Genomic DNA, 72,089 nt, shown 5'->3' with positions numbered 1-72,089 from the left:
TTAACGATTGCGTTTAATTCAGCATGACAAACTAAAGAAAAAAATACTAATTGTTTGATTTACAATAAGGCGACACGTGAAAGCTAGTATGTGATGTAATTACTGTAAACCAACTTTTATTCGCGTGCGAGAAATTTTCGCGAAGTTCGCGACAGCTTTGTTTTCGCGAATATTTCTCGCCGCGAATCTCGTACTTAAAGTCTCTCTGTCTTTTTACATCAGACAGAAAAGACCCTTATCGCGAAAATTAGTCGTCGCGAACTAGTTTATCCTTGGTAAATCGCGAAATAAAGTCGTCGCGAATAAAAGTTGGTTTACAGTATGTAATTTTTATGCAATTCCTGAACTCATGGATACCTTACCGTATTTGTGCTTTTCCTCTTTTGTCCATGGAAAGTATTCATCGGCTTTAGTGCTCGCATCAGGAAAACCGTTGTATCCGGTTGAAATGATTCTATTTTTCTTGTTAACGATGCATGCACCAACCTGAAATATAGTATATATTTAAAATAAAGTGGAGCCACATTTAATTTTTGGATACTAAATCTTGTTAATCACTAAATATGCAAAATAATACATTTGCGTCCGTACATGATTCCAGGCCCAAGGGTCTTTCCATGAAAGGTATGTTCATTACGTATTATTTCAATATCAACTTATCATAATATTATCAGATCTACAAAACTCGCAAAATGTAATATTTTGAAAGTTAAAGTAAGTGCACTGAATTCATTGAATACATAAAACAATTTTGGAATATTATAGCATGGGTAAAATGTAAAAAAGTTAAATTAAAGATTAAACTGCACATTTTCTTTGTAAAATACTTCACCTTTCGATTGGGATCCTTGCTCCTCTTTGCTGATAGAAAAGCAATACCCATAAAATACTCGTGCCATGTTATTGGTTTTTCTTCTTCACTGAAAAGTTCAAAGTGTACTGATGACTGATTGATGCGCCAAACATACACTGTAGTAATTGAAGCATATTCTTGAATTCATACCAATTATTCTCTCATAATTAAAGAAAGTCTACAAAATAAAAAAGAATACAGGAAGATTGTCTAATTCCATTTTTCAAGTCACTTTTTTCCCTTTATTTTAGACAATTAAAATCGCTGCAGCGCCCTAGGGATGACATCAGCCGGTCTCACCATGCCAACAAAGAGGTACATCGCACATGTTACTAGTAATTGAATAATCATTTCCTTTTAATAAGCGTAATATAGGAGTGAAAGAGCTACATTCATTTTATGTATAAAATGGCCTTGTCCTTAAAATATCAATTAATTGCCCATCACCCTATGTCCTATTTCATACACATATATATCAAAATATAGAAGAAACATAGTTCACTCTTTTCCTTTGACGAAGTTTCTTTTTGAGAACAGAGTAAATGGAAAAAAAAAGATTTCTAAAAAAAATACTCTTATTTTTACTTATGCAGAAAACAGGCATCTTTGACTATATACAACAAAGAATTAAAATATAAGCGTAAAAAAAAGATATTTTATAAGGGTGTGTGACTCCATTTAGGACTTAACTGAGATCAGAAAAAATGTAATGTGTTTCAAATCTACATAATGAGGACCTCATTACGCAAACGGGCCAACAAACAGTCTAATAATTTTACATCTAGAACAATATTCGGCATGATTCATTACCTATGTTAAAATTAAAAAAAATTACATAAAAAAACTGCGCATTTAAAACGTAAAACTGCATTGCAAAATTGAATTTAAGTTTTAATTTTAAGTTATATACTTAAATTATTCAGCGATGTGAATGCACAGAGTACACTACAATATTCTCTGGGAAGCCTATGTTTGTATGTTATCAATGTAATTGAAACTTGCTTTGCCCCGTTCAATCAGCTATTGGCTAAAAACTATTCTTTACACAACTTGGATTCACCGTAGCTCTAAAAAATTAACCTTTGGCAAATCTAAACATAAATGTTACTAAATAAAACTATTTTTCACTATTGTTAACTATAATACAAAGGGAAAAACTTGGAATTTTGATTTACTGTAATAAAATTGAAAATCTCAGTAAGTCCTATTAAAATCCGTAAAATTACGTTTTTGATTACAATTCTGCGCATTTTATGATATTGCAAGAGGAAGATTTATTGAGGCTTCAGAAAACTTTTTTTAAAAACCAACCCGTCCCTTAAAATAAATGTACAAGAATAAATATAAATGTAAAGATTTTGCTTGCGTCAAAAAAATAAGCAATACTTATTTAAAGAGTATTGTTCAGATATTCAACTACTTTTTAAACTGTAAATTGGAGGTCTTTAATAACAATTTGCTTAATTTAAAAAAGCCCTTCTCAAATGTACTTTCACTGGGCAACAGAACAAGTATCATTTTTAACCACCTCCCTTCCTTCACTAAAACAATTATTTCAATTATTGTTTGGATTTCTAGGAAGTCTTTTGTCTTAATGAACTGTGTACAAATTATTATACGCTTCGCTTTGATCAACCCTCGTAGTTAATTTCTTTCATCTTTTTTTTCTCACGTCCACTTTCTTTAATGTGAAGAAACATTTTTACATGTATTAGTGTCAATTTTTTTTTATCTTAACGATAAATATTGTTGTAGCCTGAGAGATACAAGCACGCAAACACATTTATCAAGTTGAATATGTTTATATCTATGTATGTTTAGGAAGTGCACATCATTATTTAAGCTTTTGTTTATAAATGATAGATCAAAACTACATTGTAAAATTGTTCAGAGAATGCGTAAAGAAATGCATTTTTTCAGACTTACCTTCGAGTATGATTGGACAAATTGCTGTCCATTAAAAAAGGACTGCAATACGTGGTCCATATGCACGTATCTAACCAAAATTCAATTGGAGATAATTTCTAGGTTTAGTGAATATTCATGTAGGCTCGTTGACATTTCCACAATGATCTACCTACGCACTTTGATTGATAGTACATTCATAACAAAATTTTTAGATGTTTTCTCCGATTAGCTTGTACTTGAATGAAGTTTTCAATTCAATTAAGTTGTTAAGGTTTAGTTATCTACAGTAAATACCTACTGTCTGTAAGTTCTTCGTACTTTTTAAATGCTTGTGCCATAGAATCAATGATAAGTTTTACACAAAAGTATATGTATGAGAGAAATTCGAATCCGCAAATAAATATATAAACACGACATGCAAATTAAGAAACAAGATTTGCCATATTCTAATTCGACTAAGGCGAATTATTCTACGAGCAAGTTGTCTTAGGCGCGAACTCTCTAACATTTTCGTGCATGCATATCTTGACGTTTGCCCATGGCATCGGTTTACCTCGCGTATATATTTACTGCGTGGAGAGTCCACGCAATGGAGAAAAAGAGAGGAGGGCGTAATTTGCCCATAGAACTAACATTCTCCATGAACTTAGTGACAGATTCGGGGTGAATAATGTTTACCTTTGTTTATTTCAGGAAGTATATATTTACAAAATTCTGTAAACAAAACGAATAAAAGCGTTTTCAAAACTAGGATGACTGGCATAACCGTAAAACATTTTTGGCAAGCATTATTTAGTGTTTAGCCACATTGTATAGCTTTACATGTATTTCTTTTGCTAAGTGTTTAAATGTTTCTGACATACCGTTGTCCCGAATCCTCAATGTTCCGCCCTTCACTATGTGTTGACTTATCTGTTCCATCTAAACCAGTTTCATTAGGCGTAGGACCTGACCTAGCTGTCCCATCCAAACCAGTTTCATTAGGCGTAGGACCTGACCTCTCTGCTCCATCCAAACCAGTTTCATTAGGCGTAGGACCTGGCCTATTTCTCTTACTCAGCCTTCTTTCATTTCGGCTATTTTTTCTCTTTGGTGCCATGTTTGCATTCTGCTAATAACTGTTTTTGTAAATAAGTGCACCTCAAAGAAAGTAATGAATTAACATATACTTCAAATTGTCATTAAAAATTCCGTAAAAATTTTCAGTCTTTGTAATATCAGCTTCGTGGTTTATAAAGCCGAAACTACCCCAAGTTATGTTGAAATTAGCTTCTTTTCTTAAGTGATCAGCCAAAGGATAAAATTGTACGAGGGGCATTTCAAAAGTCCTGAGAACTGTTTAATAAAAAATTAACCATTTTACGGAAATTATTGAGTTTGATATCATTGGAAAGAACAGAAAAATACACACATGTTGTCACGTCACTTTATAATTTTTATGACGTAATAACACCGAAAATGACGTCATACTTCCGCATACTTACAATACTAGTCATAAAAATGACGTAACAAAAGACACAATTTCATCAACGTAAAATTTTAAAAATAACTTTTGCTCATTACTCGGGTGCAAGCTATCGGACGTAAATGACAGTTGGTAGAAACTTTACATAGACTACAATCTATCATATTGTGGTCTATTTCAAAGATCTTCTTGTTCTGAGATGGTTTAAGCAATTGTCAAATATCGAATGTTTTTATCGAATCTTGCTCAAAATATTGCGTAAAACAGACCCAACTGTGAGAATAAGGCAAAGTTGGCAATCAAAGAAAAATATACGATCGTGTTACTACATTTTATGACATCAATTCTTCAGGTGTTTTAACCATATTTGTGGGATCGGTGAAGGCTTAAGAGAAGTTAAGTTTAGTGTGCCCCATATTTTCTCGTAAAATCCAGAATGGCGCGGGCGCAGTTGTAACCCCGCCGTACCTCCACATATTCGCGAAAATTAATTCATGGAAATTAAATAAGATTTTTATGTCTATGTAATTTATAAACCCTTTATGGAGTCAAAAGTCAAAAGCAGTACTGAGTTTTGGGGCGCCGAAGTTGAAGTAATGAGAAAAATACGCACAGAAACAAGTCAGGGGCAAAACTTTTGTACATTTTATTTGTAAACGGTAAGAGTACTGTTACTCAAAATATATTTGTTGAAAACTGCATTAATATACTTTAGTTTTATACAGAAATTGTTTTATTTAATACAATAGAGGAGTTATAAAAACCGAAAATCCAGTCGTATCATGTAACTTGAAATCTTGGAAGAATGTCGATGATAGCATAACCGGACATAAACCGCGCTAGTTAACAAACCAAACAATGAAATATAGTATTGTTGATAAAAAGTACCATAGTCCTACTCTTTGCAAATTAAAATTTTCTTTAAAATATATTTTCAAATAAGCCTTTGGCAGCCCTTTAAAAATTGTGCCACGTGGATAAAAACGCCAGTTTTTAGTATGCTAAACATTGTATATTCTGACGTCATTTTTGGAGATATTACGTCATAAAAATTATAAAGTGACGTCACAATATGTGTATATTTTTCTTATCTTTCCAATGATATCAAATTCAATAATTTCTGTAAAATGGTTATTTTTTTATTAAACAGTTCTCAGGACTTTTGAAATGCCCCTCGTATGTACCTGCGCTCGTATATTTTAATTTCTCCATGAGTAGGGCGGTGTTAAAATGCAATGGGAATTAGATGTAAACATGATACCCCTATCCAAATAAAAGTTCTATATCTTTCAAATCACGTTCCCATTTTTGTTAAAAATAGTATTCTATAAAGGTACACATATCAGTGATTAGTTACATAAAACAAATTGAAAAAAAAAATTGGACATTTATCTTTTTGTCAATTTACCAGGGACCGCAAGTCACCTCATCCTTTGAATTTACTTACCTTCTATTCACTATAGATATGCATTAAAGCTGAACAGGATTCATAAATAGACATTCCTCAGGTAAGTTTTTCAATCTCCGATGTCAGCACTTGGGTTTATAACCCTTCGCATTTGTTTCACATTCTTGCTTTTTAGCTGGTGGCTGAGGAGTGTAGAACATTTTTTTTTTACATATATGCATATAGATATTACCTTTCCCTGTTGTATACATTTATTTCATTCAATGTACTCTTGCGTTCGTATAACTTTAAAATGCATTGTCCTTTGCAAATAGTATCGTATAATATTATCTCTAATAACTTTTTTTTTACTAGACGTCGCTTAGAGATAAAAGTAGTTTTGTTATGCCTAAGCATATCACAATGGCAAAGAATATAACGTCAGCTCAGGTTAAATTTGTAAAGTTAAATACTATTATCTGTGAACAAGACTTGAGCTAAAGAACAGATACAAGAGAAATATGGAGGAACAAGACAGCTATCTTTTTTTATGTATCGTGTTCAGCTTTGATGTTTAGTATTTTGTTAAAGTTTATTTTAAATCGATTAACCGATAAAATACCAAAAATAGACATTGAACCACATAAAATATACATGTATCATACCTTTATTCCAAGTGCTCGGAATAGATTTTTCACGCCATTCTTCAAAATCAATACAAGATTTCCAAGTAGGACTCTCAATCACAATATTTCTAATGCAGTCTCTTTTAGATCTGCCTGAAATCATTTGATTGATCGTAGTATGTTTTTTTACTTTACCATGTACGAGGGTTGTTCGAAAAATTCGTGGACTATTGTCATATCTTTTTTATTTGACGTCATATGTTATACAAATTTAGTAGAAACATTTTAACAATAAATCCAAATGATTTCTATTGTGTTTTTTTTAAATACCACGATTTTTTAAAAACTTATCGAGATTTTAAAAATGCAAAAATCGGATCGCGTTAAATTCAAAATTTAGTAATTTACGAACAATATACAAAATAATGTCTGTAGTCATAATCACTGTAAAATGAAGCAGAAAACGAAAAATAACCGAGAAATCCAAATTTAATATTGTAACATTGATTCCTTTTCCAAATTATGGCTTAAGGTACATTGATACTCTGAAAAGAGGGATAACCCTTAATGACATAAATGTCTATTATTTCTTTCTATATTTGTCAAGTTGAAGAGTCTTTTTTGTCCAATTTTGCCCCGCAAGCTATGTTATAGTTGTTTTTATTACATACTTAGTAATAAATACAGGTTTTTTGCATATGCGATATCGCTGATGTCACAAAAGCCGTATCAGCCCTGCAGGGCTGATATGGATTTGCGGGGCTGATAACCTATATCAGCCCTGCAAATCCATATCAGCGCTGCAGGGCTGATACGGCTATTGTGACGTCAATATCACACACTTAGTAAATTAAACCACAAAACAGTACTTGTGATCATACACAATATTTGGTGGCTTTATATTCTCTTTATTTTAACATTTTGAAAATAAGGTTAATCTTTATTTACAAATACATGTAATAGATTATTTTCAAATTACGGATTGGGGACACTTGAAATAGAAGTACAGAAACAAACCGAAACTGAATGAGACAATAGACTGTGTACATGTGCATGATTATTTACTTATTTTCTTCTCAACTTAATGTGTTCTGTATTTTATTACTATGTATGTAATAAATATAATAAAACATACCCTTTTCCACATCACATCCTGTATCAGCCCTCGACCAATATCAGCCCTCGGGCCTTCGGCCCTCTGGCTGATATTGGTGTCTCGGGCTGATACAGGATGTGATATGGAAAATGGTATGTATTATTCTCTATGTATTTTATCTATAAAATGCATTTTTTTTGGAAAATCACTGAAGTTCACGCGACATTTTATAAGTGAGCAGAGGGTTTATGAACCCTTATATTTTGCTTTGTTGAAAAGAAATCAGCTTGGTAGTCCTCGTTGAAAAGGACAAAAAGGAAGACATTTTAGAATGTCATGGAGTAACCGATAACGATGCAATTTTGAAGCTATGTTTTGACGTTAGATTACCGATAAGGTGCTCCGCAGGTACAAAACATGTTGAATTTAAGATGAAGTAAATTGATTTCTGTTAAATCGAATGGAATAAAATTTCACAAATCAACAAAACAAATAATTTTACTTATTATAATGTGCTTATTTTAAATTTCCAGTGAGTGAAATAAAGAGGACTGACATCGTTCACGAACTTTTTGAGAAACCCTCGTTTACGACCCCTTACCGATTAATTGAGGTAAAATTCATATACATTTTTCTGCATTTCAAATATAGACCCTTACCTTAAGAAATATAGGAGAAGTATCCTTTCCTTTACGTCGGTATATTATGAAATCATTAACAGGAAGAATATTTTCTTTCCAGCTCATTTAAAGGCATACCTAATGACTTTGTTGACTTACCCACCTGCTATTTAAATCTCAACAATTGTAGTCAACAATCCGACGGAATGTCAGACAATAAGATAATAATTCAAATCAGGTAAAGTGCGTAATATTACTTCTATTCCACACAAAGTCACAAATGTTAAAAGCCCTTGAATGTACATGGAATATGTTCTTGCTCTCAGCTGGCTGTTCTTCCCTACCAGCAGCCGCTTATGTAGGGATTGCAATCAAGACCAAATGTTGACTCTTTCGGTCAAAGATTTTTTTAGGCTCTGCATGTCAATGTGAGGTCCCTCACCACGCATAGTACTAACATCTTGATTTAAAGAGAAGATATGCGTGTGCTGGGAGTCAGTGATTATAGATTAACTAGATTAGAAGGTAAAACACTACTGTATTCTGGTCGAGAAGATGGGCAACATCATGAAAGTGTTACATTTATTCTCAAAAAGGCGGTTAAGAAATATTTACTGGAATATAAGCCAACCAGCAGTAGATTGTTAACATGTACAGTTCGTATTACAGGAAAGCAAGTCATTCTGACCCTACAGTATGCACCCACTAATGATAGAGCTGAAAAATTAGTATGCTTTTTATAAACAAATTCAGCAAGGTGAAATGGGTTGAAATGAATGCCAATGTCGGAGCATTGAATAAATATTCAGAGAGACTTGTACCACCATTAACTATGTAATTGGAATAGTACTATTCCCCCATCAAACATTCATAAGTTAACATGGCATTCCCCAAACATTCCCAAATTTGACCACATCAAGATTAATGGAAAATGGAGACGATCATTAATGGATAGGAGGGTGAAGAGAGGTGTCAATGTTGATAGCGATCACCACCTAGAAACAGCAACTATGAAGCAAAAACTGTGTAGCACAGAGACTAAAAAAAATGGCAAGAAAGATATTTGATGTGGATAATCTTAAAATCATCAAGATACGACATAATTTAAACATCATGCTCAGAAATAAGTTTAATATATTACAAAATTTGGAATCAGAGGGCAACATACAAGTAACAAAGTGGGTAAGAATTGGAAACATAACTAAACGTAAACTAGTGAGAAATGTATTGGTTATAGGCAAAAGCATAGTCCAGAGTAACGACTGAATAATGCCTAAAACATGGATAACGCTTGGCCCAAGAGAAAATATCAAAAATGAAGTGAGGCCTAGTCTATAAGACATCAAAGGAAAGAGTATCTACAAACAAACAAACAAAGAGCATACATAGATGCCGTAGCAATAAAACATTAAAGCAGAAGGGCAGCAAACAAATGAGAGCAACGACAACTTTACAAAGAAGCACTGAGTGGCAGGATTGGACCAACTCTAAATCTATCTGTCAAAGACAAAAGAGAAAAGTTGCTGTCATCAGAAAAAGAAATGGAGGAACAATGGAAAGAATATTTTAAGGAAATCTTAAACAGACCACCTCAGACTCATAAACCTGACATCAGTGATCCAGCAGCTGGCCTAAATATAAGCATTGAACCAGAAATTGTCTCTGCAATATAAACTCTAAAAAATAGAAAAGGCCCTGGATATGACATCTTAAATGCAGAATTGTTCAAAACTGATCCAGTTCCTACAGCTACAATTTTACAACCAATTTTCCATGACATTTGGAAAAAGAAAACCATGCCAGATGAATGGAACCATGGAGTCATCATTAAAATACATGTACCAATGAAAGACAACTTGAATGACTGCAACAATTGACAGGAAATTACACTTCTTTCCATCCCAAATAAGATGGCTAAAATCATATGTTCATCAGAAGAATATCCATAGCTGTAGATGTCAAACTGCGTAAAGAACAGGCAGGGTTTAAGCCAGGGCGAGGATGTATTGATCATTTAATATCATCATTGAACTCTGTATGTAATTGCTAAGACAAATTAGTTTTATTGATTTCGAAAAACCATTCAAGAGCATTCATAGAGACAGTCTCTGGTAAAATGCGCGGTTATATGGCATCTATAACATTTACTAGATTTCATCAAGATTTTTATGTCAACTTCAGATGCAGAGTTAAAAAAAAAAAACCAGGATCGAGTTTCACGTCAAAACAAGAATCAGTCAAGGCTGTGTAATGTCATCATATCAACACTTTTCATCATAGCCATTGACAAGGTCATGAAGAGTACAAAAACTGACATTCCGAGAGATATCAGGATATCAGGATACATTTGCAACACTAGAAAACCTAGACTTTGCTTATGAAATAGCCTTATTTTTCCACTCCTATCAGTACATTTAAGACGAAAACACCAGGCTCAACAAATATGCAGGAAGCATTGAACAAAAGATAAACACCAAAAACAGATAATGACAGGGGTCATGACAGGGGAAGCCGAACTTAAAGAACAAAACGCAATGTATTACTATCTAAGGTCTAAAGATAACATTTAACGTTTAAATGGAGTGTCATTATTTTGTAAATTTACGTTTTACTTTAAGGTATGATCCATTTTTAATCTTATCTTTAAACCTTATAAAGTAACACATAATAACTCTTAAAACATCCCCCTTCCGACCATTCAATTACAACGCGCTAGACCGCCATGTACAACAAATGCAACCCGATTTCTACCATGCATAAGGTTTATCAATGTCTTAATCTAAGCGAAATAAATATTCTTGGGCTGTTTTTCAGATACTGGGGTCGAATTTTCTCTAATTTGGCGTAGTGTAACAACCCTGGACTTCCGGTCAAGGAACTGTCATTCATGATTTTGAAACACATGAGCCCGAAAAGTCGTTATGCAGTGTATATTTGCACCTGTAGCTCTCCTTTTTCTTTATTTTGAGAATTTCTAACATGAGCAATGAAAATGCGTGCTTTCATTCATTTTGAGGATATACTGGTGTCACAGTCGGAAAAGAAAGAAGGATATTTTTTTCCGAAATTTTAGTACAATACTTATGATAAACAGCTTCAAAACCTTGAAAACCCAAAATATTGTCACTAATTTTATTAAAAATGCTAATTTTTGATTTCTGTTACAAGGGCTAAAAATCATTTTCCGGTAATGGAATGAAAATCATTCAACCGTTAAATAACTGATTTGGCAAAGTTAAAGATATCCAAACCTTTTTGGTACATAATTATATCCTGTATATAATTTTCAACCTAAAATTAGGGTGTTGCGTTTTTATTGATTGTGAGTACATAATTATGCACGTTTAAATTCATGAAGAAGGTGCATTTTATATGAATACAAACTGCAGTTATAATGATAATAAAATCATCAGACAACCTTCCCAAAGTAGTTTTGTTTTAACATTGAAGGGTTCACGATGTACAACAGGTCGACATGGTACACTTACTTCTCCTTTGCACCTGATCTCACGTCCTAAAATTTCTAGAGGTGTTTTCCCTGCTCACAGATTTGTATTGGTTGATGTTTTTAAAGCAATATGACTTGCATGTTTGACATCGGATAACAATGTTGCAAAATTGTAATTAACTATTTCAATCACAGAAAAATAGAACATTTATAAACTTCTGTTGTTTATCTTTGCTATGAAAGGACTTTTTATACGCTTTGATTGAAGCAAAATTGAATTATTGTCGTCCTGTACAATAATGATTTCTTATATAATACTGTATATTCAGTTGTACAGAAATATTTCTTCTGAAACATTTTAAAACTTTATTTTGGTTTTATTGATCATAAGGGTTTAGATAACGTACAGATTAATCATAATAACACATTTAACCAGCAAAATAAAATTCTCGAAAATGCAGCTCATATTGCTTTAAGAGATCAATCACTGTTCGTTATCTGCGACTTATTTCCCTACATACTAAGAAGAAGGTAGGGTTTAAACGTTTTTAATTGTAGTAGTGGTGTTTTTGAACATAATTATACTTGCTACATTCACTTATGATTTGACCTCACATGGCAAACCCATACCGTGAAATTATTTTCACAATGCAACTATACGTACAATTTAATTGTTTTTGCTTAACGCCTTTATTCACGAATTACATAAAGGAGATATTGGTAATGTTTTATTGAAAAATAGTTTCGCAGATGAAAAAATATCTGGACTAAATTTAAGCAATCCACTGTCATTGCTTACCTCCTCCAAAATAAAAATTAAAAAATTGATTTCTTAGTAACTAACAAAGATATTCTTCAGTACATATTTCTTTTTTTAATTTATTCTTTGTTCTTAGATTTATTATTTACACTTCATTTTATTCGTACACTTTAAAACTTTGATTTCAGATGTTTGCATCTATGACTACTGTGGTCTGTGGTGCAGTTGTACCCTGAATCATTTTGGGCTTCTACATAAAATGATATTACTGACATCCTGTTCTACATATTATGATGTTTGAAAGACTTGCACAAGGTAATGTTCAAGACAAGTTACATGTATTAAAAAAAACATCTTACAAGTAGAAATCCTACTTAATAAGGAACAAGCGTAACATTTTAAATCTACATGAATTCACTATTAGACAACAGATTGGGTTTAAGTTAAACCTGTTTCGATAACATAATAAGTCCTAATTCATCACTTATCAAATGATAAAATATCATTCGATACTTGAAATAGACTTTGTTTCGTTTGTCATATGTATTATATAGGGCTAGATAGTGAAGTGAGACTAATCATCATTACTTAATCAGTGATAATAAATATTTGTACAGATTTAACTTTATCACATGCTAACACCCGAGTACAGCAGTTACAATGTAATATTTACATACACTTTGCCATGCATTTGAAACATGTTTGCTTTAGTGTATTTTTATGATAAATTACATTTTAGACTAACACTGATGCTGAATGATAATGATACATAAAACAGGCCCAGTCCCTGGATATTTTCAAAAGACAATTAAAGACGCATTTTTATAGAATAGCTTTTTAATTATCAGGTGCTCAATTTTAAGCAGCAAATCATAAATCACAAATGATGTTCCTTTATTGAGTTTTCTTAATTGCGTAATTTTATTTTGTGTGTATTTTTAGTATTTTAATGTTATAATTTAGAACACATATCTGAGTATGGGTTAATATTTTATATAAGTTTTCATAGCTTTTAAATTATGTTTACTTGCGTTTCTATTGTACAGCGCTTTAGAGTTAACTTATTAATATTTAGCGCTTTATAAATTCATATATTATTATAATTATTAATGTGAGAATTATTATAACCATGAAGTACAGTTCCTTTCAGAAAAATGAAAGTAATTTTTTTGACAAATAATCAATACAGATAACATTTAGTAGAAAAAAAAAGTTTACAACTGTGCGAAGAACGGTATATTCCCAAAACACGATATTCTTTTTTTTAAATTTATTTTTTATTTTTTTTTTGTTGCTAATTTTTAAAAGTTATTTTACAATATATATTAATTTTTATTTGGTATTATAAATGTATATGTGGATGGACAAATATAAGCATCTTAGTCATGTATCTTTTAAAAAAAAAATGGTCATTCAAAATCGAATGTTTTCATGTTTTACACATGGCGCTGCCAAATCTGTTAGTCATTATTACAGGGCTCTTTTTTAATTTAGCTCTTATTATCCACTATATAAATGCATTCCAGGTCGTCTTTAATTCTCTCATCTTCTCTTTTCCTACTTCATCATAACCATCAAATATTTTCCTGTAATTCTGGGGAAAGCCTCTTCGTCCTCGATTTCTGAATTATACTTTAACTCTTCCCATGCATTTTTATCAAAAGCCTTTAGTTCACAGCGTCTATGGTCCATCAATTCTCTGAGACCATCTGAGTCTTTGGTGCTTGTTACTTCCGAAACATCTTCATAGTACGTCCCTGTTTTGCATGCGTTTCGCCTGATTCCAAATAAATTTGCAACATAAAAAGTTACTTTAGCTTGCCTTTTATTCTTTCAGAAACTTGAGCAACAATTCCACGTCATCCGTACATGGAGATCTACTGGCGTGAATGATAACATGCATGGTCTTTCCATCGTAAGTCTTCTCAAGTTCATGCATTAAGTCTTTTCCAATCCAAGTGTTGTATACTTCCTCATTCCCGCCTTGTTTTTCTCCACGTGATAAACCAGATATGAGATGTTACAGGACTCATGAGACGAAGAATCGTCGTCATACAATCCCATGTAGAACATGCAATCAAAGACATCTGCGAAAAAAAGAACTAATTGACAAAAGTATAATTTTTAATATCTACGTATATACTGAGACCAGGTTCACTTATAAAAGAAAATGAAATTTAAAGCATGTGTATGTAGCTGCAAAATTATCATTCCAATGTAATATTGTAATCCTATTACATTAATATATATGCACTATGAAAGCTCATCATTATTTACATAAAAACCTACATTTGCGAAACATGTGCCAAAGATCTTGGTAAACAAGCTGATCTTCCTCCATTCTACTTCTATCATCACCATCCTGTTTTTCCTTGTATTTTTCTTGAAAGCTGTGCTTTTCATCCCGGAGATTTAGTATGTTTATCAAGTGTATCCATGTTTCTTCTATAAAGGCTTTAATTTTGCAACGACCATTTTCCAAAAGTTTGCAAAGGGATACTTTATTCCTTTCTTCACTCGACATCTAGGTATATGATCTTCCTGATTTCTTATGCACGACTGTCTGAATATATTGTACAGATGTGCAACATAGAAACATTTAATATATATATTTGTTTTCATTCAAAAATTTTAGTAATACTTCAACACATTCTGAACACGGGGAATTGTTACTGTAAACTTCCACGTGAATAGAGTCTTTTATACTTTTTTCTCTCTCCTGAAGTCGTCTTTTCAAAACCACCTCCGTTTGAGTACCCCAAGGTACATTCTTAAGTTTCTCTAGCTTTCCGCCATTAATTGAATAAAAGATGGTTGATGTTTGAATATAATTCCATTTCCCATTGGGATATTTATGATTTAAAACCGTGTTGAACATATCACGAAATGCTCGTAGGTTTTTTGAAAAGGCAAGAAACATGTCTGGAGGCCTATAAATTGTTTTAATTGTTTGAAAACTGACGATATTTTTTAAACTGAGAATTATTGTACCTTGGTCTTCAAGAATGTCGTTGTCTCAAAAAAAAGATAAAACTTACGTCAACCATGGTTATGTATCATTAAGAATTGTTTGTGTAGGTGAACACCTGGATAATATTCAAATCTCTACACAGATGAAGGTTGCTTAGATATCGCAATTCATGCTTGTAGCAAATTAGCTTATAAAGATTTGACGCTTAGGATGTAGAATTTAAATGGGGATTTATTCACCTGCGTCTCCAGAGCTGTCAGTTTCTGAAATAAAGGAAATAAACCTTTGAATAAGTAAAAAAAATCCTGCCTAATAAATTTTATGAATATTAGTAACTAGTTGCATCATAATTTATTTTCAGTATCTACTTATGATTTCTGTAAATGTATTACATTCGGCTATGTATTCTTTTTAGCGTTTTTGGCGGAAAGCAATATTCGCTAATACAAGTACAATGCTAAATGTCTCGCACATATATCTATAAAGAAGAAATTAAGATATGCGCTAAATCAAATCCACGCTGACTTGTTCAAAATCCAATTTCCTCCAATTATCGTACCTTTGTACGCGCTAAATATAATACATTGGCAGTATTCTATTCCTTCGACTGCGTAATTATACAATCCAGTGAAAACCCTTGAATGCTGGAACGTAATTGATGTATTATAATTGCTATATACAATACTAGCACCGCCGCAAAAAAAATAATGATATTTGCAAGAGAGATACTTTTAACGAATTCAAAAACTTGGTTCTTGGTGTTAGTGACGCCTTCGAGAGTGGTTATTGCTTCACATGGTACTAGTCCTTATTTTTTTTCTTTTTTACAAACGGAACAGAGTTCGAGGCAACTCGATCATAGGACTTTCTTATATATAACTCCTGGTTCAATAGGTGAAGGGGCTACCTTGCATTTAATAATCAAACTATATGTACCACTGGACTTTTCCGAGGAGTACTGGCTTCAACAGTTGACGGTTTACTTTTACACTAGAACAATGTACGTAAACTCTTTTACGATATAAATATTTTGCTCAATGTGTAATTAAACGAAAAAATATACATTTGTGGTATCTCTCCATTATATAAAAATACAGAGAGAAAATATCTTCAATTGTGTATGAAGTTTGTCAGAGGTCAGAGGTCAATACGTGACCTAATCACACGGCGCAATAATATCTACCGGTACATAAATTATAAAATGACCTGCGCTTCTTGCTTTTCATGTATAAAATTGAACAAAAAAGCAAGTAAAAGGATAATTATATTATTTACAGTCTGAACAAGTATTTCATACAGTTTTTGGTTATCGATCCAACCTATGTATATAGAGAAAACTAGCGATTGTTTACATTTTTCTTCACTTTTGTCAGCTGCACAGTCTCTAACTTTCATCCTTATTTTTTGCGTAACGTTAAACCTTTGGTTAAATTTTCATGATTTACCATTATTTTATATTTAAATTCTACTATCGATATTTGTTTAAATCTGTTGGAAAATATCATTGCAATCATGCCATGAACAGCTGCCAAACACCTCGGCGTTTTCGTGGTTCAATGTAAAGCTGTCGCCAGTGTCTCTGTGTTTATCAGTGTTTAACAATAAGAATGCCTTTAGTTACTGAAATCGTAGAATGTTTTTGATCAAATTGCAAATTATCAGGCTCAGACAAGTGTCTTAATTCATCGGATCCACCCATCCCTTTCCGGCGACCGAAATTCCTCATCCAACTTTTTATCATCAAATTTCGGACGTGTTTCTTTTGTCTTTCCAGCATCGATTATCAATTTTCAGGAATAAAAATCTTCCCAGACAACAATCTGCTCACTATTACTGATCACAAATAGCCTTTCACAAAATATTCCCTTCGAAATAGATCCCATGGCCTAATGAATTCGAAGCGAAACCGCCATGCAAGCCGATTTACACCTTGCGTCATTTTTCAAAATCTGCGACGGGTGGTTCGTGCAATAATTTAAATTCGAAAATATTCATTTTTTTGTCTCAAATGTATATATAAGTAATAAATAACAAGTTTATAAACTTTAATGGGAATCGAAGTGGGTCGGTACGTGATCAAATCTTCTGAGAAGGCCTTCGACCTTCACAGGATTTGATCACGTGACCGACCTGCTTCAATTCCCATTGAAGTTTATAAATTTGTTATTTATTTCTTAAATAAGGGACTAATTTTAAGCACTTATTAGTTGCCCTTGAAGAAAACTACAACCGCATTACCCTCAAATTCTGGTCTTGACATGTTTGTGCCCCTAACACCTTACTTATGACCACTAGAAAGGTTTTAATATCTATTATCAATTTTTTTTTACCTCCGTACATGAGACAAGTTTAAATGTCCAAGTAATGCGTCAAGCTTAAAATCAGTGTTTCTCGCAAAAATCCAGTATTATTTAGACAAATGAGTATTTACTATTTTTTTTATATTTACAAATATTTTCAGAAAAATTACACAAGTAATGCATAATATGTGTCGTCATGGGCATTAAAAAGGTAATGTTTCGTCTAAGTTGCATATTTAATTAATTTACGTCTTACTAGCATGCGTTTTCATATTGACATCTAATTACCTTGCATGAATTTTTTTTTTCAAAATATGTGTTACTATACATGTTCTTATATATCTTGAAAACATGTTAAGGACGTTCGATCCTGAGGTTTTGAGTGGAATTTGGTCATGTCCTTTATTTATAAAATTCTGCATCGTTTTTAAGTTCTAACAATCTGAATTCTACAATGCAAATTGAACTATCTTCAAAAAAAAAAAAAAAACGCGATTAAATCCATTCAAGAAGAATTTAACTAGGGACTACATTTTGTGGCGGAAGGTTTTTAGACGAAAATCATTCGGGTTTTTTTCCTTTTAAACTATAACAGTACTCTTTATTTTGGATTCCTATTTTTCCATGCTGGTTGCACACAAAGCTGTTTTTTGCAATGAAATGTGTCATGCTTGTTCTGAAATATCTATTCAATTATTTCTTATGAATTCTATCAACAAAGTTTGACAAATATAGTAAATATATTCTGAAAACCCGGGAAATTATTGAGCAAAATTTAACGTAAAATTTACACTTTTTTATTAATATCTGAAAATTTACCTCATATACCCACACTTTTGATGTTCTTTTCTAAATATTCAAAATAACTTTAAACATATTTGCTTAAATTCAGAAAAAGTTTAAAATAATTTTCTTGCTTATAAAATTTTCAATGCCAGAAAAATCACATTTTATTAGTGCAGAAAGGTCAAATAATTGATTATGCGAAGCAATTTGAAACTTTTTCTTAGATACAATTTTAAAGTGTCTTTTTCTAAACAGTCTTAGAGTTCATTTTGTTTCTTGCTTGAATTGGATAAAAATATTGCAGGGAAAACGTCCAAGATGTAATTTATAATTAAGAGAAAAATTTCAGTGCAAGAAGGTCATATTGAATGTACTGTAGCGCCAAAAGATGCATATTGATCCTCATTTTTTGATTTGAATTTTAATTAAGCTATGTATGTAAAAAGTAAAAATAAACTTGTCTTTGGCTTCGTTGTCGTTTTTGTTGTTAACTCTTTACATTTTTATTTTATTTTCAAGAACTACTGAGCCAATTTCAACCCAAATTGCCACAAAGTACCCCTGGGTGAAGGGGATTAAAATGAGCTAATTATGAATAAGTGGAAAATTAATTAAATTTTTTTTTTAAATTCTCAAGAACCACTGGGCCAGAAAAGCCATTTGGAAGCATCCTCAGGTAGTCTAAATTTAAGTTTGTTCATATAATATACTGATACAAACGGTCATATCAAGCAGAGTTGATGATGGAGTCCAGAGAGAGCCAACAGAAGAAAGAATGGGTTGGGCATTAAAGTGCAGAAAAAAGCAACGCGATTCTCCAAGAAAGTAAAGGACTTTTTGTGCATGATATGTAAAGAATGCGACAGAAGAGGAAAAGGCCCAGATAGCTAGTGTCTCATTGACAGATGAGCTGAAGAAGGTTACCGATGAAAATGGTGAAAGACTTTTTAGGTAAGATGAATGGCTAAGTAGCTCAAAGTAAGAGGATATATTGCCTCATATTTGTCAAAAAATTCAAGGGTGTCTCTGTACCTCCTCCAGTCAAAAAGCAATTGCTGTCTGAAAGGCGTTTTGAAGATGTTTGTATTGATGTGATTGAAAAACTTACAGAGATGGTTTCTGCTTTAACACGAATGAATATGAAGATCAAATGACTGGTATGGTAAATGATGTGTTTACATCTGAAAATGTTCAATACGTTTATAACCTGTAAAACCACATATTCCCAAAGGGGGAGGGTCGAGATTTTAAAAAGAATAATTGATATGTGGGGATTTTATTTTGCAGTTGGAGAAGTGTTAAATAGTTATGCATATTAATTTTATATTTCATGATGGTAATAAATTTTTGGGTCTTTACATGCCCCAAAAACATAGAAAATTAAACCTCAACGAAAATTAGTGATTTCACAGTTCGCATACGTTTTGAAAATTAAAGGCTCCAATATACAGAACCAGGGAATTGATTTTGACATTTTTGCATTATGATCAAAAGTTTCATGTACAATGCATTAAAATGTTAGAATTCTGGTTGTTACAGTATTTTCAGTTTGATGGGATATAGAAATTGTTTTTTTTTATTAACAATGACTGTTGCCTGCATCACAATATAAATTCTATCAAAGAATGTATCAATCATAAAAGTAATTAGTTCCTGATACACTGTAACATGTTTTGGAATCAACAGAGAATGAAAATAGCTACAGTAACTGTAAACATGAATTCATTTTAAGTATGTTTACGGTAACCAACATAAGTACATGAAGTTCATGTAGCTGGGTTCTCCACAAGGGGTTTTACCATGGCGGCCAGCCATGGTTAAATTTATGTGCGCCATGGTAAAACGAGCTGCGCCATGGTTAAACTCGGCAGCCGCCATGATTAAATTGTAATGCATTTCAATCCTGACACCTACATTTTACTGACTTTAGTAGTTAATTGTGTTAATACTACGACTGCCATGCACCTCGATGGCATGCCTCGAGAGCAAGCCAGGTCGTGCTAAAACAAACACCGTCGTTAATATTGGTGACTGTGAAGCGTGACAATCAAACGATATTTTGAGAATTAATTATCCTGTACATAAAATTATGTAAATAATATTTTGGACTTCAACATGTTCACTAAATGATTAATAGATAACGGGTTTGTAAAAGATGACAATTACCAGTACAAGCATGATAATCGTCATGCATGCAATTTGATCAAGTTTCTGTGTCAGAAAAAAAATCTTTCATACCCCTTTGTATTAAATCGATTTCCCATGCTCTGTTTTTGAAGTTTTAACTATATTTTCTCTCTGATAAAATGAACATAAGACAGTGTCAATCGCTGTCTTAGTTTAAGAGTTACTTCCCGTTTTAATGAAGCATCGCGTGGCGCTATTTTTAGCACTGGGACACGAGGAGAAGAAAACAAAGGAGTAAACTCGGTGAAACATGCAATATCTAGAAAAATAAAACATTTAGAAAAAGGAACACTTGTCCAAATGTTCGTTTGTATGTTAACTTGAAAGGAAATACTACCCATTCATCAGATTTAGTCATATTTAAACAAAACGTTTCATACAACAGGGCTACTACAATTCTTATAATTCTGAATAAAATTGCCATGGTTACCATGGTTATTGTATTATTATTTTTCTTTAAATTCCTCCAAAAGGTAAGTTTTGGGCATATATTGATACATTTGTGAGGTAAGATAATTAATTATCTATTTTTATTTCAATTTAATGATATTTTTTTAGCTTCTAAAAGTGTTGTTTTTATTTTAAAGCTTTGGTGTTGCAGTGGTTAAGTTTGAAAATTTTAAAATCAATCATCGATTAATGAAGTTTATGAAGTCTAACATGTTTATGTGTTTTCAGTCACATTTTGCCTTCGCGCAACTTCCTCCATGGGTTAATTTTTAAATATGGAGAACCCTGATGTAGCACATACCATATTTTGTAGAATAAGAGATCACATTGCTAATTTTGACTTTTATGCACTTGTTTACTGAATTCTACTTTTAGGAGAGCTATCATATTCTAAGAATGTTTAAAAATAATAAAACTTATTGATTTTTTCCGAGGTTTGGGTTTTGTTTACTGAAAACATTTACAATTTTGTTTTTCTTACGTTTTAAGTTTAATAGATGAGAGGGGATTCATATTATTGTGTGTTACCCCCCTTCTAATGGATTATTTTGATTTATAGAGGTGTTGTTTATTAAGCTGTCATTAATATGTTTGAATTCTAAAATACAAGATGTGAATGATACAACAGAAACATTTTTTTTTTGAAAAGTTTTTAAATATTTTATACATACTGTATACAGGGAAATTTTCGACCCCCGTTTTATTTTCGCCCCTTTCGCTCTCTCCTTCATTGGGCGAAATTAAAACGGGGCGAATTCAAATTACACCTCATAATTTCTAAAACAGAACTTTGACTGGGCGAACTTTAAATGGGGCAAAATTGTTCACAAGTTCAAAAGGGCGAAAATAACAGGGGGCGAAAATAACCCTGTATACAGTTATAAGTATTTGTATCTGACTATAACGCTATGGATCCCGTAATGAAAAAAAATTCGCAGTTTTGGGAAGAATCATGCAGGTACAGGTCGTTTTTAAACATATAGCAAGTTTTCTTCTGTGTTATTCATCTGACTGATAAATATATCGATTATGTTTGAGGCAAATGATAACTCAATAGTAGAAAAGGTATAGCACGATCTAGTTCCAGGGAAAAAGAGGGCCCTTCTAACTTGAGCATCTCTACACAAACGTCAAATTAAAATAGAAATTATATTTCGATATTTTATTTGAAAAATGCGTCAGTAGGAATCTAACAGCCTAGCTTTATAATAAACGTGTTGACTTTTACTTTTCTATCGTCTACTTCCCATACTTATGCAGCAGTATACCTTCATTACCTGCATAAGGAGCTCTGTGTATAAATAATGGACCAACAATTTGAATTGAAAACATTAGTCAGAATTTGACTCAATGACAAATTGTATTTGCTGAAAAGGTCATTGTATCGACCATAGAACTTACGAAATGGTGACTGCCGATATTCATGTTTTATCAACGTGTTTGTCAATAATTTACCTTCTTTTAGAAATTGTTTGTACGTAGAACATGCTCTTGCATATCAATCCACTGAAATTTAAATTCCGTGTACGTATGAAGGTGAAGGTATATTGCTGCATAAGTAAGGGAAGTTGACAAAAAAGTTAAAGTCATCACGTTTATCATAGACCTTGCTTGTTAGATAACTATAAATGTCTTCAAATAAAATATCCATATATGAGACAGATGTGAAAGACTTGAGCTCTGTGTTATCTCTTATCTCAAGCTTAGTGGGATATATTGTATCGACATAAGAATGGAAATTATCATTGAAATTTGAAGATACGTCGTCGATATATCTAAATGTCGAGTTCAAGGCCACAGAAAATGTTTTCTTCTTTTCAAGCATAAAATTTTGCACAAATTCTCTCAGTTTATTCGATATTCAACAGCATGCTCTAGATACGTATGTGCAATTTTAAAAAATGAGGTAAATTATTAACAAACAAATAAATGAAACAAAAAATATAAGCAGACTCGTTTAAAGTCATTATTTCATAAGTTCTATGATCGATACAATGACTTGTCAGCAAGTACAATTTATGACAGAATCAAATGGTAACTATCGTTTTTCATACTAATTGTTAGTCCGTTATTTATATTTATACACTGAATTGACAAAGGATTTTTCAGTAATTTCTCGATCATGACAAGGAGCACATAGATGTGTGACCGGTCGTCAGGGCAGTGTCACTCCTCCATGACACTTAGTTGATCCCATCTCTGATATTTTAACTTGGATCTAGTTTCGTGTTTGCTCTGTTCCTATTTTGTATTGTTTTATGGAATTTTTAGTTTGAATGGTGTTCGTTATTTCCATATATATTTAATGCATGAGAACAAAAATTAACTGTTGCTAATCATGCATCGCCTGACTATATGTTTTTCATTTGCATAAAAATATCTCATAAGGTCGATCATTTGATAGCCGGAATCAAAAATAATAATTTGATAGATAGTACTCTTACTTCCTCTATTTTGTATGCATATTTTAGGAAATATTGTTTACTTTATACACTGTAGGCTTCATACACGAGTAGTTTCTTAACTTCTATTTTACATGATGATGCAAACACAAAACATATTGTTCGTTTGCATGTAGCAAAAGACAAAAATTCTGTATTTGTTCTTTAATACTGTAAATCATCATTTTGGGTATAAGACAACTGCAAGTTTTGCAACATACATTTAAGGTATTCAATCCCTAATAGGAACAAATTCAATGAAATTTAATACATAACAGATATGTAGGCATTGAAAACTTAGTTTATTTAGACATACTTTCCATATATTACTATTAGTATGTATAGTGGGATGTGTCCTAATTTATTACCTTGAATTTTGGTAAGAGTTATTTATTTTCTCCCGTTTTTTAATTATTTAAAATCAATTTAAAAAATTTAGCCGGTAAAAAAATTGTTTTGAATTGTCATTCTATTTTTCATGTTTCAATGCATCTTTCCACCTCAGGATTTATTGGTATTCAAATTATATGAATTTTTATTTTGAAAAAAAACGCTTTTCCCCATAGACTTCAATGCAATCTTTGTTAATTAACTACTGCTTAATTAATGACATTTTTGAAACTTTCTCACGGTCAATCCTTCTCTACTATAAAATGGTTTAATGTAATATCACAGTATTATTTACTTGACGGATATTTAAGGGTAAGGAATTTGGACCCATTAGGGATGGAAATCCTTAATAAAAATCCTCGACCGCGAACGATTTATTTTGTTTTCATTTGTAGAAATTTTTTTCTCAGTCGCTAAAATTAACAGTTGCAAATCGATTAAATAATGGCAAATAGCGAATAAAAGATGACTAGAAAATTGTTGGTTCACAAGATATTCTTAAATTTAAGATTTCCAATGCAAGTTATTCTTATTGTTGATGTTAAAATATATTTATTTGTTATATTTTAAAACTTTGGTAGTGAATAGATCAATAAACCTTTGGTAGTAAATAGATCACTAAACGATGAAAAGTTTAAATATTTGGGACTTCAAAAGAGAAAACCACTAACAGTCATGTAGCAACAGGGGGCAGGTGGGCCTGTCCCATTTCCCCCAATATTACTTATACTATAGGGAATTGTCATGGTTGATATAAGGAAATGTTACAGTAGTATTGTAGGTCAAAAATGGTACTGAAAGAATTAAGCTGGCATGAAAAAACGTTGGCTCCTATCACCCCCCCCCCCAGTGAAATAGGACTTTGTACATTGGACTTTTTTTTCTATTATATGATGTTACAAACGCATGGAAAATAAAAATTATTCAGTAAAATGATTTATTTATAATACAAAAATGTGGTTATCGATAAAGATACTACCTAAATGTCATACTGAAACACCATGAAAAGGTCATGAAAGATCAATATCTGGTACATGTTTATTCACAAGTATGTATGTATGTCCTCCACAGGCAGAAATGAAAGCAAATTTGTGTAATAAAATCTAAACTGTATAGGAATACTCTCCCACTCCAAATATAGAGCTTTGGTCAGCTGTTGCAGAGTTTCGGGGTACTATTGTCTTTAACAAATCATGACAAATCGTTTTGTTTATTGCTGCTCAACTGATTTTAAATCTGGCGATTTGGATGACTATGGTACGAGGGTTGTCCAAAACGTTCGTGGACAAAGATTTTTTTTTTAATGAAATAATTTTGTATTTTTGTACATGTATATCTAATGTATATCAATATGTTTCGTTATCCTTGTTAATGGTTTTTGTCTTATAGATTAGATATGGTGCTGTGCATAACATTAACATTAAAACTTCTTGCGATTGTAGACTGTGGTACACCTACTTCCAGTCGCCCATATTCCTTCTTGTGCTATCCAAAAAGCAGCATTTTTAGAAAGCATCAATTTTCAGATAAAACCAGATTCAAAACGTCGAAAACCCCTTCATTGATAGCACCTTTGTGTGTGAAGGCATTTCATCGAAAACCAATAAAAGAAAACTGAAATTACCAATTTTTTAAGCATTCTGCAAAATCAGGGTTTTTTTGTTTATGAGATTTGTGTATGAGCATTAAAGTTAACAATTACATCATATACCATCATATACCTCTAAAAAAATTGTAGGACAAAACTTTCTTAAATTTTTGTAAGGGTATTGTGCCTAGTATGCGTCTTTTTTTTCTCTCTCCCTCTTTTTATTTGGTTTTTTTTTTTTTTTTTTTGAAGATTATACATATACTTCCATGTCGAAGCGACCCATGTAAAATAATGGGAGATTTTTTAAATATAAGAACTGATGACGTATTGCATAAATTCACTAATATTCCAAAATTTTTATGCAATTAAATTATATATTTTTTGACATTTTTATGATGATTTTTTAACAAACTTCTATCACTTATCTGTATATACTTTCCGGCCGTGATTATACTTATGCAAAAAGGCATCTGTAATAGATTTAATTTTCACAACTACATGTAAATAAGCACAGTGTAATATGCTGTCATAGTTTTTATCACACACACACTGAGAGATAGGAATTTTCTCCTAGAAGTTTTTTTATAATAAAGAAAATAAACAGGTCGGCCCAAGATTTAAGACTGGTTGGTCAATCTATGACACCTCGGCCCCAGCGAAATTTCATTGAGAAATACACATGTATATCATATTTCCTAGTTCAGATTTTACGACTTTTAAAACAAAATATCTATTGATAAAGATAAACAAAAATCTCATTAATATCATATGTATTGCTTAACCAGAAATAACAGTAATACCCACTTTAGAAAGGTTCGAGCAATTAAGTGTTTCGATTATTATTGACCAAATGAGCAATAACGACATAATATGATTACAACTAGCTAGATTTGCAAGTGAATACTCAAGAACAGTAAACTGCATGAAGAATTGTACAGAACACAGAACAATTCCACCAGTCATTCTCGCATTTCACTCCATCATCAACACTCGACCCACCCCACCCCCTCCTCCCAACAGACACAGTGAGAGGTAACTGTGTCTTTACTTATGCATGGTCGAAATAAAATTTCTTTTTCAAAGATAGCAAAGAAAGATGGTCTCAGTCGTAACTCTATAACGTCAATACCTTTTTTTGTTTTGAGTGTTGCAGATTTTTAGATGATAAAAAACGTGCTTGTGAACCACTGATGTCCCTGTATGGCAGCCCATGGCGGGGGTTGAATTTTCTTTAATGCAAGCTAAACTTGAAAGTCAAAGATTTAACTTGTTGGTACATGTAGTAATAATGATGATATGTGTGATTAATATGTTGATATCTGATGTTGAATGTTGAAATATGTTATGTTGACAAAGAAGAAAATATACAGAATAATTATATTATAGCATAATTATGTTTTATAATTCTAGAAAGTTCGTGTTGAAATGTTTGCAATGTTGCTGGGTGCACATTATTGTGAAAGCCACCGTAGACAATACCTGAAACTTCGAAATGACATACATATCAAATAAAGTTTCCGTTTTAATATATATAATGTCTTTGACAAAAATGTTCATTATAAGAATACACCACAGTGCACTTTTTTGCACATCCTTTTTGTTAAAAAATAAAAATCATTTTATTTTGCATGACAATTCAGATTGTCATAGTATTTATAAAGTTGTTTTCCAAAAATATATATATTCAAATTTTTATTATGTAATTCAGAAATTCGAGGTTGAAAATTTGAAAAAAAAAAAGCCGGTCTTCAGTCCTACTCATAAAAACGTTTGGAATAATAATGCATAAACCATCATATACATGCCGATTTTCATAGCAATCCCTTCTTTTTTAATGATTTCCAGGTCTTCTCTTAGATAGGCGTCTTCTTCTTCTCGACTTCTATCTCCGCATATTTCCTGGTACATCTGATTAAAGTCTATGCGATTATCTTTTAATAAATCAAGCAAATTGACCCATGTCTGTTTGTTAAAAGGTTGCAATGTGCAGCGATTATGATCCAACAGCATCACTAAACCCATAGAATTTTTTATGCTTTTAAAGTTTGATACACGCCATACATGTTCTTCGTCTTTTGTTGTCATGTTTTTGATGCAGGAATTTCGCCGAATGTTGTAAAGGTTAGCGAAGTAAATATACATCTGAACCTCCGGATAATTTTCAAGAAAAGCGTGAAGTCTATCGGCACATTCTGCACACGGGCTATTATTGATGTAAACGTCCACATTTATTCGTATTTTCTCTATCTTCATTAAATATTCTTTTTCCAGCTGCTTAATCAATGTTTCCTCTGCATGTTTCAAATACACGTTTTGTATTTTTGTCCAACTGCTTTTGTTTACAGTGTAGATTAAAATCGTTCTTGTAGCATTTTTCCAACTCCCTCTGTGGTCGAGTTCTGTTCTGAATATGTGTTCAAACACATCTACTTCTGCAAAAACAAATTATAAAACATAAAAAAGACGTCATTCAGAGGATTTCATTTCATACTTTCGCTTTTTATAGATATAAAATTTGTGTATACTGAATATGCATGTCGGCCTTTGGGGATCTTGTAATGTCTGAAGCAGATCACGTGGCATTTTTAAAGCCATATACATGTAAGTGAGTGCAGCTAAACTGCGATTTTTTTGTCCAGTCGGCAAACGCAGCACTGTTAAGGCTTACTATGAGAAAATAACGGAAAATAGACGTGCGAAGAACGGGAACTTTTTAAACTAACTTTATTTTTTTTAAACTGTTTTATTATCAAATTACTTAATTAAATACCTCTTGAAATAACAAAGTGTAACCCACTCTGTACAAATAAAGTTCGGTCCCATCGATGGACAGGTACGTGATAAATGTCAAGTTTGTGTACGGAATGTAGGTCATTAACTTTCAATATCGCATATCCTGGTTGAAATTACAAATTTAAGCTATCAATTGTTTCTGTATACTTTATATTTTCTGGAAAGTGCTGCTTTAACAATTCGTGTTTTATCAGTAAAAATTTCAATCCAATAAAGAAATAAGGTATCATTTTTAAACATCTATCGGGATATAAATACGGGTTGGTCACGAGATTAAATTCCATAAAGCCCGAATGATCAATTTAATCTCGTACCAACCCGTATTTATAGCCCTATAGATGTTTTGAAATGATAACTTATTACTTATATTTACATTTGTGACTTATTCATACTTTATATTTGCCTGATTGTGACTTTTAGCGTGTGAAATGCATTATTTTTCAAACTCAACGGCAAGTATGTAATACACTGAACGCGCGTCGACCCTTTATGACGTCACTAAGAAATTACATCAAACGATTATCAATACACACATCTATGACCTCTTGACCCCGTACCTGTATTTATATAGTTATAGATACGTGTTCCTTTCAGTCGTGTTATATAAAGGAAAACATTTGCAAATGTAAATATTATGCAAATGTCGAAATATATTTGACCTATACCAAATATTTCATGTAAAATAAAGTACGCTCGATTTAAAGAAAACAGCATCGCTTTACAAATTAAGGAAAATGTCCTTTATTTATTTGCAAAAAATGGATAAAATCTATGGTGTATGCCCTTGCGAAAAGACGCTTTAGTAAGGCACCTCTATGTTAAACATGCCCAACCTGTTCGTACTAATATGCTATAATTACTTAATATTCTCTAGATAAGTATTGAGATTCTGTATCACCGACGGAGCTGGGAAAGGTGGCTGAGTTGCCAGTTGTTGGACTTGCCAAAGTCTTTTTGGAGTCATTACCCTTTGTCCTGGATCCTGTAGTGGGGGAGCATATGACCCTGAGGACGCTAAATTATCTTAAGTATATAATACTTAATATGGTGAGCCGATCACTTAGTGATAAATTTTTTTTCACTGCTCCACACGTTTAAGAAAGTTGGTATATTATTCAATTTTAAACTACATTTTAATCATAAGTACACATTAAAATTGTTTTACAGATAAGTAACTTTACTTGAAACTTTTATAGAAAATACTTTCTTTAAGGCTCAAATTGACCTCTTGAAGAAGCAGTCAGTAGTAAAACTTAAATCTTTAGATCCTTAACTTGTAATATTGTGACGTCAGAATACCATAAATGTGTTAGATATAGCGTGCACAGCATTTGATGGAAATTACACTTTGATGAAATCATCGGAAATTAGATTCAGCACATCTTTTAATTAATTGTTATTCTTTTGACCGTTATGTGTTTGTGCAAGACATTTATCATTGCACTTAAGAAAAAAATAGCAAAAGTTGATGAAGGTGCTAAAAACTAAAGAACCAATTGCAAATGCCGTATGTTTACAGTGAATTTTGAAGTATGAAAAAAAACTTCACTTAGCTACTTTAGAAAATAGGCACACGTCAGCCTTATAAATTTTTCACATGATCGCTCTGATTCTTGCGGTGGTGAATATCATGCAATTATTGCTGTTTTTTTTTTCGGTCATTACAATGATTTAGCCATCTTCGAAGTACAATATTGTACTTCGAAGATGGCTAAATCATTGTATTGACCGAAAAAAAACATCTTCGAAGTACAATATTGTACTTCGAAGATGGCTAAATCATTGTATTGACCGAAAAAAAAACAGCAATTATTGTTTTATTATATGATTCACTGATAAAATGATACAGCCCATTACTTGCTGGCATTTTATTAAGTCCTAGCCAAATACAAGATAGAAGCAGAATCAAAATGTGAATAAACTTTACCAGTCTTATCAAGTTGAAATGTTTTCTTTTTAAAAAATCAATTTTAGTTGCCATGAAAGAAATATATAATGTTAGTCTTTTTTATAGGATAGATTTTGAAAGGAAGGAGTATTTTCAGTAATTAAAAAAAATTGTAGTTCAGTAAAAGTGTTGGTGGGGGGGGGGGGGGGTCCCTGCATCCCCTCTTACCATCCTCACCTAAAATATATAATCGCTTATGTTTTGTTCACATGAAAATAAAAATCATAGTCGTTTAAATAGCTTTCTAAAACAATTTGTATCAATTTGGAATTTCCCAATCTATTTTTAGATCAATGTAGAGGAAATCAATCCTTGTATTGACCTGAAACGTCACATGCAGGTCAATACAACGTAATATTTTTCTAACATAGTTGGATCTCAGCCAATCAGAGAGATGGAAATTATTCAATCATAAAGAAGAGTTTATTATTCACCAGATAGATTGCAAAATTAAATTAGTCTGGCGACATCATTTTCTTGTACATATGTTAACTATGGAGTCTTTGTGAAAATATTTCATCCAACGAATTACATTTAAATCAATTTTAGTCTCCTACTGGGGAAACCAGAGGGTCTATAGGTTTCTTCTTTAAGCCGTCCATCTACTCAGAATCTGTCTGTTCCTCCGTGCGACTGTCTGTTACGTTGTCTGTATGTCAGTCTGTCCCACTTAGATTTTAGCACTTTTGTCTAAAAGCTTGCAGATAATTGGTTGATTTTTGGTATGTAAGTGTACACGTATCTTGATCTTTATAGATCAAAATTGCTTTTCGTTCCAATTTATTGTAACTGATTTTTGACGGAATTATTGCAGTATTTGGATTCACGATCTGGATCGTGTTACATTAAATATAATTGATTCGAAATTTTTTGTGTACCTTTATATAGTGACAAACATTAGATCAATTTTTTTTAAAGTTTTTTAACATTGCTTGTAAAATGAGCTTGTTTGAACAAAGCATGTATGTACATGTGTATGTGTCATGGTATTCAAATATATCTTCCTGGTAAAGCACTTAAGGACAGATGATACAAACAAATTTTTGCCAAAGATTTTGAAAATAACAAGATGCCTCATGCTTAAATGTGTTAAATGAATAACTTTCACCGGGTAATTTTTAATTCTTTGTTCAAATTTTCACAAAAATGGAATTTGAAGTAAAAAATAGTTGTATAGATTAATGAGGATGGTTTCAGAAGGGAATACTTTTGAACATCACAGAAGGTTTACAATTTCTTTATTTTCTAGAAATTTTTTATTTTCATCATTTCCAGTGAAATTATTCCAAAAAATATATACCAATCCAGGCATCCATTTTTTTGTTTGTATCATCTGTCCTTAATTCAAGATATTTCATTCATAAAAAAGTATTTACTTAAATGGTCACAAAATGAATAAAATTTACAAATATTTGTTGAAAATAATAACATTTTAACAAGAGGCTCAAGGGCCTTAAATGTCACCTGAGAATCATGTAACAACGTTCCAACAACTGAGTTAATTTGGTTCATGTTTTAAACTAAAGGCCATGAAATTCACAATTTGAAAAGAGGCAACATCACTATCATAACTATACACTTAGCTTGCTTGCTTTAATTACTTTATTCCCAGAGGTAGATCAGAGTAACAAGGGTAAAATGCACTTCCACTTTATAACAAGTTGAGCACCCCACCTAAAAGGAGCCACTGACCCTGGGGCCACATATTTCAAAATTCTTGAAATTTTATCATAAATTTTATTTCATCATAAAGGGAAGATTAATACCAAGGAGCAGATTTCAAAGCATTCATTCATTTTCAGTCTATGTAATCCCCCCTCCATTCTCGATACCCCTGACCAAGGGGGTATGAAATTAACCATTTTGCTGGATGCACCTTTCTACTTCATAAATATATATACTTGGATCATTGCCATAATACCCAGGAGCAAAGGTAAAGATTTTTCAAAGAATTAATGTATGTTAACTATAATATCAAAAAAGCTACCACCCCCACCCCCACCCCGACCAACACCAAATGGCAAAACCCCTGACAAAGGGACCATCATGAAATTCACAAATTTGGTTGAGCCACTCTCGCTCATTATAAATATTTACTAAGTTAGTTTATTTAATACACAGGATCAAAGAAGAAGATTTTCAAAGAATTAATGCACTTTCATTACATAATCAATAGAGTCCCGCCCTAAAACCAGAACCCCTGACCCTGTGGCCATAAAATTCACAATTTGGGAAAATGCACCTTGTTTATCATAACTATATACTTACTTAAAGGTACTTGGACACAGATTTGAAGTTAATATTTTCTCATTTTTTCTGTATAATATCAAGAATTATATATTTTAATAGCATTTCACACAAAAATTAATTAAAAATCTTATTTCATTTAAAAGTTATTAAAACTTTAAATTTTTTGGCGGGTTTGATTGACACATCCTTGCACTTTCACAAATTTTAACTTTATTCTTAATCCTTAGGAAAAGTGGCAATTTTGATGTGTTTTAATGAGAAATATTAAAACTTTTATCAAGAAAAATAATTTTATTCAGAGTAGAAATGTTAGAAAGCAAAACACCTTCACAAGTATCGTCATTCCGAACTAAGAGATGCGTATAGAGTTTAGCAAATCGAGCACACTCGTGTTATGTACACAGTTTTTGTAAACAGGGCTCGAGTTCTGTTATTGTTTATATTTAGAATTCACCGGGTGCGTTCAATCGTTACAGCCTGCTTACCACAACTGCACGGACTGACAATATATTGTGTGTTTGTTTTGCTTTCGAACGTGTCTACTCTGAATTTTCTGGATTATAGTATTAATATTTTTCATTTATACAAAACGAGATTGCCACTTTTCCTAAGGATTAAGAATAAAATTAAATTTGTGAGAGTGCAAGGATTTGTCATTCAAACCCGCCGGAAAATTTGAAATTTCAATATCTTTTAAACGAAATAAAATTTTTAATTAATTTTTGTGTGAAATGCTATTAAAATATATAAGTCGTAATATTATAGAGAAAATAATAACTTCAAATCTGTGTCCAAGTACCTTTAATAGACAGAAACAGAGAGGAACAGTTTTAAAGATTTTATGTATTTTCTATATTATCAATAGAGACCCACCCTAACACCAGAACCCCTGACTCTGGGGCCTTAAAATTCTCAATTTTGGAGGAGGCATTTCTGCTCAAATTAACTATGTATTAATCAAATTGTTTAATACTCAGAAGAAGAGAAGAAGATTTTCAAAGAAATAATGCATTTTAACCATATAATCGTTATAGTCCCGCCCTAGCACTAGACCCCTTGACCTTTGGGCCATGAATTTCACAATTTGGAAGAGGCACTGTTGCAACCACTATTGAAATAACGACCATTATTGAAATAATTATATCAATAGTGGTTGATAGTGCATTTCAATCAAACATAGTTAGTAACCACAATTGAAATACGACCTCTATTGAAATAATTATAACAATAGTGGTTGAGAGTGCATTTCAATAACAAACATAGGTTATAACCACTATTGAAATACGACCACTATTGAAATAATTATTTCAATTGTGGATGAGAGTGCATTTCAATATAATAACCATAAGTTTCAACCATTATTGAAATACGAGTACTACTGAAATAATTATTAAATAGTGGGTGAGAGTGCATTTCAATATAATAACCATAGGTTTCAACCACTATTGAAATACGACCAGTATTGAAAGAAAAGTTTTACCACGTCAGCAGCTTTTGAAATAATTATTTCAATATATATTGGATTCATTGTTAAATGCACAACTGAAATCAATGATTTAATCCATATTGAACTCTTTATTTTAAAAGTGAACATTATTTCAACGGTGGTTGCAACCTATGTTTGTTATTGAATTGAAACTCACCCACTATTGAAGAATTATTTCAATAGTAGTCGTATTTCAATAGTGGTTATTACCTATATTTGTTATTAAAATGCACTCTCATCCACTATTGAAATAATTATTTCAATAGAGGTCGTATTTAAATGGTGGTTATTACTTATGTTTGCTATTGAAATGCACTCTCAACCACTATTGAAATAATGATATAATTATTTGAATAGTGCTCGTTATTTCAATAGTGGTCGCAACAAGGCACTCTTGCTCATCATAACTATGTACTTATTTACTTTATTTGATACCCAGGAGCAGAGAAGAAGATTTTCAAAGGCTTAATGTATTTTCACTATATAATCAATAGAACCCCGCCCTAACACCAGAACCCCTGACCCTTGGGCCATAAAATTCACAATTTTAGAAGAGGCATCCTTGCTCATCATTACTTTGTTCTTAGTTAGTTTATTTAATACACAGAAGCAGAGTAGAAGATATTCAAAGAAATAAAGCATTTTAACAATATAATATATATAGCCCCGTCCTAGCACTAGAACCCCGGATCCTGGGGCCATGAATTTCACAATTGAAGTAGAGGACTGATTGCTTATTACAATCATGCCAAAAGTTTGACTAATTGATGTACATGGGTAAAGAATTTTTTTTTTAAAGATTTCATTAATTTTAGTGGTTTTGGCCCTACCCCTCAGGCCTCATGTAGGGGGCATAAAATTCACAATTTTTGTTCCCCTTCACCATAGATGTTGTATACCAAATTTGGTTGAAATTGAATCAGTGGTTTCAGAGAAGAAGCTAAAAATGTCAAATGTTAACACACGACGCACGAGGGACGACGACGGACGAAAACGGATAGCAATAGGTCACCTGAGTGACTCAGGTGAACTAGAAATAGCATCCAGGGGATCGACACAAGTCACACAATGACATAGGAAACACATGTCATATATTATTGAATAATGTCATGTGAAATCACATATCATATATAATTCAAAATTTCTATATTTGAATTGATGAAAGAAGAGAAGAATTTTAACATTTAAAAAAAACTTACTTCCTCCTGTCGCCATTGCAGAGTCTTTTGATATTTTATGTGGTGTGGTTGGATGTCAAAAGGCAAACGATATGTCAGCTTTTCTATTCTTGTGAATCTAAGGAACAATAAAACTTTTTTTTATCAATTATTCAAACTGCATTTGTCATTATAAGAACTAGAATTATTTAGAGCTATGTGAACGAGGCGAACTGCAAACAAAGATTGAAGAAACGATAAGATAATATATTAAATAGTCTCTCTGGTAACTCTTGACAACTTAATGAAGTATGACGCAATATACACTTAATGTTAACATCATAGAAATATGATATTACCTTTTTTCCGTAAGCACTATATAGCGCAATACTATTTTCTCTTAAGTTAAATGTTACTAATTATGATGTAATATTCAATTAGATAATGACTGTATAAATTAATATTAATATTTCTAAACAAACTACAATTATATTATTTAGCTTTTAAAAGTTTCCAATCAAAGTACAGATATGAGCAAAAAATCCATAGAAAGTGATTTACTCTCTTGTACACAGTCAAAAACCTTTTGTTTTTGTATCATTTTGTATCTCTATATGACTCTCTACCATATGTTAAAATATAACAAAATCATATAAAAAGACTTCTGATCATTATCCTAAAAAAATTAAGAAAAAATAGAGAAAATTCAGATTAGCAAAAATCCTTTTTAAACCGGAGGATTGTTATATAAAAAAAAAACATATTGATTTATAAAGCTGTTTATGTTTTGTCAAATACACTTTTTCACTAAAGTCGGAAATTCAAATGTTTATTTGAAAAATACACAATATATGTCTTAAATTCTCATTGATGTACCTATAAGTCGATTGCATTGATGTATACAATCCTTTTTTTTACATTCAAATACTTATTTTATATTTCTGATGAACACTTTTACTAAAAATACATCAATTGGCCTAACGATCAGATGTATGGATGACATAGTAACTCACCTTTTCCGAACAATCCTTTGATGGTATGATAATGAACGCTGTTTTATATACATGTATGATTACTAATTTAAATATTGATGATAAAATGTTTAATCAACTTTCGATAGAATTAGTCAGATGACTTTCAAAATATTGCCTTTGTAAGAATCACGCGCTAAAACCCACATGATCAATTTAAGTTTGATTAAGTGTTATGAAAACAACACTCTAAAAAAAGTTTTACTTAGTAATTTATATTTACTTAAATTTGTGTATGTAAGTAATAACATATTACTTGGTTTTTACTTACAGTTTACCACTAATTACTAGCTATTACTAAAATATTTTCAAATTGCTATATTTAATTGTTTTACTTAAAACAATAAATTATTTACTGCATCAAGGAGGATTCAGAGCAGCTGCAGAACAAATTACTTAAATCTGGTAGTCTAATCACTATATATATACTATAATAAAAAAGAATAAAGATATCAGAATTTTATTTTGATTCCTTTATATAACTAATATTATTTTGCCCCCGTAAACGAAGTTTCGGGGGTATATAGTTTTTGTCGTGTCCATCTGTCTGTATCTCTGTCTGTCTGTTTCTCTGTTTGTCCGCAAAAACTTTAACCTTGCCCATAACTTTTGATTTAGCGGAGCTATGACTTGCATATTTCACATGTCCATTCCTTTTGACAAGACCTAGCTTTGAGTATCGCCAAATTTGATCTTGACCTTGGAGTTTGACCCACTTCTACAAATCCAACCTTTTCTTTAGTCATATCTTTTTAACAGTAAATACCAGGACATTAATACTTCACATATATACTCTTTGTTGAAAGACCTTTCATTGGATACCAACAACCATGACCATTTGATCTTGACCTTGGAGATTTCAATCCTTGTGAAAAAACTTTAACCTTGGCCATTACTTTTGAACGATAAGGGATAGGGCTTTCATACTTACATATATGTAATTCCTGTGAGAAGACCATTCATTAGATACCAAGAACTTTGACCCTTTGACATTGACCTTGGAGTTTGACCCACTTTTAAAAAGAAAACCTTGACTTTAACTTTACAAAGGTTGGGGTTAGTGCATTCATACTTTACATATTTCATCCGTGTGACAAGACCTTTCTTTAGGTACCATCAAATCTGACACTTTGTCCTTGACCTTTGACTTTGATCTACATTTCAAAGTTGGTAAACTTGACCCTAACTTCTGAAGGGTTGGGGCTAGTGCTTTCATATTTCAGATATGTATTTTTTGTGGCAGGACCTTTCATTAGATACCAATAACATTGACCATTTGACCTTGACCTTTGAGATATCAAGAAATACCAATATAATGAATTTGCATATAAGAAAAGTTAAAAACCTTTGCTATGTTGCCATATGGGGGGGGGGATTAGTGTTTCACAAACACATTTCGTTTAAATTGTATTCAATTGATTTACTTAAAACAATAATTTATTTACTGAATCAAGGAGAATTCAGAGCAGTTTCAATACAAATAATTACTTAAAAATGGTAAATTAATTACTATCAGGATTGAATTCTTAAATTGTCATATTCATTGTCTGTGAGGAGGAGTTATCTTTCTTCTAAATATTCCTTCATGTAAAAAAAAAAAGTTATACTAACTAAAATGTGTTATTAAGTACTTGAAACTTTAAACCAGTTTTAAAATGGTCCTTAAAAATATACAAATTATTCAATTTAGAAGGCTTTTGATGTTGGAATTAAATGTTTTATTGCTGAATAAAATAAAACAATTACAAAGAAATAATGTCGATTTTAGTAAATACGATAAGTATTTTATTTACTTAATATTCTCCCAAGCACTAAAATGCTGGAATTTGATTAATTTCAAAATTACATTTACTTAGTAAATTACAAAGTAAATGAAACACTGAAATAGAATAATTCATAAAACCTAGTAAATAGAAAGCATGTTATCTCTAAATTAAGTAATAATGATTTACTAAAAATGAGTAGTTCATTTACTAAGTAATATAATTCCTATTAAGTATTGATACTTAGTAAATCATTTTATAAGTAAATTAATTCATCCTTATTACTAATTATGTTTACAATTACTAACAATGATAGTCATTTACTTGCTATTCTGACTAAATGGATTACTAATAATTACTAGTTTTTCTTAATCTAATATCTTATTTTAAAAGCAACAAGTAAAACTTTTTTCAGAGTGAATATATCCATCAATTTAACTTACTACAATTTTTTTTATTTTAATTTTTTCACATGTGCTAAATTCAGAAATGAAATGTGAATGGTTGGAACATTTATGATTTTATATTATAACATTTATATTTACAATATGTTAATCTAAAAAAATTATAATGTTGTTTAAGACATTTAAGATTTATTCCTCGATGTTTGAATGAATATATGTTTGAAGGAATATATATAGTAATTTGCAAATTAAAACTGATCAAAAAGAGTCCATTAAAAATGATGAACTTAAATGAATACCTGTTGTGCAATAGATAATTGCAAATTCAAAGCTCTCAAATCTGATTTCCCAACATAACATTGTTTTTTTTTTTTCATTTATTCTCAACAATGTCGAAAAAATGTATGAGATGTTTCTGGGAATATATTAAATTAATTTTGAATTTTAAAACCACAAAGAAAAAACAAAGATTAAACAAATCAGATGTTTCAAATGTTAAGCATTAATTACTTGAACTTGCATTGTAGGTGTGGCAGTCCAGTAAACAGTATGAACATTTTGTACACACTGAAAATACACGCCTTAAAAGTCCATTATCTTAACAATCTTAAATACAATTTACTTAACATAATAATTTTCGATAAATACGTATAAATACTTATTTTTATCTAAGATAAGCAGATTACCAATGAGTGAGACGGGATTGAGATTGTGTTTATTGATACCTTTACATACTTAATGATGACAAGAAAAAAAATTGTAGAATGTGATGAAAAAATTTGATACATAATACACTAAAATATTTGTTATTTGAACATCTATATATCTACAAATATTACAAAGAGGTCAACTAGATAAAGAAATATAGATAAAGAAGATTATTTCAGTTCCAAATTCCATCTGAACAATACAAATTAAAAGCAGAACATACGCGGCCCTCTAAAAACATCATAGCTACATCACGTGACATAAGGCGTGTTTTGAAAAACTTGATTATATAATTAAATCAGATTATTTAATCAGTAATGCTAATACATGTATATGCAGAGACTAAATTTGTACCATAAAGATAACGTTAAGTACGTACATAACTATGCATTCGCTTCGCAGCACATTTAAGGTTACAAATGGAAATATCGGCGCTTTTTTAAGATAAAAAATACATACTTTATTCGGATGGGCGAATTTTTTTTTTTAGGAATTCACTGATATCAAAAAAATGTAATGTGGTTTAAATGTACATGCTGGGGACATTTAGATTTTTTTTTATTTAGACTTGTCATGTGATGTCGACGTCACAGGACTTTGGCAATTATACTTGCAGTTTAGAGGTCATCTATAAATTTCAATATTGCAAGGGCATAACCAAGCTAAAAATCTTACTTTACTTTATAATCCTTTTCAACACTATATGCTATTTGTGAAAAGTGCTGCAAACCTATATAAATTCCCTTTTTTAATTGGTAAAATGTAATTTGTTGGACGGCAGGTTGAATATTTTGATGGTCAACTACAATAAATATAGCTATAATTAATTTATTTGCAAGTTTTCAAGAGGTTCGCAGCTTTTTTCAAATAATTTAATGCTTCTTGAGTTGATGTGTAAAATTTTGACAAGATACATTGAGGGTATGCCCTTGCAATAAATCGATTTATTAGAGCCATTCCATTACTATTTCAATGAATCTGCATACAAACACACGACAGTATCGCTTGTCTGAAAAATGCACGTACAGTTTATGAATAAAATACTAAAATAAACATCGCATCCAAGTTAATTGCTTTTTATTTTACCTCAAATAATATTTTATTTGAGAACAAAAGACATTTTTCATTGTACAAAATGTTACTTGATCAGCCTCTGACTGTGTAAAAACTGCGTCATTTTTGCGAGATGACGTCACATTGACAAGTGCATTGCGATCGATGCATCGTTTATAAACTCTTGTGTGGGATTTAACAAACGACAAAACTGCATGTAATAGTAAGTTTGTATGTAGTATACAGCTATCCAGCTGTTTGAAATAACAAATAATTTCATTTTGTGGTATTTTGAAGACCTTATATTATGCATGACGTCATAGTAAACATTTCCTGTACAAATTAGGCCCCGTCTCCCTACTGTAACCTTAACTGTGCTGCGTTGCAATGTGATTTTTGGATTCATATACAATTACCGTTGTTATACATAAATCAGATGACTATACTGATTACTTTCATTCCAAATAATACTTATGATATCAAAAAGCATGACAATCATAAAAATGACATTATGTTATAATTAATGCACATACATGTACATGTATCTGCACAAACTAAATTTATATTATACAGGAAAAGCTGAAGAATGTAACTAAATATGCATTTGCTATCTGTGATCTTGGGATATCCATACAATCACAGTTGGTATACATAAATGAGATAATGATACTGATTACCTTCCTTTCATATAATACAAATAACATCAAAAAGCATGATAATAATGAATATTTCTTACAGATAAAAGCAATTTTCTTACAACACATAAGTAGAATGCTTGTACAAATATTCAAACAACAAACATTTTTGATACTTGTTTCTGAACTTCTAACTTTTTGATGACGTTTAATTGATGATAGTGATGATAAATTGGTGACTTTCTCTATCCCTATTTTTTTTTATCAAAGTCGGTGCATATATACATAACACTCTACCTTTTATGTACCTTTTTTCATTATAATTTTAAATAGTCAGACATTAAACACAACTCTATCTTAGTAATCCAACTTTATCTGTTTGTATATATTTACAGATCGAATTTTCTAAATTTGTACCAGTTTATGTTAATAAAGATCATATAGTCCACTTTTAAAAAAAAAAAAAAAAAAAAGATTGTTTAACTGTAAAGATAACCTTTTTAAAACTGTTTAGGTCCAGTCCTGCCAATAATGGACTCATCTGGAGGTATGAATTTTCTTTACGGATCACTCGAATGCTCGAACTGTATGGGCATTTTCAAATTGTGGTTGCATAGCCAAACCGTAGTATCAGTTCTGTAACATCATGTACATGTATATATGTGTGCATGCTTGTAATGCCGGTAATTTTTTATCCTTTCTGAAAAAAAATCACGTGTCCTGTGACAGCAAAATTACGATAATGGTATTAAAAAGCCCAGTTGCTCTATAGTTTTTTACATAAGTCCTTCTGTTCGAATTGCAGAAAGAATGCATTCAAATACGCCGACTTTTATTGATCCACGTTTATCATGAACTTAAATAGCCCTGTTTTTATGAGGGGGGAAAGGGTTACACAATATGCGACACAACTTTAATTTTCCGATTTTGCAGTCGGTGTGCCTAATTAACGGCTAGTTCAAATAGAGTTAACTGTATTTAAGAGTCAGATAACTCATCAAAAACATTATCACATATAAATCCACAAAAAAAAAAGAAAATTAACTCCTTAAAATCCGGTAAAATCACACTAGATCTAATGCGTTGATTGTTTACATCAATGGGTATTTGAGACGTCATAAAAACACAAAATCAAGAATAATAAGCGGGTAAAAATTTGTCAAGTGGGTAAGTGTATGCCTTCATTTTTCTGTTCAGCAAAGTCAAAATTTTTTACCGAACGTATTAAATCTTACATACCAGTCATACCAGTCTTTTTGTTTAAAAAGTAAAATCCTAGTATTATGAAATGTTTCGTATGACTTTTAAGCCTCAGCTTTTATATTTTAATAACAAAAAATCGTTTCTTAAAAAAAAATCTCTGGGTTTATTTTAAATTTACTTTAAACCGATAATATCCCCTTGCTGAGTTGCTTTTGATCGAGTTTTAAAGTAAAACTGTTCATATTCTACAAAGAGAACTAAATGTTTCTTTCCTTGTCTTTTCACTTTTCCTCTTCATAAATGCATTGTAGGTCTTTTTTAATTCTCTCATCTTCTCTTTTCCTTCTTCTATCGTAACCATCAAATTTTGACCTGTAATCTTTAGGAAAATCTTCTCTCTCGATATTCAAATTGTACATTAAGTCTTCCCATGTACCTTCATCAAAAGCTTTTAGTTCACAGCGTCTATGGTCCATCAGTTCTCTAAGACCATTAGAGTTTTTGGTGCTTGTTTCTTGTGAGACATCCTCATAGCGTGGTTCTGTTTTGCAGGAGTTTCGCCTGATTCCATATAAATTCGCTATATATATAGTTACCTCAGCTAGCCTCTTTTCTTTAAGAAACTTGAGCAAACATTTCGCGTCCATCGGACTTGGAGATGTACTTGTGTAAATGATTACAATCATATTCTTTCTGTCGTATATCTTTTCAAGATTTTGCATCAATTTTTTTTTCCAAAATGCTCTGTGTACTGAATTTTCTCAGCCTGGTTTTTCTTCACTTGATAAACCAGATGTAAGATGCTCAGAGTCTCCTGAGATGAGGAATCATCGTCATACAAGCCCATGAGCAACATGCAGTCAAGGATATCTGCGAAAAAAAAAATTAAAATATTTTACAAAGTCACAAGGGAAAAATTTGTTTCATATAGTGATACCAAGGTCCATGTTCAGAAATAATAGATACTAGTAATTAAATCCAAAAAGGTAGAATGTTGTATAAATGAGAGAAAATGCAAATGATTATTAGGCAGTTAGAAGGACTAGTTTTCAAAAGACATACGTTCTCTTCTTTTCTAGTATTTAACATTAATGATATGTTTTAAATCATGGTACACACAAACTTCAAAATGTGCACAAGCATTGTCGGCATGTGATTTTTTGCAATAATATTCTTTCCAGTGTAAATGATTCGAAATACATGTAAGTATACATGTATTTCAATTAAAAATTACTTCTTTGCAGCATGTTACTTGTGTTGTGAATGTGTTCACATTAACAATGTTTAATTTACTATTTATTTTCTATTTTATTGTGATTTTCTGAAATTCTTATTGTATGTCATCTCATAAATGTAATTGTTCATGGGTCCGTTTTTGTCAGGTCAGAGTTTAGAGTGTATTTTTAGTCCGTTTCCGTTTTTGTCCGTTTGTTTATCTTAAGTATTAATGAGAAAATATGAAGTTAAGTTCAGCAGAAGATATAGAGGTAGATTGTTGAATGTTTATGTGCTTGTTTATCATGTTTATTAAATAAATGTGAAACCAGAAAACAGTGTTATATTCAGGATCAGAGTCAGTCGCCACAACTTATAAATGAATATATATAATCGATATATTCATAAAAGCAGCATTTTCAAGCTAATGTAAGAACTATGGTATTGTAAAAAAAATGACAATTATTTACAGATTTAGATAAACTTACGATTGCAAAATATGTGCCCAAGATCTTGGTTTACAAAATGATCTTCCTTCATTCTACTTCTATCGTCACCTGCCTGTTCTTCCTTGTAAATTTTATCAAAGTTGGGCATTTCATCCTGGAGATTTAGAATGTTACATGTAATCAAGTATCTCCATGTGTCCTTTCCAAAGGATTTAATTTTGCAACGACCCTGTTCCATAAGCTTGCAAAGGGCTTCGGCGTTCCTTTCACTCTGGCATTCCGTCACTCGACATTCAGTTATATATTCTTCCTGATTATTTTTGCATGATTGTCTTATTATATTGTATAGATGTGCAACATAGAAAGTTAGACTATAGTTTTCGTTTTCCTTAAAAAATTCTAGCAATGCTTCAGCACATTTCGAACATGGAGAATTGTTACTGTAAACTATCACGTGAAAAGAGTCTTTTTTACTTAGTTCCCTACCTTGAAGACGATTTATCAGAATCACTTCTGTATGAGTACCCCTGGGTAAATTTCCAAGTCTTTCTGGCTTTCCGTCATTAATTGAATAAGAAATGTTTGATGTTTGAACGTAATTCCATTTCCCATTGGGATAATTGTGACTTAAAACCGTGTTGAACATATTACGATATGCTTGTAGGTTTTCTGAAGAGGTAAAAAAAAATATATTTCATAATAAAAAACTATTTCTTTCTTAAAAATACTAAAACTGAAATTTTCTAGAATCGAATTTTTCATGAATTACAAAAAAGTAATACGTTTACATTTACCTTTCACAGTCTGAAAATCTTTAAAAGCTATCTAGTATTTTACTTCGTTTTAATGCATGCTTATTCATGATTTCCTTTTTTCAAATTGGTAATAGATACATTAATCCAAATGAAATCATCATTTCAAGAAATAAATTATTACACACATTAGATAAACGGAAAATCAGAATAAAAATATATTTGGATTCATCTTAGGCTAAAATACACTTGTACTGACTTAATCAGCAGAAACTTATTAAAGATGTAACAAACTCTTCATTAATTCTAAATTATATCCTACCAAAGAAAGTCATTGCATCCATTGTTAATTTGTGGCAGGCTAATTTAATTCATTTTTTTGTTCATTGCTCTAAGATATATGAGTCATATGGAGACGACGTATTTAATTTGATTTAATTTGCAAATTTGAGAGAGAAAGAAGCATTTCTGAAAACAGGCTTGTAAAATTGTAAATGGTGGAAACGAAATTTTTTTAACTGAGAAATAGTGTACCTGTGTCTTTGGAATTGTCGCTGTCTGAAAAAAAAATAAAACTTATTAGTTGGCTGTATACTAAAATCAGCCATATTTATGTGTCATGAAGAATTGTAAGTGTGAGTATACATGTATCTAATATACTTAACGGAAGATGGTTGTTAAATTATAGTAAACACACTTATAAAAAATTCGCCTATAACGAATTGACGCTTATAGGGCGTATAGTGATTAACATTCTCCATGACTTAAAAGTACATTGAAAACTTCTTATACAGTGTAGATAACGAATTATGCTTATAACGAAGCAAAATCATCCGCCCCAAGTAGCACTTCGTTATAAGCGTGCTTTAATGTATAACTGAAAGGGGATTTATACACCTGAATTTTCAGCGCTGTCAGTCTCTGAAATAAAAGAAAAGAGCCCTAGATTAAATAAAATATCCTGTCTGATTAATTTCATAAAAAAACAACTGCATTTTGAAAAAAAAACTGTGAAATCTCTAATTTTCGTGGTTTTCAAGGTATGATGAGACCCACGAATTTATGTCCACCACGAAATGCAATTTTTAACATAAATTACAAATGAATTCACATAAATTACTACTGAACAATTCTTCGACCACGAAATCAAATCCCTATGAAACATATATTTTCCTTAAATCCACACCAATTTGTAACATAGTTCTTCGGATTTTAAAAAATAAAAAGTGAGGCGAGCGAGCGAAAATATTTTACAAATATTTTTTTTTTATATTTCAGGTTTCAAAATTATGAGTCGAGCGAATATAATTAAATAAGTGGCAAAAATTTCCAAGGTCTTTTTTTCTTTAATTTTAATTGAACAAATATCGTCAATATTTACCTAATCTTGTATGTACTGTATTTTTCATATGTTGATGTTCTCCTTATTGTTTCATAAAACAAAGCTTCATACATCTCCTCTGATTCCATTTCTTCTGATGTGTATGAACTACTTTGTACCCAATGTTTTTAACTATAGTACACAGGGGTGTGCAATTAAAATAAATCAAGTACTCTTCCACGGGCTAGTGGCAGCTTTCAAGTTACTAGCCCCAAGTAAAATGTTACTAACCCAAATAGAGGGGCAAAAATTAAAATAAATACTAATGTTGAGAAGAAATTTATTGCTGAAAAAGTCAGGGTACTGAGGTCATTCTTTTTAAAATTAAAGTTAAAAGTTCTCACTATCAATTTTTATCATGCATAAATTATTATTTTAAAAAATTTAAATTAATTTAAATAAATTATCTTCCCTTTTTCTGATCATTGCGCTAGCTCATTTAGAATAAAATCAAATTCATTTTGTTTCATCTTGAATCATTAAATACACTGGAAATAAATTTTATGTGAGTCACAAAACACTTATCTTTCAGTTGATTAAGTGACCGTAAATAATTTAATGAGATATATATGCATGTATTTACTATAAAAGGAGGAATAGAGGAAATTCGGATAAGGAAAAACCGATTGTTTTTGGAAGTAAATAAGTCAGATAGAACTACAAAACAGATAAGATTATGGAGATTCATTTACAATAGGAGCATGTTGTCTTGAAAATTTTAACTGGTTGGGAATTTTATAACAAAAACAAGTGAAAATACCGATTGTGCTTGTCATATATTGCGCGAGAAGTTATATCTTTTACTAGCCCGCAGGACTACCTCCTTGAAGAAAACAAGCCCTACCCCCAAAAATGGTAGCCCCGGGCGTCGGGAGATGCTAGTTGCTCACCCCTTGTACATACGAACAGTTACACAGGCATCTTGCAAAACTTAACAGACTGCTTCAAAGTACAAATAAACTAACTAAATCCCGCGCTTCTGTCATACAAATTTCCAAGTCTTTTATGCGTTTTGTGTAAAAAGTCGAGAAAAAAAAATTGTATTCGGATATTTTTGGACGCACGCGCGAATTTTATTTTTATAATATTATAATTTGGATTTGTTGAAAATAGAAGCGGCGAATCCAACGAACTATATTAGAAATTGGTATGGCCTAAACCACAAAATTTGACTAATCGAAAAATTGTGATTTTACAGTATGTCAAAAAACTTTGTACGGTTTTCATCATAATTTACTTTCAGTATCTACTTATAATTATTCCTTCGATTGCATAATTGTACAATCCAGTGACGACCCCTGACTGCTGGAGAGTAATCGATGAATTATAATTGCCTTGAGTGTATTTATAACTACGCTTTAATTTGTTTAATACAATATTACAACAACGACAAAAATAAAATCATAATTGTGAAAGACATACGTTTAACGAATTCAAAAACTTATTTGTTAGTTGTTAGTGACGCCTTCGAGAATGGTAATACAGTGAAAACTGTCTAATCCGACACACTGTGAATTCCGACATTAAATTTCCTTCCAATTTAATCATTTTCCTGTTAAAGTAAACACTGTGCAATCCGACACCCTGTCTATTCCGACACAAATTTGCCTCCCAGTGCATGTCGGATAAAACAGCTCTGACTGTACTGGATTATTGGTAACTGGTTCCAATAGTCCTAATCCTAATATTTTCTCCCATTTTTTTAAGATCAGAGTGCAAGGCATCTCGATGACTGAATTTTCTTAATTCTTGGTTCAATAGGTGAATAGGCTCCTTTACATTAATAGTCAAACTATATGTACTAGTTTTATGTAGTCAACTGAGTATTTAGTAACTTTTTTTTATATTTTCAAGTATTTATTTATATCCGGAAAAATTACACAGGGATACATAATGAGTGTCGTCATGGGAATTCAAAAGTTTTCCGTGTAAGTTGCATATATAATTCATATGATGACTTACTAGCATGCAGTTTAAATTGGACATCCAATTAATGTGCATAGGAATTTTTTTTTTCCTAAAATGTGTTACAATACATTTTCTTACATATCTTGAAAACTGTTGAATGAAATATAATACATTTATTGACTTGGTTCGAAGGCTAAATTAGTTTGATTTAAGGGTCGACAATTTTGTCCCAGTTCACAGTGACTGTCAATTGAGCATTTTTGATTTAAAAAATTGTCCGTTTGTCGTCGTCGATGTTGTCATTTGCTTTCTTGTCGTAAACTTTTCACAATTTTTTCTCAAGAACCGCTTGATCAATTTCAACCCAACTTGCATTAAAAATCCTTAGGGAAAGAAGATTCGTGTTCGTTCAAATGAAGGGTCGTGTCCCCTTACAAATGGAGATAATTATGAAAGAGTGAAAATTAAAATTAATGGCACATTGCTTCTTCTCGAGATCAACAGGGCCAGGAAAGATGAAATTCATGTGGTATGCTCTTGTAGTGTATATTCAAGTTTGTTCAATCATGACCCCCGGAGGTAGGGTGGGGCCACAGTGGGGTATCAAAGTTTAACATAGGAGTACGCAGGAGAAATCTTTAAAAATCTTTTCAAGAACAACAATACCATGATAGGTCATAGTTTTATAGAAGCATATTCTGGTACTGTAGATTCAAGTTTGTTCAAATCATAACCTTGGGCGAAGGGTGGGGCCACAATGGGGGATAAAAGATGAAAATTGGAATACATAGAAACAATCTTTCAACAACTTCTTCTCAGGGAGAGCAGCGATATGATCGTTCATATTTATATGGAAGCATCCTCGGGTAGTGTAGATTCAAGGTCACAATGGGGGATCAACGTTTAACAAAAGAATACATAAGAAGAATCTTTAAAAAATGTTTTTCTCAGAAACAGCATAGCAATGATTGGTCAAAGTTATATTAAAACATAATCGTGTAGATTCAAGTTTGTTCGAATCATGACAAATGGGAAAACGGTGGGGCCATAATATGGGTGATCAAAGTGTTAAGAAGGACAACTTCAACAAATCTTTAAAAATGTTCTTCTCGAGAACAGCAAAGAAGTATTTGTTCATATTTATATGGAAACATCCTCGGGTAGTGTAGATTCAAGTTGGTTCAAACTATACTCCCCAAGGTAGAGTGGGGTCACAATTGGTGATCAAGGTTTCACTTCAGAATAGATAGAAAAAACAAGAACAACAAGGCCATTATTGATCATCAATGTAAAAGCATCAAAAAGGTTAATATGTACATAGATCCATGAGATGAGGAGCCATTTAAGTCGATCATAATTATAAACAGGAATATAAAGGCTGTGTCAATAAAAAAAAAAACATCTTATACACTGTAAACAACAACGCCATTATGTATCATATTAATGAAGAAGCATCTGTAGGAATTATAGATTTAAGTTTGTTTATTAGCCCCCATCCCTCCCCTGAACTCACTTTCATATTTAAACTTTTCAATACTGAACTAATTTTTGCTTCTACATAGCCAGTTGCTCAGAAGGACGATGTGGCCCCTGGGCCCTTTTGTTCTATTCTTCATAACATGTATCTTTTGCTGGCTATCTTGATGTAAATTCCTTTACCAGCACCGAGGGTAAACTCGGCTGTTCAACACCATCGGATTTGATATCCCTGGTCCCGCCCGTAAATGGAACAATATCTCATGGACAAGGCTACTGTCTCCCTCCGCGGTCAAGCAATTTTTTTTTTATTACTGATTGGTGAAACGCTGGAAATGTTAATTTTTTTTTAAATATATGTTTACATTGGAACACATTTTCATTGATACGAAAATATAGGACAAGATATTGAACTTACATTTATATACTGACACATTTAGGCTGTACAAGTGTACGACTTTGTGTTAAATATGTTTATATTTACCAATATACCAGTATTTTCAAGAACTACAGAAGGTTATATTTTCTTAAATTTCTTAAATTTTTTGTATAATATTACTACCTGTATATTGCAATAGTATTTTACACGAAAATATAATAAAATCTTTCATCTCTAATTTATTGACACATCCTTGCGCTTTAACAAATCGTAATTTTATTTTTAATACATAAAGCTGAATACTTCTCAAAAATAGGCACTGTCAGACGGGTATATAAACCGTTCAATTTCGTTACAACCGATTGCACACTCAAAACTCGTGGCCGACATGTATTACTCCTTTTGAGGTCTTAGATTTTTTGCGTTTATTTCTTGTTTTTATGTGCATTTTCTGTTTGTAAATAAGGTATTGACCGGTATTTTTCATGATACTTTTGTCCTGTTTTGGAAAGAAATATCTAAAATTTCATAATTTCATCCAGATTGAGAAGCATGCAGTGTAAAGTGTATGTCTACACTCGTCGGATCTCTACAGTAAATTACATTGAACTGATTATCGATCTGCTCCTTATATACGGGTTGTAGGGAGAGCGTTGAACAACGGAAAATCAGAGTAGAGATGTTTGAGAGTAAAACACTCTCAGTAATATCGTTAGTCCGTGCTCAGTGTTCTGTACAGAGTATTTAATTAATGATTTAAGTCTTGTGTGAGTTACTGGTGTGTGAAACACGCAGAATTGTCACGTAGGCATAATTCATGAAGCGCGTTAGCGTTAGCAAAAGTATGCCTACGTGCAAGTCTGTTTGATTCACACACCAATAATTCACACTAAACTTATAAACATTCCTTATTTTTACATTTTACATGTTTGTAAGCACCTAAAATATACTCAATATTTGAATTTCTCGCTGTCCTATATTGTTGCATTTTTACCAACTTGGCTGGAACCTCTTTGTGACGTCACGTTAACGACGTTTCTCCGTGTATATTTCTAAGCATGAGTATACACGAAAATGGTTTTCAAATCAATTTCACAGTTGGCTTACTAGAAAAACACAGCAAATGTAAATACTATAAAATGAATACACCCGCGAAACAAAAACTGGTTTTGTAAACAGGGCACAAACTCTGTTATTGTTGATGATTACCATTCTCCGGTGTGATCACTTGTTAAAGTCTGCACACACCATTGAGCACGGACTGACAATAAACTGTACTGTGTTTTACTTTCGAACATTTTTACTCTGAATTTGCTGGATTATAGTTTATATATTATGATTGCTGTACTAGTTATTAGCAATTTCAAGTGTGTGTGAAAATAGACAAATGTGCAATTGCTTGTACATCCCAAATGGCTGGGATACTACGTATGCATTTTAATATTCATTTCTAATTCTTGAGATTGAAATATTAAATATTGAAAATATTATTTAGTTATTTCCACTGGTTCAATATCATATTCTCTTACCATTAATATGTCAGCAAATAAATTTTTGGAAATAGAAATAAATTAAGCATCATCTTTTCATTTTTGATGCATATATTTTTCAACATGTTATTTTAGATTCCAAGCTGAGGTATTTATGAGCTACACTGTTACGCACCTGCATCAAAGGATATCCAAGACATTTTCAGATTAGCTTCTGTAAAACCTAAATTAGACAAACGTTACATAACACGGTAATGTATCCTCTAGTTGCTGAAAAAAATCATAAATATTAAAAGTAAAGTCTTTTGTGCAATATCATAAATAAAAATCTATCATCATTTTTCTCATATTATATAAAATATGACATAACGTTATATATACATGCCTACTGCAATAATATAAAAAATTGCAACGTTTTAATTTTAATTTAAACATAATTGAGTTTGAAATGTTTGAGAAGTACTAATGATTCTACATGTATATGGGAACTTATCGCTAGTGTTAAGTCTCTAAAAGTAGGTTAACCTCCACAGTCATGTCTACGAGGTTCTGAAAGGTTGGTATCCAACGAAATCTCACATTTAATACTCATCGTCACATCATTATTGCTCAAGCATCACCAGTTTAAAAGTTTTGGTAAAGGTTTAAGTCTTTAGAAAAAGGGTCAAACTCTCTAACATGATGTAGTAAAATGATTCACGAGAAATATACATTTGAAATATGAAAGCCTTCTAAAAGTAAAGTCAAGGTAAAAATTTAAAAGGTTAAAGTAAATCATACTCAAAATCAATATGGCCAAGAAACGCTTGACATCTCAAGATCTCTTAAGCATTTAACTATAAATTCATATTAAGAAAATATTTTTAAGTAGTAAAAGCAAGTACTTGACGCCAAACTATTTAATCTTACCACAAGTTGTTTTCAAATGAAAAGACCAAATTCTTCCCCTGTTTAAATATTCATCAACGATTCAAGTTATGTAATTTTTAAGTTACGGAACGTAATAGTGCATAGAGAGACGTAAACTGTGTATATTGAATTCAAAAAACTGCATGGTGACAGATCAACAAAACTGCACCGACCAACAAATATTGAATGAAATATTGATTTAAAAGGCAATGCCATTATTGAGCATCATGAGCTCATTCAATGGAATAAATGGAGGTAAGTAAAGAAAATGGTGAAAGGGTTTTTTTTCTGCAAATAAGCCTTTAAAATAGTTATAAAAGAACCAGTGCACGCAGATTTGCTATTTTTCCCTCGCCTTACTTCTTGGTATTTGAATAGAAAGGAGAACTTTAAAAAAGGTATTACCCCATGCTAATGAACATTCTTGACGAACAATAGCTTGCATGTTGTTTATGATTCATTTAGAATATAATTCATATCAAAATTAGACATATCATTAGAATAAAAAAGGTTCTTATACTACAAAAAAAAAATAAAAAGTTTTTTAAATGTTTTCCTTTTATACAAGGTGTTCAAAAAGTCTGGTTCCCATGCAAATTCCAATACATTGTTGAAAGACCTGGCCCTAAGACCATAAACTGAGAACACACTTAATCAAAATTTCAAGTCAATATAACTTGTGAAATAAATTTGATAACAAAACAATATTTTCACCATATCTGGTAAAGTATGATTGATTGATTGTATATTGTTTAACGTCCTTCTCGGGAATTTTTCACTCATATGGAGACGTCACAGTATGCTGGTGAAGGGCTTTAAATTTAGACCTATACTCGGAACTCAGGGTCATTGAGCAGTGAGGGTTCTTTATCGTGCCAGCGCCCACCGTGACACGGGACCTACGTTTTTGAGGTCATATCCGAAAGACCCGTGACTTTCACTTCTGATGCCGAGTGCTTGGCGAAGGAACAGTCACTACCTATTTTTACGTCTTAGGTATGAGGCGGCACCGTGAACGAGAATCGAACCAGGACACTTCGATTACGAAGCGAACGCTCTACCACCAGGCTATAGTGAACAGTGGGTAAAGTATGTATTATAAATGAAAAGCTTTTCAAAATCATAATTTTGACTGAAATGTGTTCTCAGTTTATAGCCCTCAAATCTGGTCATCAAAATCAGGATATATATTGTCAATCAGAACCTCAAGCATCGTTTTAAGATCAACTTCAGAGTACTGAGTATACAATCAGAATCCTAAGGTTTTCAACAAAATAATCTACACATGGTACGTAGATAAACAAGTTCCAATTTTATTGAAAAATGAGCTGCCAATGGTATTAAAACGCCTGATATTTCATTTATAGTGAGAATTGGTTGTTCATGTATATACAATAATTTAGTTGATTTATGGTGTTGATTTCGGTAATGAAAATTTGTGATTTCATTTTTTTTAATTCCTTGGAATTTTTGAGTACCCACATACGATATATAACTCTTTTTGAGTATATCTTTGCACAGTACATCTTGAGTTTTTATTTCTCTACTGATATTATTTTTGTAAGGAGTAAAAAAAGATACTTGGTAGAACATCTAATGGAACCCGCTATGTATCCTTGTTTCTAAGGATTTTAACGTCTGATCATTAACGAAAACAAATTGATTTTTTGAGAAATGAATTTTATGAAATTCGTTTTAAAATTTTACAGAATTAACAGGTCTGGAAAATTTGAATAAGAATGTCAAGAGCGATAACCATGAATTGCTATAAATACAAGGTAAAAAGATGCTAGCCCTGATGACAAATCAAATTAAAACATTTAAACACACCCATGAGAAAAGAAATGAAACACGTGGTTTAAAGTCTTGTGTCCAACAGATTTTAAAGAACAAATTTTTGTAAAGTTTATGCACATTTAGGAATGATATAACATTCATGACAATTCTACCGTGAACAAACACGACTTGAAGGCTTAGAATACCTTTTATGTGGAATTAAAAATCTGTCACTAGGAGGTAGGAATCCAAAAACTTTAATTTACGTTAGGATTTTGATATCAATACGGAACATTCCAGTTTTTAGAGCCTGACATAAAATTTCAGCGAATGGATAATAGACTTAATTAGTTTTGTGTGTTTATAACAAAACCGTCCATGCAGTTTCTGGAATGCGAGGTAGGATATTGGGATAAAACGTATTAATGTATAATTATTCTCTCTTTTCTACGTTTTACGCATTTCCTTGTGCCCATTTAAAGCCTGCATAAATTAGTATTCGGCGCTCATAAAAAAAACGTGATATTTTAAAACTTTAATTATGTAGTCAATACGATACACACGTGTGTGAGGTGGATCTTTTATACATATACAAATTAATCATCGATGGAAATCGGACGGCTTAACGAAATTATATTACCAACATATAGTATATTAACAGGATTAATCTGGTAAATGTTATAAGTGAACTTGATAAGAACGATTGTATTGTATCATGCATTATTCTCTTTTTTCTTTTCCGAGATAAAAATGTCAAGGTTGTTCACGGTATATATGTGGAGAATACCTTATTTTCCGAAAATTTTCATCTTACTTAGACTAATGATTTTTCTTTAAAAAATTTTTTGAGGAAAAAAAAAACAAAATCACATGCTATATTTTTGTTCATTTAAAATATCTTTTTTGTGGTGTTAATAAATGTTGTTGTCTGATTGGACAGAAAAATAATTACCTGTTCATGATGTTTATCTATAGCAACTTTCAGTTATCGTTCTTGACTTCTATATTTGGAAATCGACCAGACCTGTTTAATTGCAACCATTCATTTTATATCCCCACCCTACTAAGTTCAATTCTTTATTCACTCAAAACCAGATTAGTGGTACAAGAGGTACATATATACAAACAAAAATTACAGTCAAGGGTCAATAAACAGACAAGTATATAAAGAAATAAGAAAAGAGTGAGATAAACATATAGTCAGTTATATATAAAACAAATGGACGATTCATGAAGGACAGACAGTTTTGAAAATTTTCTTGATAAATTTTGACAATGATTTTTGTAATTTCTACATTATTACTGTTCATTGGTTTATTAAAGTTGAAAGGATTTTTACAATATACATATAGAAGGGCATATTACTTGCTGTCTGTCTGTGTCACAGATCTTTTGTCAGAAATAATGTGAAGATGTTTTAAAATATATTTACAGCATTTATTACAATTTTACATCAATATTTTTTTCTTTATTTTGTTTGATATAATAAAAGTTAAAAGTAAAAAGTCTATGTTATTTCACTGTGTGTTGCTAAGGATGGCGCTGTGGCCCGTAATGGCGGCACTTCCGTAGAATGGCGCTGTGTCCCGTAATGGCGGCAATGCCTCGTCTGGTCCTTCCTGACTGTATATATATACTTGGATCCCTCCTTCTAACTATTATAACTACTAGGATCTATGGAATGTTTAAAATAAAAACATATTGTATTTGTTTGTTAAATTATGTACATATACTTCATTCTTCATATATAATACCTAATATGCATATTTTCTTATACATATTTTTACTCATACTTTGTTCTCAACATATATTTACACTTTAGACATGCCTATTTTACGAAGAATATATTTTGCAAGTATTCAACTTACTACTGTACAAACACATATTACATGTACAATGCTACTGACGCATTGTTACTACTTTGAACACACTTCGAGTACAGTATTACTACTTACTTACTACAATGCTTACGACGCATCATTACTACTGAATATAAGTACATTATATACACAATTCAACAATATGTTTACTTCAAACAACTCTACCAAAAATGTACTGCGGCGAAGAAACTTGGCAGAATTTGCAGATATACTGTTACTTAAAATAAACATTTAACTGAAATACTCTTACCTGAGAAGTGAGAGGATTTCTGGTACATATGAAGATAAATAACAATGAAAGACGTGGTGTAATCTGGCAAAGGAACAACGTGTCCTTCTATGGTGCCTGCTACGCCCAAACTGACCAGCACAAGCTATTTAAAGACCTAACCCGTCCAGTGAGTTTAAACTTCTATCTATAGATATATGGACAAACGTTTGGGATTTAAAATACTAATTACATGGGTAAAATTCTATGAAACTCGGTTTGGACATTAAATGTGACAGTCTGTCTGTCGGTCGGTAGGTCGGTCTAGCTGTCTGTCTGTCTCCACCCCGCAGTACATTTAAGGCTACAATGATGAGGCGGGTCTTAATTCACACGGGAATTGTACTATGACGTCACACAAGTCAAGTCTTTAATTTATCATAAAATGAAATTGTCTTCTAATAAAAAATTGTTGGACAGCTCTAAACTACATCAAAACTTACTATTACATGCAGTTTTGGAGTTTGTTACATCGCAGACAACAAATAAAAACGATTCATTAATCGCAATGCAATTTTGTGTTGGCGCATTTTATATACAGTGAGAGGCTGATCAAGCCTCATTTTGTACACTGATACAAAAACTCCTTTTGTTGTCAAATAAGTATTTTTTGTAGATATATAGAAGGTCGTTAACATCGATTTCTTTTTTTACTATTTTATTCATGTTCTGTCCGTATATTCTGTAGACAAATTATACTAGCGTTTATTTGTATGAAGATTCATTAAATAAGTAATTGTTTTATTTCAAGGGCAGATGCGGAGATTAGAGTTATACTGATTTCAATTATTTGTAGCTTTCATTTATTTTCTTCGCACGTACATGTCTAACAAGGGGATGTTTCACATTCGTCACGCTTTACTTAAATTCATATTGTTACTTATTAACGTGGGTGTAATCATCAAGCATTCAAAATGTAACATTTATAGTAATTGCTGAGTAGAATATTTAAAGAATCAAATAATGATCTATCTAAAACTACATTAAATAATTAAAACCAGTAAGATCATCTTCAATTACTTATTGTCTTGGTCTTTTTCCCTCAAAAGATTTTATGCATCTTTAAGCGTTTCCTAAAAAAAATTTTCGAGTTTATCACAAAGTTTTGTAAATAATTAACAATTTATTTTCTTTTAGTTACAAATATGAAATGGACTCGGACTCGTTAGTCAGACTCAGTGTCATCCTTTATTAAGAATTTGTGCAAAAAGTTTAGAAATCCAAATTATTTTATGCAAAAAATATTAAAGGTATTACCATAATTCCATAAACAATATTTAAAACTAAGATCTTCAGTAAGCTGATGGTACATCATTTTTTATGGTAGTAAGCATTCCCTCAAGGAGCTTGGAAACACTAATTAAAAAAAGTATTCTTAAATGTCTGGATTACTTATTCAGGAAGACGTTGATAAAAAAAAAAAAAACTAGCAGACAAGCTTTATAATGAACATGATTCTTTAACTTTTCAATTAGCAACGTCCCTTACTTATGCAGCAATATTCCATCATCACATGCATCCGTGGTAAATATCTCTCGGTTGATTTGAAACGCAAGAGCATGCTCTAGAACGATAAGATAATTTATTGACAAACAAGTTGATTGAAGGAGAATGTCAGCATTCCCGTGTAAAAACATCAATTCGTAAGTTCTTTAATAGATACAATGATCTTGTCAGCAAATACAAATTACCATTAAGTTAAATGCTTACTCGCGTTTTCATATAAATTATTAAACATGTATTTACACGTCGATTGTTAAGGGATTCACTCCTCCATAGCATCTGGTGCCATCTCTGATGTTTTGGAGGTCCGTGTTTCTTCTGCTGCAAAATTTGTATTGTTTAAAGAACTTTTGAACATTAAATATTAATTAAAATAAACTGAAAATAGTAACTAAGAATTTGATTTATAAATATGAATTTAGGTATGGTGAAGGAAGGAATTTCCTCCCTAATAATCTAATAATAGACTTAACGTAAAGTAGAAAGAAATTCTAATGTATAACATTTTTAAACAGTTAGTCTGTTCTAAAATTTTAAATCACATTATCAATTTAATTAGCTCTAAAGATATTTAATTAACTGAATATCTGCAGTACTGTTTATGACTCTTAGACCTACATGTAGCTCTAATATGTTTTCGTGCATCTTCTTTAAAATACTGTTAGAATTTTTTTTTGTATTCTTGTCTTGTAAAAGACTTGGATTATTATCCATCCATTAGCGATTTTTTGTCTTTTACATCACAACAAAATGCTGCCGTGCATGAAGCATCTGTACATTGTCCTTATTTAAATTTAATATTTTAGCACCGTTCTACATACAGGCTGGTACTTAATGGATTATTTTCCAGGAAAAATGCATGGCAAAAGTAACAGCTAATTAAGTTATAATAAAAAATTATAAAAATAGTAGATGCTTTTTGCAATGAAATAATTATTCTTCAAAAACGATATCTTAGTTATTTAATTAAAAAGACGTGTAAATTTTTACCATCAAAAAGATTAGTCCTTTCACTCCGGAGCTCCGAATTTCAATGAAGACTGAACGATAAGTGAACGGTGAACGCAAAGTGAACGCAAAGTAAACGGAACGAAGAGCAAACGGTGAACGTTTTGTGAACGGTGAACGCAAAGCTGTGAATGGAGAGCAAACGGTAAACGCACGCTGAACGAACGGTGAACGAACGCTGAAGGAAGGGTGAGCGAACGGAAAAATGGGAAAGTAGAACGTTTCAGGGACTGTATCTTGGGAATTCCTAACATCTTATTTTGATTAAAGAGCAAAAGAAGGTATCATAGTTTCAGGGACTGTATCTGGGGAATTCCTAGCATCTTATTTTGATTAAAGATCAAATATCAAGGAAATAGATATGCTTGTATATATCTTGTAAACAATGGTTAAAAAGAAGGAATTACAATATTCGTTTAATTTTAAACCTCGTTGTTTTCTTTATTTACCTGTTCAAATATCGCTAAAATTAACGTTCATTAATAGAGTTACTTCCCCTTTTTGTGACGTCATTAGAGACACTCGACAAATCTAGTTACATAAGTATAGTAAAAAGTTCTCTTGATTATCTAAAATTATGGCAAATTTGGAGGAACAGAAATGATGATATATCAGAGTTATGCGTAGATCTGTCTGTTAAGAAAAGGCTTTGTATATTTGAGTCAAAAAAGTAAGCAAATTTATTATTCTTCTTCGACCGATTCTGTTTCGTCCGAAACAGGTAAGAGTGAAAGTGGAAATTAAAATACCACAACAATGACACTGACAATGGATCATCGCAGAAGATAAATAAATACATACATGTATTTATTGCCTTTTACTGAGTATGCTCAATATTTCCGCAAAAAAATATCTAACTGCGGAAAATTGATTTTGTTTGTCGTTTCTTATTCATCATATAAGACCAGGACTTTTATATTGTGAAAAAGTATAAAATTCTTATTTTTTATATTGTATAACCGTTTGAACCGGGCACACGGCGATTTTTTTATGCTAAGAATGAACAATGAACGGAACAACAGAAATTGCGTCATCGTCAGATTTATATCATACGTGGGAATCCGAAAATGTAGCTATCACAGGTGCTTGGAAACACCCCCCCCCTCCGTACCCCAGTAGGTTTTTCACTATAAAATACTTTTTTCTATGATATATTCATAAAGTAATACAACCGAAAAATCTAAAAATTAAGTGGAAAGATGGCTAGTTTAAGCCTTTTATTAATTCATACCCTCTGATACTAAAACAGAACGCTCTGTTTTAGTATCAGAGAGTATATGAATTTTCTCCATCCCTAAGAATCTGTGGTAAATAAGCATTTGTCTGGCACACTTTTAATTTGTGTGCAAGTAATTTTTATTTCCCACCCCCCTCCCCTTACTACTTCTAAGTAACATTTCTTTGTTGTCCCCCTCCACGGATATTAATTGCTTCATACAGGCCTGAAAATCTGTGTCACATAGCGCTTTCATTCTAAAAATATTTTAATATGAATTATTTCACCCTAATTTAGTTTAGAGAAAAGAAAAAGTATTTTAAGTATACAATCTGATTACAAGCTTGTGGTAACTATGTCAAGACGCCAGCACAAGAGAAAATAAGTGCTGGAGGAAAACAAAACTGCGGGCAATAAATTGAGGAACAATCACTTGCGTGCATGAACACTGAGGTTTTATTGTTTGAATAAATATGTAACGGAAACTATTTTGATATAAAACTTTTCTAGAAAAGGGAAAACTGGAAGTAAATGAACGCATTCTTGAGTAAGTATTTTCTGAGGCAGATATCATGCGCGTATTTAGGGGGTATGGGGGATTTCCAGGAAATACCCCATCCCAACTGAGATTTTTTTTTAAACACGATAACTTGGCAGATAATCAATTCCTTGTCTATTATACCACACCTTCCGTTTTTTGTCAGTCAAGTTTTAGAGATTGTTTATTCACAGAATATGAAAATTGCTAGTATTTTTTTTACTCCAGCATGTTAGAGTTTTATGCCAAAATACATGTACTTTTGACTTGGCACCGCGTAATGTTCAGTCACACAGGATGAAAAGCCAGGTTTCCCAAATTTGGAAACCCGATGGAAACATATTGGAATCGTGACATCAGTAGTTTCCATATAGTTTCCATTTTATGGAAACCACATAGTGGTTTCCACATAGATTCCCGACATGGAAACAATCAACCTGTGGTTTCCCGTAAGTTTCCCAAGATAGGAAACCATGGAAACATACCCCGGTGGTTTCCACATAGATTCCCGACATGGAAACAATCAACCTGTGGTTTCCCGTAAGTTTCCCAAGATAGGAAACCATGGAAACATGCCCCGGTGGTTTCCATGTAGATTCCTAATATGGAAACAACCAACCTGTGGTTTCCCGTAAGTTTCCCAAGATAGGAAACCATGTAAACATGCCTCAGTGGTTTCCATACAGATTCCCGACATGGAAGCCACCAATGTGTAGTTTTCCGCATGTTTCCCAGGCAGGGAAACTTTGAAAGTATATCTCGATACTAACCCACCTACCTTTTATTTTACAAAAAGTTAAGTATTTAATTATGTTACCATATTTTACCAATTATAGAAATATTTCAAAAGTGTTAACATGCTGTATCAAAATAATTAACTTCAAACACTTAAAATAACTAGATGTGTATTTCTGTGTGATTAATTTAATATTTCAGCACCGTGAACGCAATTCAATTCAATTTTAATTTAATTTTATTTAACTGAATTTAATTTAATTTAATTTAATTTTGAATTTGATTTATCACATAAGTTTTGGTAAACTCGTATAGAATGCGTGAAGTGGAATAGAAAAAAAGTAAGTGCATGCAGTTATGTAGAAATCAATCATTTCCGATTCCACTTTCTTGAAGCTGTCTATGATGAATGTTCCTTTGAAAAAATGGAAGAGCTAAGGAAGGGTACATTTAATGAAATTATTTACAGAAAAGGTTTACTAAAAAGATCGATTACAAAGTAAATAAAGAAATATGTCAAGTTACGATTACTGACAGCCCATAATATAAGGACAGGTGAGACGTTCCTCAATAAAATAATTAATTTTTTTTCCAATATTTTGCAATTGACATTGAAGAATTATTTTTACATAATTACATGTATTCACAAGACATCAAGGTACCTTACCAGGCATTTGTGTTAGATACCAGAGGTTGGCATTTCTTATATACCGGGGTAATCCGTCAGGAAAAAAAAATACTTCAGTTGGTTTGTCAAAATTACATTTTTAGTGTTTCAAGTTTTTAAATACCAGTTTAGAAAGTGATAAAGATTTTGTTTTAGTATGAATTAATATATTAATATAAACTGGTCAGATAAGAATCATTCATCGAATTGGCTGGGGGTTGAGTATTATCATACTAGTATTTTACTGTTAATAGTGAATATTGTTTTTTTTTAATTTATTAAATTATTATTTTTATTATTGGGGGAGGGTGGGTTGCTTTTCATTTTTCCCTGCCCCCCCCCCCCCCCCAAAAAAAAAAAACGCTTTTGAAAAAGTCACTATGGCCGGCCTGTGTATTTGGGGACACCTGTCCTCACGTGCCATTTCAGGTGGAGACACGTGCCGCGAGGACACCTGTCACTGTGTATTTTTTGTATATTCTATGTGAATTGAGACGGTTTTGTACCTAAAGGGAACAATGGGCTGTTGTCGAGCATGTACACACACAGTCTCCGACCGAAAATTCTTTTAAATTAAGATGATGATTCGTGTTTCTTTTATCATTTAAAAAATTGTATATTCCATAAATAAAGTTATACAAGAGAACATATTTATAAAAGAACCTATATTTAAGAAGTTCAATGAAAGAACAAACTATTTAGAATTTTTATTTCAATTTTCATTACTGATTTAAAATAAAACTATCCTCTTTAGAAATTAAATAATTTTCTATAGGTATTGAATAGATCTTAATTCTCGTCGTGTATAATTATATTAAATCAGAATGACGTTAATAGATCAATGTGAAATCAAAACCGTATTTAATATTGTTGATGGGTTTTTGTGTGAAATTTGTAATCTAACGTACTACAAAGACATTTATTAGAGAAATGTTTATAATATAATTTATCACATAAAACGTTTTTTTCTTTCCTTTTTTGTTTAAATATGTACGCAGATCCCCGTGTAGTAAACGCCTGCACTTTTCGCATGAAATTACAATGTAGGGTCCTAAATGCACATACATTATATTTAACAAACTAGTAATTGTTAATTAATAATATTTAACATACTAGTAATTTTCACGATTGTATTTTTGTGCAGTTTTTGTTGATTTCATTCTATAAAGGTATTAAGTTTGTCAATACCTCAACAAATTTCTTTATCTATGTTGTACACTACTTTATTTTTATTCGCCGACATGCTACTCTTTTTTAAAAAAAAAACTTGCGTGACTAATAGACTCGATCTTCAGGCCTGTAGGATTGTAATTTCCGTTAGAGTAATAAACTAACCAGGATTTTATTTTTACTAGCATACCTTACCAGATTTCTTAACGAAAAAAAAAAAAAACATTAAAGAAATACAGGGCGGGACCAGCTAAAGCTGTATGCATAAGTACAGCCCTGCACATCAACGAGTATAGATGACTTTCGACATAATCTTTCCCATGACTTCACTTATACCAATCACGACTAAAATACTGAATTAAAATACTGTTATATTTTCCTGCCTTTGATAAGATGTTAGTTTTGTTCCACCTAGAGATAAAACTCTCCTAAGAAAAAGGTTTTCAACATTCTGATTCATTTAACAATTTTACGTGTTAAAATGATGTGGGAAATTTTTTTTAGCTAAAGGCCAAGGAGTTTAAAGTACAATGTACATGTAACAATTAGAGAAAAGTCTAGCAGGTCCACCAGTAATATTGATAGCAGGCTCAAAATCAAATCAAACCCCGAAAAGGAGGGAGTTCAATTAGTAATTTAATCCCCCCCCCAAAAAAAACACAACAATTTATTAGCACTGAATTATTAATCACCGAACTTTTCAATCATCACTATTGAAATAAAAAAAAACTGTTCTTGATAATCATATTATAACTGTAGCTCATTTTCATGCCTTTTAGGATTCCTGTGGAAAGTTCACAATAAAAAAAATGTGCTTTTAAAAATTTAACATCTTTTGGCGTGACATTATCAATTAATAATCATACATGTAACAGTTAAAAGAAGCGGGGAGAGGGGGGGGGGGTACTTAATTTCAGCAAGGACGGCCACTACCAACAACCAAGCCCCGAAACCCATATCCCGAAGGCAAATAAGTTGAGGTGTCAAGCAAGAAACATTTTTTTTTCTGCTCTTGCCTCTTGTATTTAACCGCTTTTTTTCTAAATATACTAGGCCTACACATCATATCGGCAAAAATATTTAGGAGCCCCTCTTTTTATTCCATGAAAAGGGGAAAACTTAATTTAATTCTAATATAAAGTCTCATAATTACACTTAATCATAGTGAATGTAAACAGTTTATATTTCCCATCCTGCATCGCTCTGTAGGCGCTTTATTTCATTGGTCAATTTCACGAGGCGCCATTTTTGGAGGATCGAGAAGGACGAAGAAGAAGGTGTAAGCAGCTGGTAAATGTGAAAAGTTAAGATGGTTTCACCACCCAGTGTCTTTCAGACTGTGATAAATGCAATGGCCAACGATGAAGGATTATTGTACGTATATTTTTGTTAACTTTTTACGGTAAATAGTTGTAATATTTGGCAACAAAAAATCTTCACTATCGGAAGCAACTTTTGTTCTGACGCCATTTTGAAAAATTGGATACCTAAGTTTTAAATTGTTAAGTGTATATATTGCAGAGAGAAAGAGAGAGAGAGAGAAAAAAAAATTGAGACAGTGATATAGCATAACTTAGATTATGGAGGCCCCAAAGGCACCGTGCATGTGCATGCTGTATGTTGTAAAATGGCAACGTTTCGCCTTTTATCATGTTTATTAAAATGTATGCTCCGTATGTATGTTCTCTCTCTGTATATAAATGAATACTTTTCGGAGTTAAAAAAAAATATTTTTAACCCCGCTCAAATTATCCGGATGATAATAGTTACACCGAGCATGGTTTCGTAGTTAAATTCAGACTGTAGAACATCCGGTTTGAATAACATGTGTTTTCTGACTTTTCGGATAGCCAACTTACGACTTATGGCAAGGTATAGATTAAACATTTTTGGTTCAAAACTTTGATAAAAGCATCGATATTTTTACAAAAAATGTCTTCAATCTCAGGTTATCCGATTATTCATGAAGGATAGTTGGAATAGATTGTAGCGAATAGCATAACCCTTAATCATATGCATGACGATGATATGGAGGAAAAATATACATAAAAAAGTGAATGTAGGTGAAAGCCTGTCCACTTTTCTGAAGAGATTATGTTTGTTTTATTGTTTATTGAAATAGTTTACTGCTCAAAAGATTTTATTTTGTAATGTCTAACCTGATGAGATGAAGATGTAAAAAAAGAAAAGCCTAATAGTGAATTAATATTGATAGTATGTCAAGAAATGCAAATGAATCATCAGCTTGAATTATCAGTTTTTTCACAATTATTGACCTGAGTAGGTCAATGTATAGCGAATAATACATACTCTTTTCCATATCACATCCTAGCCGGAGACACCAATATCAGCCAGAGGGACAGAGGCCCTAGGGCTGATATTGGTCGAAGGTCTGATACAGGATGTGATGTGGAAAAGGGTATGTTTCATTATGTTTATTACAAACTTAGTAATAAAATACAGAACACTTGAGAAGATCAAGAAAATAAGTAAATAATCATGCACAATAAAACTACTTACATACATGTACACGGTATTGTCTTACTGAACAGATTTAGCTGTCATTAGGCCAAAATTGCAAATAATAACATGCTACTTATATCTGTATATACAGGTTACTGGTAACTCTTGATGGCTTGAACTTCCATTTCTCGGAAGTTCTTGATCGCTTGAAGTGAGTCTCTGTTCCCGATTTTTTCCACTATATAACTAAGCAGATTTGCTCTTGATTTCTTGAACTCCTGATCTCTCGAAAACCCTTGATCCCTCGAAGTCAAAATGCAGTCCCGTTGTGTGCTGTGAATTTTACCCTTGATACCTCAAAGTGGCTGTGTGTATACCAAGTTATAATGTTCAAACTTTTGCTATAATAGTATCTGTGTGTCTGTCTGAGTGTCTGTTGTCAACTTAAACCTTCACCATAACTTTAGAACTATATGAGATAGTGGCTTCATATTTAGTATGCATACTCCACTAATGAAGTGCTTTCAAATGGCAACAAGGACAATGATTATGTGATCTTGACTGTGACCTGTATGCTAAAAAAAATTGCATTTTCGAGCTGTGTTGCTGTGTTTCTCAAGCGCATCTTGTTTTTAGCTCTACTGGTCAGAGACCAGAAGAGCTTATGTGATAGTAATGCATCCGTCTGTCTGTCTGTCTGTCTGTCCGTCTATCTGCAAACACTACTCCTCCTTAAATTTTAGTCTGATTTCAATATAACTTTGCACACAAGTAGACTATACTAAGATACATAATTCTGTGCATCAGTTTTTGATAAGTACAAATCAGTAGAGCTACAGTCTCGATAGAGACTTCTGCTTATTTTTTCTTCCATCCCGGTTGTTGCTAATGCTATTACATAATTAGTTTAAATTAGAATGTAATAGTACCTAGACATAATTTATCATTTCAGAGAGAAGAAAACTGTGTGACTTTAAAAGAAAACCAGTGAGATAAAATCATAGAAAATGTATGATGATTCAGGTGGTGGTCATTTGGTAAGTGGTAATTCATTCATGATTAGTATGTATATGACAATTGCCTGAAAAAAAAAATTCTAAATTTTATTTAAATACTGAACTGTGGTATATCAGCTGTGAGCTACAAGAAGATTTATGTAAAAGCTAGGGCTGAAACAATTTGCCCCCTCCATGTTATGTGTGTATTGCTATGATTGACATACAATCAGTTCTCTAATACATACACTTCAATAAAACTTTGTCGTCTTGAACCTGAATTGAACAGGAAAAGACTCTGAGATCTCTCCAAAAATTTGAATGAAAAAAAGGAAATGCTTATTAACTGATTTCTTGCTGGTCAGTATTTTGATTACTTCAAGGAAGCTCTAAAAGCTGCACACTAAAGAGTTCTACTTTAATATCAGGTAGTTTTATGAAGTTAGAGAGATCTGCCCATAGATTAAGATTATGAAAAATGTTATTTTACAGTCAGTTAGATTATTTTTAATAGATTAAATTATTTTAATTAGCATTATTTAAAATAAAAAAATAGGAAATTGATTATTTTCATAAATTTTTCCAATGTAAGTAAACAGCAATGATTTCTGTTTACAGATAGTCCATTGTCTTTGAAAATTTCTTGGGGAAATGAGGCACATACCATATGTGAAAATCATAATGAATATGTTCATACTGATTTTATTTCTAAGATATTTTCCCTCAAAGTTGATACGGTTAAAGAGGGAAAACAGCGTCTTAAGCCGGTTGACCCCAGATCGACCCTGCGAAGGGGAATAACTTTTGTAAATGTGAAAGTCCTTTATGGTATATCATATAGATCTAAAACTGACTGAATTTGATCAGCCAATTCATGAACATGATGAATGGATGTAAATAATGTTGGTCAATATATGTAAAAAAAAAAATTAAATTACTTGTTTATATATACATTTGTGGTATCTCTCCCATTGAAGTTTATAAACTTGTTATTTATTTCTTAAATAAACTGAGCATACATGCAATACCGGTATAAAATTATTCATAAGAAACATGTATACTTAAACCATGATAAAATCATATGTGTCCAATGCAGCATATGATAAATCATTAACATACTAGTACATGTGTATATATACTGTAATACATATATATTGCATTATTTTTAGGTCCTGTTCTGTGGATGCCCTAAGACAGTGTCTACCCATCACTCCATCTGAAATCACTTGTTCTGTGCATATTTCTCTCTCAAACTTAAACTACAGAGAGCCTGTGGATAGAGGATGAAGAGTGACCTTGGACTAATTTTCTAGGTCAAAGGTCAGTATCAAAATCTACTGTATATCTTTGTTTAAAATTGTAGTCCATAGTATATTTCTCCCCTGGTGTAATCTAGCTTTTGTGCAATGGGGTGAAGGGTCTGCAATGATCTTCAACCAATTTCTAGGTTGAATATCAAAATTTAAAAAAAAATCTCTCCCTAATATTTTTGTTATTATAAAGGGTATGTTTTCTCTCAAACTTATCAAACTTGAAGCAGGGTTCTTGGTATGAGATACATGTAGTAATATATCTCAATGACATAATAAGGCTAAAAACATTATTTATATTATGTTATTTTTTTCACTTATCATAAAGCATTAAATATTAAAGAAATACATTAAATGCTGAAATCATATGTATCATGGTCATGGAAAGTAATTATTGATATTGGTATATTAAAGGACATTGACTGATCTTTCAGATTTCTAAGTTATATTCAAGCATTATAATTCTGACATCATATAATAATTTTGTATGAATATTGCAGATCATAGGTGATGAGAAGAAAACCAGGAAACCGATGTTGAAAGAAGTACTTAATGACCCTTATGAATGGACTTAAATGTGAAAGACTGTTCCATTGTTTATCTAAGATATTTGAATTTATTTAATATTTTGATAACATTGAAAAATACAGTTACAGTTTTTGTACATCAAATGAATTATTAAACATATAAAATGGTAATGCTTTTTTCTTTTACATGTAATAAATTTTTTTGATAGATTTTTAAAAGAATGCGCATTATTTCACATTGCTTCCTTTAAAAAGTTAGGGAATCCTGAAGTTTCCCAGTAATTTACACAAGGAACGGGACTCCAGATAATTCCAACAAGTTTCCGCCACACAGAAAGTGCTACACAAGTTCCATATAGTTTCCTGAGTCAAGGAAACTTCAGGAATCATAAGGTTTCACGAGCTTCCATGTAGTTTCCCATAAAAGAAAACCTTAAGATTCCATCAAGTTTCCATTCCATGGAAACCACTACGCTCATATTCCATATGGTTTCCTGAGTCGAGCAAACTTTAGGAATCGTGAGGTTTCTCAGGCTTCCATGTAGTTTCCCGTATAAGGAAACCTAAAGATTCCATCAAGTTTCCATTCCACGGAAACCACTACACTCCGATTCCATATGGTTTCCTGAGTCAAGGAAACTTAAGAATCGTGAGGTTTCCCGAGCTTCCATGTAGTTTCCCATAAAAGGAAACCTAAAGATTCCACCAAGTTTCCATTCCACGGAAACCCCCTACGCTCCGATTCCATCAAGTTTCCTGATTCTGGAAACCAGTGGAATCTTCAGGTTTCCCATTACGGGAAACTGCATGGATGTTCGGGAAACTTCAGGTTTACAGAGGTTTCCGTGGTTCTGGATACCTTATGGAATCGGAGCGTAGGGGGTTTCCGTGTCACGGAAACTTGGCGGAATAACCTAGCATCCGCTACGGAAACCACTTGGAAACATGATGTAAACTTGAAGTTTCCATGTGGTTTCCATAAAGTTTCCCATGATGGGAAACCACTTTTTTCACCCAGTGTCATGTACACGATATACCGAGTGCATGCTTTAATGTTAAGGGCCAACCTCTAAAACTTGACAAATGCGGAAAATATGACATATCGAAGTATTGGTATGACGGACAAGTAATCCGTGTATATTTTGCTTAGTTTTATTTTCAGTAGGGAGGAAGAGGCAATGTACATGAACCAATCGTCAGGTATACTTGTGATCTTGTTGAGTACTGTAACAAGAATAAAAAAAAAATATTTTCCTCAAAACAGTATTGCGGCTATAAATACCTAAACTGACAAACTGTAAAATGCAATTTAAATTTGAAATAAAACCAAGAAATTCGTGAGATAATTTTATAATTAATTAAAATGTAGCCTATACTGGTCTTTTTAAAATGTCGCTTATATTCATAGTGTTTCGTGTTTATTGGGCTCTAATTCACTTAATTTCAGGTGCGCAAGAATTTAAATATATACTCATGTCTTGTTCCGATTTATTGGTACAGTTAAAAGCTCAAATGACAACATCTCGCAAACAATATGTTCCAAACACAGCAATATAGCATGCACTTCCTATTTTATGCTGTCTCTGATGACGTCACGTAACAAGGGAGATAAGCGATTTACAATAAATGATCCACTTGTCACATAGGTAAATTTAAACGACTAATAGTGATGGAAATTGGTGACAAAAAATAAACAAACATCAGAATGTCATTATTATTGCTCCAGGGGCTGACAATTATGAATAATTATGAATTTTCACAAAAATATTATACTTGACCTTTAAAGTAAAACTGTCAATTTCACACGGTGATAAAATTATGAAGTAACTTTTAGAAAAATTCGAATAAAAGTATTTTTTGTTTTGACTAAGGAATCCATCCGTTATTCTTGTCCTTTTACAAAAAAAAAATAGTTTCTATCTTAACTTTTAGCTGTTATTATTGATAACATTTTTTTCTGTTTTTGTTGATGTTGGCCCATCTTTGACACTGCTAAGATTTGGAATATGATTTTTTCACCGATCTCTGTGTCTAATGCGTAATCCCAAATCATGATATTGTTTATTAAAAAGAATATTCTAATAGTTTTTGGTAATGAAATAAAATATTATGGATGTTAGTATATGCTTCTTCAAGGAAAAAGTCAAAACAATTCAGGAAGAAATAGAGAAAAAGGCTTATATGTCCAAAACATAAAACAAATCCTTCAATTTTTAATCTGTCATAAAAAAATGCTCAATGGCCCTTGATGTAGAGTCTCGGACAAATGTTGTAGCTCTCCACCGGCAAGTTGTAACGTCTCGATATGTTTGAAAAATTCTCGAGAATTGTCGACATTTGACAGAAAAAACTTAAAACTCAATGACCACCCTTTGTTTTGAAAAATTAGTGAAAACGACAGCTTGTACGAATATTTAAACAATTATTCTAAACAACTAAAAATTGTAATTATCCACGTTTGTCTGAAATTCAAAGATATAGAGAAACTTGAATCCACTGCTTTAGACCCTCAAAACAAATTTACAATAAAATACACTTAACAAAAACAGCCAATGTCAGTGAAGAGCAAAGACTTTCAAAAGCAAAAACACATTTTTATATGCAATTTTCTTAGGTATTGATGGTCGTGTTGTTCAACTTTTTATTCAGAGAGGCATTTCAATTTCTAGAGAAGTCTAGAAAAAAAATTGTAAAAAAGCGAAAAGAATATGAAAGAATGGAACAAGAATCAGGAATCTGTTACATTAAATCTTCATATGTGCATATCCACAGGCCATGAAAAGTAAAGGAGTTTTTAGGATTAAAAGAAAATTAATGCTTTGCCTGATCAACAATAATCGCCAGACTTTTCACCCTTTGACTTGTTTCATTCTCGAAACTTGAAGAAAAAAAAACCTTTTAGAAAGAAAAAACACGTCCAGCAAATCGTTGGATATGCCGTATTCCAGTATACTACATGTAAAGAGCATACTCAAAAATGTGTTTTAAGAACGATGAGAAATTTGAGAAAAAAAATGTTACGGACATGTGTTAAAAAACTTAAAAAAAAAAACCAATATTCTAGTAAAATCACGGAGGCTAAATCATTGAAAAACGTTCTTTTTTTTTTTTTTGGTTTCCTTCCGAGCACCGAGGACAATATTTATTGAACAGCCATCGTATATAGGCAAATAACACCACCACCTCAGTGAAATGTGTATAAATGTTTAACATTTTTTAATAACCTGTTTATCCCTAAGGTTGGACTATCCTGATTAATTACATTAAAAATCTTTCATGAAAAGACTCCTCTGGAATGTTTAGCCGAAAACATGATTTGCCCTACGTCGGTCAAGGAATTAAATATCATTTATGTTCAAAAACATGAATCAGATCTTTGAGAAATATAAACTCCATCAACCAATCTTTTGATTAAAAAATGTTTTTCTTTTTTGTCTTTTCTATTACTTTAATATGACACAAGTTTGAATGGTACGAACAGCGGTCTTGGGTTTTTTTTTACTATATATATTAATATTCATTTGTTTCTTGAAAAACTATACCATAACCATGATTTAGAATATCTTTTTCAGTGGTGCAAAACAAAAGGTTGTTGATATCTTTTAAAAACTTGTTTTCTTAAAAACTATTACTTATATCCATAATTTAAGATCTGGTCTTCCGTGTCCAAAATAAGTTACATGTATCGTTTCCAAAACGCCATTCCCAAAGTCCTTAATTGTCAAATTATCCTAAAGAAGGTCATAAATTTCTTTTTAAATATTGGATAGAAAGTGTAACATGTGTATTTGTATTAAATTTGTATTAAATTTATATAACACTGAAATTAGACAAATATTTACTGTCATTTTGATGAATCATTGACACTTTCCTTCGGGAATTGCCAACGTGGATTGAAAAGCTTTTTGAAAGTTGGGTGTATTCAACTTATTGCTTGTAACAGTGGTCTGTAATAGTCCACTTAAAATATTCCCGGATTATCATGAGATACTATATCGTAAACAATAAAGAACAACAACAATTATTCAGATATGATAAATGCCTTTGATTTATTTAATAAATGATATTTGATTAATAAACAAATAACAAAAGAATTCAAGTAAACAATGAAATGCAAGGGAAATGTAGTGATATTTACCTATAGATAGATTCAGCTATGAATATTCGGCAATGGAAATAATAACAGCAAAGTTATAAATCGGGAGATAAATAAATAAATAGGAAACTCCTAAAAACGTCTATATCTCGTAATTAGAAAAGCAAAGTGAACGATGATCCCGGAACGGAAACGCCCGGATCCCAGACGGTAGACCGGTTGTCAATGACAACCGCGCACCCAATCCGAGATCCAAGAGAGATGACTC

General features: G+C 31.8%; 2 protein-coding genes across 2 annotated transcripts in view; both read right to left on the bottom strand.

Annotated features, from left to right (window-relative positions):
• The window catches only part of LOC134259585 (deoxycytidylate deaminase-like), a 4,685-nt gene extending 928 nt beyond the window's left edge, over positions 1–3,757 (bottom strand). The window contains exons 1-4 of the mRNA XM_062742193.1: positions 3,625–3,757; positions 833–920; positions 363–486; positions 1–31 (exon numbers count right to left, since the gene is read on the bottom strand). The exon at positions 1–31 is cut by the window's left edge and continues 183 nt beyond it. Of these exons, the coding sequence (XP_062598177.1) occupies positions 1–31; positions 363–486; positions 833–883 (206 nt within the window). The 5' untranslated portion in view covers positions 884–920; positions 3,625–3,757. The remainder of the gene's footprint in view (positions 32–362; positions 487–832; positions 921–3,624) is intronic.
• A 23,260-nt stretch (positions 3,758–27,017) lies between these two features.
• On the bottom strand, positions 27,018–35,050 carry LOC134259584 (C->U-editing enzyme APOBEC-1-like). The gene is made up of 2 exons (XM_062742192.1): positions 34,956–35,050; positions 27,018–27,711 (listed from the first exon to the last, which is right to left on the bottom strand). The coding sequence occupies exons 1-2, from the start codon at positions 34,969–34,971 to the stop codon at positions 27,038–27,040; spliced, it is 690 nt and encodes a 229-aa protein (XP_062598176.1). The 5' UTR covers positions 34,972–35,050; the 3' UTR covers positions 27,018–27,037.
• Positions 35,051–72,089: the final 37,039 nt, after the last annotated feature.

This window comes from Saccostrea cucullata, unplaced genomic scaffold (genome assembly GCF_032062105.1).
Source record: "Saccostrea cucullata isolate Sc308-1 unplaced genomic scaffold, CSIRO_AGI_Scuc_v1 ctg1449, whole genome shotgun sequence".
In the NCBI taxonomy this organism is placed as follows: domain Eukaryota; kingdom Metazoa; phylum Mollusca; class Bivalvia; order Ostreida; family Ostreidae; genus Saccostrea; species Saccostrea cuccullata.
This window is presented reverse-complemented; position numbering and strand designations above follow the sequence as displayed.